At 50.7% G+C, this 60,948-nt stretch overlaps 1 protein-coding gene and 1 long non-coding RNA gene across 2 annotated transcripts; one reads left to right on the top strand and one right to left on the bottom strand.

Moving 5' to 3' along the window:
• The first annotated feature begins 3,327 nt into the window (after nt 1-3,327).
• LOC110584905 lies at nt 3,328-8,670 on the top strand. Its single transcript, XR_002480597.1, has 4 exons — nt 3,328-3,430; nt 4,233-4,357; nt 6,973-7,152; nt 8,606-8,670. It is a non-coding gene; the product is annotated as an uncharacterized LOC110584905 (long non-coding RNA).
• A 964-nt stretch (nt 8,671-9,634) lies between these two features.
• On the bottom strand, nt 9,635-34,760 carry FAM3D (FAM3 metabolism regulating signaling molecule D). Its single transcript, XM_021695090.1, has 8 exons — nt 34,700-34,760; nt 32,950-33,057; nt 27,176-27,341; nt 20,948-21,006; nt 17,924-17,974; nt 13,258-13,342; nt 12,441-12,567; nt 9,635-10,001 (listed from the first exon to the last, which is right to left on the bottom strand). Exons 1-8 carry the CDS (start codon nt 34,710-34,712, stop codon nt 9,912-9,914), a joined length of 699 nt encoding a protein of 232 aa, XP_021550765.1. The 5' UTR covers nt 34,713-34,760; the 3' UTR covers nt 9,635-9,911.
• Between the last annotated feature and the right edge of the window lie 26,188 nt (nt 34,761-60,948).

Raw genomic sequence — 60,948 nt, 5'->3', positions numbered from 1 at the left:
CCCTCCTGTGTGCCTCCAGAGTTGGGCCTGGAGTTGCCGGGCCTTGTGGAAATGGTCTGACCCTGGCTGCATGGCCCTGGCAAGTCCTTCTGCTCTCTGGGCCTCAGTCTTCCTGGCTGTACAATAGGGAGGGGATTGGACCATATCACCAGGGGGTTTCCAGACCTTTTTACTAGAACTATGATTAAGCCCTAAGTGTGGGAGGGGGTCTGAGAAGCCCCCAAGGACAGCACTGTGACCTTTTAGGACAGGCCAGTGGGTGTCACGGACATCCCACAGAGACCAGCTGGGCTCTTGCCTTCAGAAACAGAGCAGTAGGCATTGGGGAGTCGGGTGGGGGGTGACCCACAGATAGGGAGCCCCACAAAGGGCCTGGCCTGGACATGCTCACAGCCTATCTCCGGGCTGGCTCCACCCCTGAGCAGCTGGGGGAAATCGTGTTTGCTCCCGACTCAGGGTTTTCATCTGCCGTGGGGTGTGATAGTAGGTGCCCTGGGTGGCTCAAAGGGAGGGTGTGAAGCCCAGAAGAGGCCGCAGGGATGAGAGGATCCAACCCAGACGGAGTCAGTGTTCACTGAGCATTTATTTGGCCCCAGGCATGATATCATTTAGCTTTTACGACAGTGTGAGAAGGATTATTATCTTTAGTTTATTGAGGCAGAACCTGAGGCTCAGAAAGGTGCCTTGTCTTGTCCAAGGTCACAGGGTATGTGAGGAGGAACTGACTCTGACCCCAGAGCTCATGTTCCCATTCGCTCTGCTCTGGGACCTTCCCCCCGCTGAAGGGCGGGAGGAGGGGCTGGGCCAGGATAGGCCTGGCTGCCAGTCTGGGGGCTGTTCTGACTGGAGGGGGCCTCCTAAGCTGCTGTGCTGAGGAGGATTCTGAGGCCATCTGGGCCTAGTGGGAAAGGGTGCAGGGATTGATTTGTGATGCTTGTCGTGGGTGAGAGAAGAGGGAGAGGCAGTCCATGAGCTGTCTGCGTTTCCTAGGCCAGATCTTGTCAGGGTCTTTTCTAGGCCTGGGAAGCTGTTCTCCAAGGTGACTCTCTGCATATCTACGTTTCAGGCAGGATCTATAGGCTGAGCTCACTCTCCGTTGGGAGAGCAGAGGAGCTGGAAGAGAGTTCCTGTAAGGGGTTGGGTGGGGCCAGGGCACAAAGATCATCTACCTGCCCTAACTGCAGGTGACCCACGCTGGCCACTGCGGGAGGGAGAAGGACAGCCCCAGGACATCAACCTTTTAGGATAATGCTGCTGGGGCTGCTGAGGGCAAGCAGGAGATCCCAGGCCTGATTGTACCTGAAACAGAGGCGGTGGGAAGCAGAAGCCAGCGCAAGGAGACCCCAGGGGTTATCTCACCCAACACTCATTTTCCACATGGGGAAACTGAAGTCCAGAAAGCTTCCTCCATGGGGGTCCATGATGCGTCTTACTTAAAATCTGAAAACTGTGGGATGGGCAGGGTTGGCAGAAAATGTAGAGTCGAGCAGAACCACGAGCCGTCTGCGCATTAGAGCCCCTGTTTATTGGGTGTCAGGCAGCGTTTTACGCACGTCCTCAGCATCATGTCATGGCACCTCCCGGGAGGTGGGGACCAGCCCTACTCTACAGGGGAGGAGCTGAGATCCAGAGGGGTTCAGCTCCTTGGCACAGTAAGGAGCAGGGCCCCGGGCAGCCTGACCACACCGCTGGGATCACAGTCCCGGGCGATGTGGGCTGAGAGCTTGTTTAAGAATCCCTGGGGAGCCCTGCCTCCCCTTTCCCCTGATCCCAGAGGTCTGGGGGGGGGCCCCAAGAAGGAGACTGTTGAGCAAGCCCCTTCCCATGCCCCCTCTCTAAGGCAGACACAGGGGGTCTACAGACCACATTTTCAGAAACACCGCATAGGCTATGCATACAAATCCCCAACTGAGAGTCCAGATGAAGAAGGTGATGGAGAGGGAGAGGAAGAGAATTCTAATAACAGAGCATAGCTTATATATAGCCCACTGTGTGCCGGGCACCGTTCGAAACACTTTACATGCATTTTAATTCATTTAATTCTCACCAAAAGCCTCTGAGGTAGTGACTCTTGCCCCCATTTTACAGATGGGGAAATGAGTCACAGAAAGCCTCAGTAACTTGCCCACAGACACTCCTGTGGCACACGGGGAAGGGGCGGCCACGGAGCCTGTATGTGCAGAAGTAGAGAGGTGTGTGTGTTTGTCAGACCAGCCTGTGAGAGTGGACAGCCCCCAGGTCTGTTGAGATGGAGAGATCAGAAGGCTTTGTCCTTAGCCCAGGCAGGTTTCTCGATGCAAATCTTGGCTGTGAGCTCAAGGAGGGAGGCGGGTGGGCAGTGCCTGGCTGAGGCCCCATGCAGCCTGCAGGTGGGTGGGGGAGGGCTCCCACTTGCCAGATGCAGCCTCCCTCCCCACGTTCACGGACCCGGCAGGACCCTCGGGGGCTCTTACCTTCTTCCCATGGACCGCTCCCATGGCATGGAGTGGGCACCAGGCCTGCGTGGGCCTCGGGGGCCAGGCTGGGGGTCCTCCCTGCTGATGCTGTTCTCAGGAGCCGGGGCCCAGGGGGTTCCCCAGGCCAGGGCCCCCCGTGCTCTCGCGGCTCATTCTCCTCAGGCACAAAGGAGGCTTTCACAGCTGCTCCTAAGCCCAGAGCTCCTCAGACAGGCTTAGGGTGATTCATCCTGTCAGAGGGGCACGGTGTCTCCAGATGGCTCACACGTCCTGTGGTCCCTGTAGCTCCTCACTTCTTATACCCCTGCCTCTCTCAGGAGGGGAAACTGAGGCATCCAAGGTTGGAAGGGGGAGAGAAGCAAAGCGGTCCTCTCACCATGCGGCCGGCAGCTTGGGTACAGCGGGTGACCTCTGGCTGGCCCAGCAGGCAGGACTTGGCCTTCTTGCCAGGCTGGGCACTGATCCGCAGACAGGTCCCAGACAGGGGAGGCTGCGTGGGACAGCCGGGCCGTGGGGCTCGGGGCAGGCTTGTGTGGGGATGTGAACCTCTGGCTGGACAGCCCCCATTAATACTAGATCTTTTAAGACACTTGGGGGCAAGGGCTCTCCCAGAGCAGAGACTCTGAGAGCGGAGTACTTCATTCACCAGGACAGTAGTCCTGGCAGGGAGGGCTGGGCTGGGCTTGGGCCAGGAAAATATCTGGAGGCCGGATTCCAGGCTCAGAGCCAAGTTCTCAAAGTTCCCCCAGCAGTTACCCTCCTCCTCAGTTGCTACCCCTCCTTCCTTCTTTTTATCGCCAGCATGGGACGAGGTTAAGGCCGAAACCAGCCTGGGCTTGAATCCCAGCTCTTTCCTTACAGTTGTGTGACCCGGGGGTAGGGCATGATCCGACCCCTGGGAGCCTCAGTTTCTTCATCTGTGCGTGTGTGTTGCTATAATCACACGGCGCAGGGTTGCTCTGCGGCTGAAAGAGGTAGGTGTGTACTGCTGGGGCCACGGTTCTGTTAGAGCCTAAATCAGATGATGTCATTCTGTTTTATACTACCCCACTTGACCAAAGGGGGGAAACAGTGGCCCCCAACCCCATGGGGGCCTGAGGGTGAAATGAGGTGACTTGAGTAAAGCTCTGAGCAGAGGATTTGGACAACAGCAATTCTCCAGAGAAGTTAGGGGCTGTAGTTAAAATGCCGTCAAGGCTACTCAGGATGAAACCACTGCCCACTGGCAAGTCCCCAGTAACTGGTCTGACTAAGCAGAACACCCTTTCTTAAGAGATGGCTGGGCAGGGGGAACCTTGCAGCCCTCCCTCCCCTCTAGCACATTGCCTGACTAGGAGGTGGTGGTGATTTCTGACACAGATGATTTATGAAATGGCAGTTGGTAGTGAAGGGTCAGGATGAGGTATTCTAGATCCAGCTTTGCCCATAGCATGAAATTCCCCATGGTCCAAAGTTCTGTTCCATCAAGTCTTGCTTGCCTCTCAGACTTCACTTCCCATTCCCTTCTCTCCCTGACAATTCTTTCATACCCCCTTCCTCCTCACCCCAGGGCCTTTGCACTTGCTGTTCTCTCTGCCTGGAATGTTTCCCATCTCTCTCCCTCAACTCCATTTTTTAATCTTGCATGATTCTTTCCTTTTTATCCATCAGGCTCCATTATCACCTCCTCAGAGAAGCCTGCCCTGACTCTATGCAAACCAGCCTCCTGGGCTAATTATTTTTTTCATAGCATTTATCAGCAACTGGAATGATGTTATGTCTGTGTTTATTGTTCAGCTCCTGCACCTGAATGGCAGCTCCACAAAGGCTGGGACCTGGTCTGTCTTGTTCATCAGTGTAGCCCCTTGGTGTAAAATAGAGCTTGGCACATTGCAGTCACACAACATATATTGGTGGAGTGGGTGAGTACATGATGGGGGATGAAATGAAACAGTCTAAGTATGTAGAGTGTCTAACACAGCCCTAGCTCATTGCAAGAGCTCCCTGCATGGCAAATATTAGTCCTGTTTCCTCCGGGCAAGCAAAAATGTGGCTTCTTCCTTTGCTCCTTCTCCTGGGTCCAGCCCCTGCCTCAGCGCCACCCCCCCATTCCCTTTCTCCCTGTTTCAGTCATGGCTGGGGTACAGCTTCTGATTTCCTGCAGTAAGGAGAGCATCCACAAAATTGTAAAGGGCAGTGACTAAGTTGGCTGTCAGCCAGAGCAGTAAAAATGCCATACGTCAACCCTGAAGATCAAACTCCTTTGGCAGCCATCCCATAATTATCCACCAGCTTGGCTCTTGGTGGGATGGGAGGAGAGAAAAGGAATTTTACCTGTTTATTAATTTTTCCCCATCTGCTTGGAGTCCTGCTGAAATATGACTTATGAGCTTCACTAAAAGCCTAGTTGACTGGAGCCCTCGATTGGCTGAAGGTCCGAAGCCCAGCTCCCGACAGGATGTGGGTCTGCAATGCAAGAATTGGACCCCATGCCGTAGGCAGGAATGGGGGTGGTGGCTCCAGAGCCCAGCACAGGGCCTGCCACCAAGGAGGTGCTTGGGATGCAGACACAGAGGATTTATGAAAAGACAGTTGGTCGGGCGGAGTCAAGATCCAGCTTTGCCTTGTCTCACTGTGTGGCCTGGGCACAGCTTGTAGCCTCTCTTTCTCCATCTGTGAAATGGACATAAACACCTGCTCCTTCTTGACCCACAATCTTGTAGAGGGAAGCAAGGCTTACAAAATGGGGGAAGGTTTTGAGAATGTTGACTCAGAGGTTCTGAGCAATTTTCAAAGGTCTCCAGAGGCATTCAGGAGGAGGAGGAAGAGGAGGAGGAGGAGGAAGAGGAGGAGGAGGAGTGGATGTGGGAGAGGAAGGGGAAGAGGAGGAGGAGGGAGAAAACATTGTTCACCCCTGAGTGGTTTCAGGGCAAGTATTTCTGAAGGGTGTTTCCTGTAGTGATGTAGATCGGCTGGGATTCCAACCCTTAATCTGAGGCTTCTTAGCTGTGTGACTTTGGACAAGTCTCTTGGCCTCTCTGAGCCTCATTCTCCTCCCCTGTAAAAGGAGACAACAATGGGCCACCACATGGGGCCGAGGATGAAATGCATATAAACCCCTGCACAGAGCATATAACCACAATTCCCCCTAGAAGTCAGGTGCTGATGTTGTGATGCTGTTAATAATGTGATAGTAAATCCATCGCCCATTCATAAGTCCCAGGCATCCTGTCCATTAAGCACAGCACCCTTCCCCAAACTGGGTGGGCAGGGGTAACCTTGCTACCTTTCCCTTTCTATCTTGGGCTGCCACCTACTGGTGAGGACCAGAATTACAGTTGCTGGAAAGCCCCACAGGGGCTGCGCAAACAGAGGCACACCCGCCCCCCTTTGCCTCCCCATCCTCAGTCTCGGGAAAGAGGAGTGGTGGGCTGATGCGGAGAGGATAGGGAAATAGGAGTCCCAAATTCTGAGGCCCATGAGTAGACTGCAGAGACTCCTGAAGTCTTGTCCACCCCGATGGTGAGAAAAATCCGTCCTCAAGTCTTGTCCGGTTTACTTCCTGAATATCCCTGGGACTGGTCCTCTTTTTTCCATCCCCAGGGCACCGCTCTGGCTGAGGCAGCAGCCTACTCCCCTGGCCTCCCTTTCTCCACTCCCTTCTCCATACAGCAGCCGGGAGGAATTTTCAAAAACTACAAACCTGATTGGCTCATTCCCCAATTTCAATCTCTCCATGTGTCCCCACAGCCCCTGGACAAAGTCCAAGCCCCTGCACCCAGCCCACAGGACCCTTAAGCCTGTCACCCCTGCCCGCTCAGCCCTTGTTACCCACCTCTGCCCCTTCCAGGCCTCTCCAGCTTGCAGGCCTGGTCCATGCTGCTCCCTGGCCTGGCCTCCGGGATCCCCTCTTTGCCTGGTGAACTCCTGTGCCTCCTGCAGGCTCAGTGTAGATGCTGCTTCCTCCAGATGCCTCCCTTGATCCTGCAGTTCCTGCCCCCCGCCCCCAAACATAGCCTTTATCAAGTCCTACTGCCTCTTGATCTTCGTCCCCCTGGACTATGAGCAGGGACTGTGTCTGGTTTTCTTCACTATGGTATCCTCAGTGCCTACCCAGTTCTTGTGTAGCAGGTAATGACTGACTAGGAAACAATCTCATAAGGGGGCTGTAGACCCAACTCTCTACAGCCATTTTCTTGGACTGTCTTGCCTAACTCTGAGCTGGTGGGGGTCGGCGGTGGCGGGGGGGGGGGGGTCTCCGTAGTGGCCACAGTGCCCTGAAAATGGTGTTGAGCATCTGATGGGTATTTGCCACTTTGTGATGCCCACCCTGTGGGGCGGGAGGGAGGACCTAGAAGGGGCTGGCTCTAGAATGCCATCTCCTTGGTAGGTTTTGGTGGTACCGCTGGTGGTCTTTTGGGCTCCCTGCCATCATGTGGAGGATGTGCCAACTGAGGCCTGCCCCTGGTTGAGGAGGGGAGGGGGCATGACCCACTTCGTGTTCTCCAGCATGCACAGCAGGTGGCTTCTCCTACAGGTCCCGTGTGGCAGCGGCAAGTGCGGCTTCCTCACTCTGAGCCTTTCCTCACCAGGAACTCTCTTTATGACAATTCCTGCATATCAGGTGGTCTTGTCTCCTTGCCCAGGCTCAGTTCCATCTGGCTGGCCATGGTCACTGCCTCTCTTAGGATGGATTCCCCAAGAAGCCGACTTGCGGGTGAGTGTTCTCATGCAGGTGATTAAGGATGCAGGTAGGGGAGTGGTAGGGGAGTGGTAGGGGAGGATAGGGAAGGGGACACAACCAAGCAAAGGGACACTTTCAGGTCCACTCCCAGCTTGATCCCACGGGAACCGTGGAGTGTAGATTGTAGCTCCTGGTTGTCCAGCCCCAGGACAGGGAGCTGGGCTTGCACACTCCAGCCGGGCAGTCAGCAGCTCTACTCTACTCTACTCTGGCACCTCCTGGCCTCTCTTTTCTGCCTCTGGGAGCTAAGAATGAGTAGCCCGAGGGCAGTTCTCCAAAGAGGCTCATAGACGCACTCCTAGAGGCAAAAACTGGGTGAGGGGGCCTGGGTGGGCACCAGCCATTCCGCTGTGCTCCCCCACTCCAGGAGACCCTTTCCCCAATTCTCTGATTCATCCTGTTGACATTTTCTCAATCTTCTTTAAAGTGCTATGCAAGACAGCTTCTGGAAAAGTACCACGAGTCTTCTCTTACAACCAGCAGGCCACCCCATGTCCTTTTAAAATAGCGGCCACTGCCCAGAGCTCTGCCTAGCCCTACTTCTGGCCCTGAACTCACTTTAGAAGTCCTTATTGGTTTTTTAAATTTTATAAGGTATTCTTCCTTGTTGTAAAGAAAGATCCCAAACATACAAAGGTGTTTATGGTAGTAATGGAAATTTCCTGCCCCCTTCTTCATTCCCAGGGTGGGTATCTGGCCAGATGTTTTCCCAAACATACATACATATACATATAAATATATATATTTTTTCTCTTTGACAACTTTTGGCATTGTGGATATTTTATCCTATTTCCTGCCCCTACGCCCCCGAGATGGATTGAATCCCCCATTTCTCACAGGGGAGCTCTCTGGCTCAGAGAGGTGGCATCTGCTCACCCAGCTAGCCAGTGGAGAGCCAATACTCAGACCCAGGCTCGGCCTTCTGTCCACCACACTGCCTGCAACAGAGTAGAACAAGGAGTGAGTCAGCCGAGAGAAAAGGAGTGGCACCATCAGGGTCCAGGGCCTGCAGAAAACCACCATTCAGTCCCAGGGACTGGGAAGGGAGAGTGACCGGGTTCAGTGGCGGCCCTGTTTAGCACGGACGGTCAAGTGTGAACAGAAGACCCTGCCACTGGGAACAAAAGGGCAGGAATGAAGCACATTCATTTGCTTATGTAGCCGCCAGGCATCCTACACCACACAAATGGAGTGTCTGTATAGGAGTTAGTGGGGGCTGCCAGCAAACTCCCCCTTTAATCCCTGAGAGTGATCTGCAGTGGGAAAAATGGGGTAATGGAATTACTTCCTCAGCCCAGCCTGCTCCAAGTTGTCCTATCGGGCTTTGAACACTGATCTCAACCCCATTGCAACTGTAGCCCAAGTCCCAGCCCATCGCGTCCTCTGGCCGCAGGGTCCCACACTCTTGTCCTCCTCTCTACCCCAGACCCTCTTGGCACACTGGAAGCCCTGACTGTGTCCAGGGCCCCACCTCACTGGTGTGCACAGGACCTGTCTGCTGGCCCACGGCTCAGGGCATTTGCACTTCTGTGGGAGCTTTGCAGTCTTACTGGCCCACACTCCAGGAGCCCAGGTACCAGTCCTGTCTGCTTCCATGTCCCCCTCCCAGGATTTGGTCTAGGCACCCCACCCATGGCCCTTCTCAGAGACCCCAGGCAGGGTATTCATACCATATCCTTTGGGCCTTACTACCTCCGTGGGCTCCAGTGGCTGGTATCAACGTCTCTTGGCTAAGGACTCACTGTGCAGCCACGGACGGCCACGCTTTCCTCTGTAGGGCAGACAAGAGGTGCTCAGGAATTCCCATCAGCCCCAACACTAGCAGCCCCCCAGCAATGATGGGTGCACAAGCAGCTCAGCTCCCTCACCCTGGCTCAGAGATCTCTGATGTGTGTATTCTACACTGATTCCTGGGGGTCCTCCAGAAACTGAGCTCCACTCACCCACGGCCCTAGGAGAGTCGACAACACAGCCTTTACTGGCTGCCTTCCCTTCCCCACCCCCACTGTTTTCCAGAATCACCTCCCGAATAAATCTCAGGGGCAGCTCCTGGGGAACCACTTGAAGACGAAGACGGCCAGGATGTCCTCCCTGAAGCCTGCCCAGCAGCCTGCCTCTTCCTCCCAGCCTTCCTCACGTGGTGCCCGCCCCACGCCCTTCTGGCTCTGGAGCCTCCAGCTCTCATGCAAGCAGCAGAGGAAGACAACATGCTCCGTGTCCCGTCCTCTGGTTCTCTCCGCTCCTGGGGGTCTTACATCTCATGCTGGGAGCCAATGATTCATTCATTCACCCTTTGGCGAAATCCCTAGGACATCAACCTGTCTTCCAGCAGCCTAACCTGGTGCCCAAAGCTGTCACCGACTCGTCCCAGCTTGCGCCCGAGCCAACCGGGCCTGGGCCAGTTCGATCCCAGGGAGAAACGCGGCACATCAGAAGGTCAGAGAGCTCATTCAAAATCAGCAAAAATAAAATTTAATGGTGTGCCGCAGGTGCGGGCAGTCCGTCCTTCCTTGGGCGCGACCGTGGCTTCGAGGGAAAGCAGACAGGCTCCAGAAGGACCCCTGATGGCTGGCCACCTTGGCTGGGAGGGCACTGCTTCCGGAAAGAGGAGGTGCGCAGAGGGCGCGGACCCCCCTCCCCCCCAGGGAACTTTCCACAGGCCACCTGGCTTCCTTCTCCCCGCTGCAGCTGATGCTAGGACAGCTAGAGGCTTCTTGGGTCCTGCAGCCGCCCTAAAATACCTTCTGGGGAACACAGCCCTCCAGCTCCAGCAGCTCCGGCCAGCCATCGTATTTGTTCGTGTCTGGATTGTTCTTCAAGAACTAGAGAGAGAAAAGAGAGAGAGAAAGAGAGAGTAACGCGGACCATGGGGGAGGCTGTTCAGGAGTCAGACCTGAGTTTTCACTGCGCTTTAAGACCTCCTGCCTTCACTCACTTCGCCCTGGCTTCAGCCCCATGCAGAGCGGCAGTGTGGGATAGGACCAGCCCCTTTCACAGGTGGGGAAACTGAGGTGCAGAGGGACGGCCACGTGCCCAAGGTTTTACAGAGGAGATCAGAGCTCAGTCCTCGCCTCCTGCCCTGGGGGGTGGGGTACCAAGCATTGGGGGGCAGGCTTGCAGAACGTTAGCTCCTCTGCCAAATTCTCCATCAGCCTTTCTAGGACACCCCCAACCAACCAGCACAACAATGAAAAGAGGCAATTCGTGAACACTTGCTCTATGCCAGGTACAAAGTGCCTTATGTATTTATTCCTTACAATAGCCCTAAGAAGGGCATACCATTACCATCGCATTCTGCAGATGGGGAAACTGAGGCACAGAGGGCTAAAGTAACCCTGGGGCAGAACCGCTGTGTAATATTAATAATAAATATAGAGAGAATAAAATCAGTTAAGATGGTGTTTAAAGTGCCTAGGCTTAGTTTATGGAGGAAAAAAATGTAAATAGCAAAATCTACCCGTGGAATAATTGGGGCTAACCCTTAGGGATAAAAGTAATTCTAGATGCTATGTCTCTAAAACCCAGAACCACATGTGTGAGAACAAAGGACCTAATGGTTCTGCTCACATCGTGGTCTCCAGTTCATTCTGGGTGATGGGTCTCCCCATCCCCTCCTTGCACAGGGATGCTCTGGAGCCCCACTCTGCTGCCTGTGTTCTTCACCTGGAGGCTGTAAACAGAGGGCTCCCTCCTTGTCTACTCCAGCACAAGCTACTTTGTATCACCATTTAAAAAAAGTAATTTCTAACCACCTGAATTCATTCTCTTAGAAACTCACACATACAAATCAGGCCAGCATTTTCCAGACAAGGCAAAAACCCTTGCAGCCCATTGTGGTCCCCGCACCTGGAGTCTAGCGTCTTGAGGCGGTCGCTCCCCTGCCTCCCACAGCCCCTCCCTTGCAGGCTGCTGTGCCTCAGGTCTGATTACTGCCTGGGCCTCCTCCCTGCCTTCTCCCTGTGCTGGGCCAGGGAGGCTGTGCTAAAAGCATCAGGATGGGAATCTGTGTGCAGGCTGCCAGACCTGGATGAGAGCTACATCTGCATCAGATCCAAACAAGCTGGTTAAAACCTCTCCTCGGCTCCAGATCCTGGACTGTGGGGTGGTAGCAGAATTGTACCTACTTCATCGCGGGAATTAAAGAAAGCACCGCAGGTAACTTGCTCAGCCGAGCCTGCACGTAGCAAATGCTAGTGTTTCTTATATATCAATCTGCTCTTGTTGCTTTGCCGCTTAAGCCTTCCATGGCTCCCCACTGCCTTCAGGATAGAGTTCACTCTCCTCTGTAGTCCTGTATGTCAGAATCATCGACTCTTAGCTGCCTGCCTTGGAAATCTGGGCAGAGCTGAATATTCTCACCACTAGACAATGGACTACATCAGGCCAGGGAAGATCTGGCTAGTTCTCCCACATTTGGGAATTGCTCTGAGCTGGGGATGCACAGATGGGGGACAGGGAGAGAACGTGCAGCATTTCCCCGGAGGCTCCACCCCATCATCGACTCCCCTTTCCTCCCCTGAGCACTCCTGAGACTCCAGACTCTACTTGGGGTCTGGGTAGTGACTGTTGAACCACATGTCATGGACCACTCCTGACCCCTTCCATGTACTCAGGTGGGCTCTCCTGTGTTTTGTTTTTTTGTTTTTAAGATTTTTATCTATTTATTTGACAGAGAGAGAGACAGCGAGAGAGGGAACACAAGCAGGGGGAGTGGGAAAAGGAGCAGGTCTCCTGCTGAGCAGGGAACCCCATGTGGGACTCGATCCCAGACCCTGGGGTCATGACCTGAGCTGAAGGCAGATGCCAGGTGCCACCCAGGTGCCCCTTGTGTCGTCCTCCTGATGCAAATTTATCCTCTCCCCTCTGGTGGGGAGCCTGAGGCCCGGGGCAGGGGAGTGGAGAGAGAGAGAAGAGGCTTGGCTTAGGTTTCCGTTGGGACCAGAAGCCAGACATCCCGCCCCCTGCTCTACCCATCATGCAGGCTTCATCTCTACATTCCTTTCTCTTTTCCCATTCCTCACTTCCCTCATCCTTTTTTTCTCCTTTTCCTTCTCCTTTCTGGTACTTATCCATTTATATATGACCCAGATCCTTGCAAAATGGTCAAGGCTACTTCCTGCTGGGGGATTAGCCAGTTGGGCCACCCTGACCTCTGAGGTCCCCACACTGTCCCTCCCAAGCCACCCTAGTCCTTGACCATCCATCCCTGGCACCTTACCCCCACCTGACTCACTGGGACAGGGAGGCCGCCAGGAACTCACCTGCTCAAAAGGGCTTTTATCCTTGAGGTCTTTGGCCCCTAAGAAGACCCAGCTATCTCTGAAGCCCAGCTGGTTTGCATAGGAACTGCCCAAGCTGGAGAGGAGATTCCTGGTCTCATCATTCATTCTGCAGAGGACCAGAGAGGACAGTGAGGTGGAGGGGTGGGAGAGGGGCAAGGTTCTCAAGCACTTGGCCTACCCTCTGCCCCACCCGCTGCCAGATGCAGCAGCTGGGCTGTGCAGGGTTGTGCTCAGAAGGAACAGGGCCGAGTGGCCACTAGTCTGGGTTTGCTTCTGTTTACAAATATACATGTTTATTTGGAAAATATGGAACATCACAGAGGAACTAGAAATTATAGTCTCACCCCACTTGACATAATCACTGTAACATTTTAATGTATTTCCTTAGTATCTTTGTTTCCCACGTACTGGGGGATCATACCAATGCTTTTATAATGTTTTGTTTTCACTTAATACTGAAGGGTGAGCATTCTTCCATATCCTTAAATTATTTTCTACATCATTTTTGATGTAGATCCTCTTCTATGTACATATAATGTCACATATCAACATGTGTCATAATTTCTGTAACTAGTTGGTCTTTACTGGACAGGGACAGTGTGTCCAGCTTTCCAATGTTGTAACCGAGGCTGTGATGAGCCTTCATGAACATGTCGTCATGCACTGGTCTGGTTATTTCCCTAGGAGAAGCTGCCAGAAGACAGAGCCAATGGGAGAGCAGGGAAAAGGCACTTAGGACTTGGAAGCATTTGGTTCCCTTCAACCCTTGGCCGGGCAGGTGGACGTTCCCACTTACTTGGTTCCTGGGTCATCATAGGAGGCCATTAGCACCAGCGTGCCCTCTGGGATTTTTTTAAGGAATTTTACCAGGAGGTTAACATCTGGGGGAGGAAGAAAAATGGGGTGCTGGTCATTTATGGGAAATGACCACTGGTCATTCTCATTCTCTGCTACTGCCCTGAAGATCCAGGAGTGACAGGGGGCAGGCTGACAAGGAGGTCCACCTGAAGCTCAGGGGCCAGCAGGAGGCGACACCTTGGGTGAAGCTCCCTGCAGCCCTTGTCCAGGGGAGAGAAAAGTGCATGGAGCAAAGGTGCCCTCATGCAGGTGGTCAGGGGTGGACACTGGGAATTCAAAAGTTCCACAGGAGATTCTGATGTGCAGCCAGGAGTGAGAGACATTGTTCTAAGGGCGCTTGGGGACCTGTACCTGAGGAATGGAGTGCAGTCATGTCTCAGGAACTCTAGGCTCTTTGCACACCCCCTGCTACCTCCTTCTACACTGGTTAAGAACCTGTCTGTGCTGACTTTAGAGGAGATCCACCGCACCACAGGCAACTCAGGTCACTGAGCGAGAACATCAGTGTCCTACAGTTCTCCAGCTTATGCCAAGGAGCAAACCTCCCTTTGCATTTTTAACACCTCCTTGCACTTGTGAAATCTCTGCACTTACCAGAGAGCAGGCCTAGGTGCAGCGCCTGGCAGAGGCATCAGCACCCAGCTCGCTTCAAGGACATGGGTTTGTTTCCATTGTGCTTATTTTTATGGTCACCTTTCCTGCATAAAAACTGGTAACTTAGGGCAGTGATATAATTTCCTTTTAAGATATTTACTTAGGTTAAAAAAATAAGTTTATTCAAAGGAAAATACTAATAATTCAGATGGTACTCTGAATATGGTGTAACTTGTGCAGGGGGCTCTTGAATGGTTGAGGAAGTATGGGCAAGATTGGCCTAGTGGGAAAAGTAGGGGCCACATCTGTCACACGAGGATGATTCGTAGCCCTGCCCATAGCATTTTTGTAGACAGCAAATGTGACCACGACTCTGGGCATACAGAAAGTGCACTATAATGGAATTGTAATTATCAGCAGGATCAGCGACATAATTTTCAGAGCCCAGTGAAAAATGAAAATGTGGAGCCTTTTGTTAAAAAAATTATTAAGAATTTCAAGACAGGTGAAGGCAGAGCATCAGACCAAACCTGCGTTTGCTCTAGGCACAGCACTGTATGGCTGCCCTGCCCACAGGCCCACACCCATGAAGATGAGCCAGTTCTTAGTATTCCCCAGTGATCCCTTGGATCTAGGGGAAGAATCAAATCCTGAAAGCAAGGCCAGCTGCCAACCAGCTCAGTAACACAGAGGCCTGTAGTCAGTGACCACAGAGGCTCTGTTAGGGAAATGGCCCTTGAACTCTTGAGATAAAAGAGGGAACTCTGAAAATCAGTTGGAGCCATTAGCTCCAGATATCAAGATCTGTTCTTGTCTGGGATGGACAGTAATGTTTGGGAAAAAAATGAAGTGTGCCTTCTATTAATTATCCTCTCACTTTAAGAGGTCATTGCCTTCTTTTATCTCTTGCGGGAAGGGGCAACTTGTCCTCAAATGCTTCTGTTTCTGGGTCCCCATCAGCCATAGTTACATCCATGTTCATAATAGAGCAATACAAAATTTAAATTATTTTTTACCCTTTTTGACAACCCACAAAATGGGAGAAGATATTTGCAAATGACATCAGATAAAGGGCTAGTATCCAAAATCTTTAAAGAACTTAATCAAACTCGACACCCAAAGAACAAATAATCCAATCAAGAAATGGGCAGAAGACATGAACAGCCATTTCTCCAAAGACGACATACAAATGGCCAACAAATACATGAAAAAATGCTCCACATCACTCGGCATCAGGGAAATACAAATCAATACCACAATGAGATACCACCTCACACCAGTCAGAATGGCTAAAAGTAACAACTCCAGAAACAACAGGTGTTGGCGAGGATGCGGAGAAAGGGGAACCCACCTACACTGTTGGTGGGAATGCAAGCTGGTGCAGCCACTCTGGAAAACAGTATGGAGGTTCCTCAAAAAGTTGAAAATAGAGCTACCCTAGGACCCAACAATTGCACTACTAGGTATTTTACCACAAAGATACAAATGTAGTGACCTGAAGGGGCACATGCACCCCAATATTTATAGCAGCAATGTCCACAATAGCCAAACTATGGAAAGAGTCTAGATGTCCAACAGATGAATAAAGAAGATGTGGTATATATACATACAAGGGAATACTACTCAGCCATCAAAAAAAAAAAAAGAAATCATGCATTTGCAACGATGTGGATGGAACTAGAGGGTATTATGCTAACCAAAATAAGTGAATCAGAGAAAGACAATTATCATATGATCTCACTCATATGTGGAATTTAAGAAACAAAACAGAGAATCATAGGGGAAGGGAAGAAAAAATAAAACAAGACAAAATCAGAGAGGGAGATATACCATAAGAGAAGCTTAACTCCAGGAAACAAACTGAGGGTTGCTGGGGGCGGGGGGGTTGGTGGATGGGTTAACTGGGTGATGTAATGAGCACTGGGTGTCATAGAAGACTGATGAATCACTGAACTCTACCTTTGAAACTAACAATACACTATATGTTAGTTGAATTTAAATTAAAACAATAAAAATAAATTTTTTAACCGTTTTCATTCTGCCAGTGTCCTCCCTGCTTCTGAGTCATGTGGATGGGAGGGGGAGGGGGAGGGGGAGGGGGAGGGGGGGAGGGGGAAGGCTGAATGCACCCTGGGCTCCTCCCACTGATTGGTGCCAGTTCCTACCCAATCCCCTAGATCCGTCTCCTGAAGCGGACAGTGGTTTACCTCTATTTTACAGATGACAAAACTGAAGTTCGCAAGATGACACCTGCCTCAGCCTGAAGTCTTTGATTCCAGAGACTGGACCTTTTCCATAAACCTGGCCCCGGGCCACCCCGAACACATGCAGGGTCCTGGACAGAGGACACATGACGGTCTCTAGCCCTCAGCCTGCCCCAGTCTCCTCACCTGTCTCCAGCTCTGTCCTGCACCAGGAGGGCCCTCGCGTGCCTGCATGTGGACACCCCCAGCCTGCCCGTCCAAGCTCCGTCCTCCCCCCACCACCCCAGCCACTGCCAAGCCCTGGCCAGCCCTTGGTCTGCATGGGCCCTGATGCAGGCTGCCAGTTGGCACATCCTCGGGCCCTGCAGACCCTACCTGTGAGGTGGGACTCACTGGAGGATGGCCATCAGGGGATCCAGGGGACCCTCTGAAGCCCTGGGCCCAGGACAGGGCACCAGCTGCTCTCTCCAAGCCCAGTGCTGCAGATCACCTTCCCAACGTTCCCAGCTGTGACTGCTGGGCACCCGATTCCCACTGCCCACCTTTCAGCTCCCCCTCCTTTGCTTGCAAAGCCAAGAGCGCTTCTCCCTTTCTTGCTGCCTGGCTTTGTCCCCTCTGGGGCTGTGTTTAGGTGGGCACAGGAATGTAGTGATGCCCGAGCCCAGAGCTGGCCTTGAGATCACGGCACAGGGGAGGGAAACAGAGCTGAGCTGAACTCTGAGAAGGGGGCTGAGCTCAGTTCATCCGTCCCCATGGAAACCCGTCCTTGCAGGACCAAGACGTCTGCTGCCTGCAAGGGCCGCCCTGCTGCTTCTTCACTCCTGGGTGAGGCTCCCGGGCCAGAGGGAGGGAGGCAGGTTGCCAGCTAGGCAGTGGGTGGCATACTGAGTTTGGGACAGATTCCACTGTGTTTTAGATGTCAGGATTGTTGGGTGAGACTCCCACCCCCCAGCATGGCTTGGCCAGGCAGCCTGGGGCTGAAGCTGCTGCTGGTGGGAATGTCCAGCCCAGGTAGGGCAGGGTCCGGTCCCCAGGCTGTGCTAAGGGCGGGGAGGACAGTGGGGTGGTCACGTGCCCAGAGCGCAGCAAGCATGCCCGTGCATGCAGACAGAGAAGAAAAGAGGTCTGCAGAAAGACGCAGAGAGCTTGGAGCCTCAGAGCGATCCCTTCCAGGCCTTCGGAGGCCTTGTCCTGTCCTTGGGCCCAAGAGACACCCCTGTGGCCTTAAAATACCTTTTACCTAGCAAACTGGGCCGTGTGTCCTTGTCCTTAGCACTTGAGTACGCACCTGCTTGGCCTCCAACTGCCAGCACCAGTGTTTCTTTGCCTTAAGGTCCTCTCTGACCTCCAGATCCTCCTCTGTGCCCTGGGGCAAGCCAGGCATGTGGGAAGTGCCAAGGAATTAGGGGTGGGAGTGCCCCAGCTCCCTTGCCCCTCTGAGATCTGAGGCATGTACTTGACACCGGCTCCCGAGTTCCAATTGCCTGCAGCATTCAGCCTGGTAACACACTGTTCTGGCTGTCTCCCTCTCCATCTCGCTTCCTGCTGGCATTTCCTGAGATCACCTCTTCCCAAATAAACCGTTGCACCTGACTCCTGGTCTCAGGACTGGCAGCCAGGAGAGCCCAACTAAATAAGACAGCAGAAAGGAGCTTCAAAGACAGCAGGATGGTCCTCCACCCCTACCATGCTTCTTTCTGGTCATCTCCTCTGGAGACGAGAGCTGAGCTTCCCAGCACTCCGATGGCTCTTTTGCCATAGGAGCTCAGCCCACCCTGTGCCCTCAGTGCTAACAGAGGTGCCTACCTCCAGAGTACATGTCGAAACAGTTCTGCGTCAGCACTAGTCCTGTGGTTCCTGCGGATGAGAGCGCAAAACTGTGATTTTCTGAAACAGGTCATCCTGTCTATTGTTTTGCAGAAAATGGCTACTCTTTAGTCTAAGATCTAAAAATGGAATAACAACGGAGTCAAGTCAGCTCCTATAGAAAGCATGCAGGACCCAGTAACTTCTGGGCTGATCTGAGAGGTACAAGGACAAAATGGTGAAGGATCTCTGGAATCTAACGGTATCCAACCAACCTGGGTCTGTGTTCTGCCTTGCCACTTCCTAACGCACCGCTTAGTATTCTGACCTCAATTGTTGCATCTGAACAGTGGGCTATGGGAACTAAGGGAGATGTATTTAAACTAGGTAGTAAATATACAAGACAAATTTTAGCTGGAAAACAGTAATAACTGCAATCATTATCATTATTCCTTCCTAAATAGGACATCTGAATCCTCCAACTCTTGAAGGCAAAGGGATTTGCAGTGGGCTGAATGTACTCAAAGTTCTGAGTCCAGTCATGTGGATTGTGTTTGTGTATTTTGCAAAGGGTCCAAGTCCTACAGGGAACCAGGTGTTTGGGGGAAGTTGCAGTTCTCACTCTCTGCCACTAGATGGGGGTGTTGCAGAGGGGATGGCAGCTCTATATTTTCTCCCGGGTCCCTTCCCCCCAAGCCAGTTTGTGGATCCCTGAAAAGGGTAGCGACAGGGGTCTAGATAGTGGAGGCTCTCCGGCTGGGTGGGTGGGTGGGGTTTACACTGCAGCCCTTCCTGGATTCTCAGAGCCACCAGTGTAGGGTCCTTGGAAAGGGGTGGGGGGGGTCTATGCACACATGAAACTGTGATCATGTTCATTTGTATATTTTTCTGGAATTAGGGGGAGGCGGTATAGTTTGAACAGTTTCTTAAAGGAATCTCTGCCCCCTAAAAGACCGAAAACCACCAATCTTTAGCAATCCTTGCTGGCTTAATATACAGATGAGACCCTGAGGCCCTGAGAAGGATTCCTTGGACTTCTCAGCTACCATGCAGTAGATGCTTCGAGAGGTTTTTAGTCTAGGGAAGTTAGTTCAGCTGAGTGATTACAACCTGGAGTCAATCAGATCCAGGTTCAAATCTGGACGATTCTATCGGCTGGGTAACCTTGGGCACGTGGCCTAACCTCTCTGAGCCTCCACTTTCTTACCTGGAACATGGGGATACTGTGCACAACTCCACTCTGGCATGGGGAGGAGGTTGAATGAAATAGCACAGAGCGAAGGCTCAATAAATGTTAGCTCTTGGTGTTACTGATGCTTGTTTTTGTCTGTGCTTTATGAGGGGAAGAGGAGGAGGCCCTAGTCTGAGCCTGTCTCCTGGGAGACTATTCAAAGAGGTCTTCTTCTGCAGTGGCCCATTTCAGGGAGGAGAGAACCAGCAGGTTTCAGCCAGATGGGCTGTGGCCAGGGCCACCTCCTGCCCAATGGGGAGGGTTCGGGGATGGGGGGGGGTGAGCGGGGATTAGGTAGAACAGCTGCTGTGCCCTCCCAGGAGGAAGGACCTGCCAATGGAGTGAATCAGGCCTCACTCTCCTTCTCAAGACTTTGGAGGGGGCATGCCCTGCTCAACCTCCTGCTCCTCCCAGGCCCCACCTTTCTCGGGCTCCCCGGAAATTGGCCAGGGCTGCCTTCTGACCTCCTGCTCTGGGTAAGGCTCCATTTTTGCTCCAGGCTTTGACCTTTCCCCCGACTCAGCAGGATTTCTTGGCAGAAGGGAGATGGCTCCCCTAGGAGCAACCAATCCAATCCCTGTCACTTCCTAAGTGTGTTCACATGGTCATGCCACACACACACACACACACACTTGGCCTTTCCCATCCTGAGTGTCTGCTGTGCCCTTTGTCCACCTGCCCTGACTTCTGTCCCAGGAAGTGGCTCTTAGATTCAGGGAATTGGCCTTTGCTCTCCATCTCATCCATGCCTCTCCAAAGGCAGAGAGGAGGGTCTTGGCCAGGGCAGAGCACCTGGTCCTGACTCTGTCCCTGTAAACCCACCCCCTCCTGAAATGTGTCCCTGTTTCAGGCGTGGCCTGTAGTTGCTCCCTGCCAGAGATGCAGGGTAGTGAGGCTGTGGGCCTCCCTCCACATCTCCCTGCCTCCAGCCTCCCTACTCCAAGCTGGAAGTTTCTGGAATGCAGGGCTAGGCCCTCACACCCTGCTCACAGCCTTTCTGAGGCTCCCTATTGTCCTTAGCTTCAGGCCCATACTTCTTAGCAGGATGCTTAGCCCCTCACCCTGCCATCCTGCCTGCCCCCCTTCCCTGCTGCACCTGTCATCCCTCCTTCTCTGGTGCATCCAGAAAGACCCTGTGTGGCCCCCAATCCCTCTCCCCACTCCTTCCTTCTCTGCTCCCTGCACAGTGTTGCCCCAGCCTCAAAGGAGCCTCCCCTACTTTTTTTCTGGCCAACCCCTACTATCCTTCAGGGCTCAGCTGACCAACACCTCTCTCTGGAAGCCTCCCCTGATGACCCCCATCCCCAGCTCTGTGTCCCAGTTCTCGGGGCTGCGCTTCCTTCTCCTTCATAGATGCTCACCCCATTGGATTGGCAGTCAACTTCATGGAGACCACAGGGTAGCTGCTGTCAATATTTGTGGAGTGAATGAATGAACGTGTGCAATCACCTCATCACCTCACATTGTTGGTGGTTGTCCCCCCATGGTTTCATGTGTGTTGGTTTAGGCTGCATGGCCTTGAGGATGGGGTCATGCTTCACAGGAGAAGCATATCCTCCTGGGATAGCTGCACACAGCAGAGGCCTGGTCAGGACTCTGGAGAGTAGGACCAGGTCTTTTAGACTCTTTGTCCCCACAAGCTTCCCCTCCCATGCACTAGAGGATGGCCCCAGGCACGTGGTAGGAGCTGAGCCAGTATTGGTTGAATGACTGTTAACTACCTCCCCATAGCCCCCGCCTGCAGTACTAAGAGCAAGGTGGGGGCTACCTGGGGGGTGGATCAAACAGCTCACCGTTCACCAGGGCAATGTTCAGGCCCCTGCCCACGTTGTTTCTCACAGGACTCATGATCCTGAACAAGAAGAAGAAAAACAAAATACAACAGTTGGTCCCAAGTGTGGAGCGAACACTCTGCTTTTGTGACTCTGGAACTCTGAGGGGGCCCACATGGCGCTATGCAGAAGCATTAGGAAACACACAGAATAATTTGGGCCATCTGTTTTCTCCTGGAAACGAGCGGTGGGCTGGATTCTCTGAGGAATGCTCATGGCATGTTTGGACGAGAACAGTCTGCTTGGAAAAGAGGGAAGGTCCTGCTGGGGGCTCTGAGGTGTTGGAGGTGGGACCGGCCCACCTCCCCCAAGCAGTGAGGCCCAGCTGCTGGGAAGAAGGCAGAAACCAGAGCGTTGCTGCCATCCCGCAGAGGCTGGGACTGCTGGGTGGGGTCCGGCTGTGTTGCTGCCTGCCTAGCATCCACAGCCCGGTCTTCTGGTGTTTCTTGGGAAAACTGTCCTTCTCTACTCTCAGACTAGGTAGTTCTTGGGACTGACCTCGGGTCTTCCAGGCCCGGACAAGTAGAGCATCCTGTGTCCCTGCTCACGGTGACTGAGCCAGGTATGGTCATGTGACCCAGGCCAGCCAATGAAACGCAGTCTTGGGACTTTTATAGGGATAATTTGGATGGGAAAGTTCTCTTCCCAGTGGGGTGCCAGCTTCAGCTGATATGTCAGCCAGCTAGTGGCCTCCCTCCTTCACAGAAAGCAACCCATTTTCATGTTGAGAAAACTGAATCTAACAAAAGAGAACAGAGCTAAAGATGGTGTGAGAGGGACCCCTGATGACATGGTTTAAACCTCTGGATCCAGCTGATCCTGAAGCCTGCTATCTGTGCATTTTGTATATGGGAATCACTAAGTTCCTTCTTTTGCTCAAGTGAGTTGGAGTTAAAAAAAAAAATAGGGATTTTGAACCTAAGATTTCATTTATTTATTTGAGAGAGAGAGAGAAAGAGAGAGAACGAGTGGGAGGAGGCATGGAGGGAGAAGCAGACTCCATGCAGAGCAGGGAGCCCGATGTGGGATCTGATCCCAGGACTCTGGGATCATGACCTGAGCTGAAGGCAGACATCTAACTGACTGAGCCACCCAGGCACCCCAGAATCCCTATTAAAACACCTGTTTCAAGAGAAAATCCTGAAAGCAGCTCAGGACAAGAGGTCCTTATCCTACAAGGGTAGACAATAAGGCTGGCAGCAGACCTGTCCACAGAGACCTGGCAGGCCAGAAAGGACTGGCATGATTTATTCAGGGTGCTAAATGAGAAAAATATGCAGCCAAGAATACCTTATCCAGCAAGGCTGTCATTCAGAATAGAAGAAGAGATAAAGAGCTTTCAGGACAAACAGAAACTAAAACAATCTGTGATCACTAAACCAGCCCTACAGGAAATATTAAAAGGGATCCTTTAAGCAAAGAGAGAGCCCAAAAGTAACACAGACCAGAAAGGAACACAGACAATATACAGTAACAGTCACCTTACAGGCAATACAATGGCACTAAATTCATATCTTTCAATAGTTACCCTGAATGTAAATGGGCTAAATGCCCCAATCAAAAGACATAGGGTATCATATTGGATAAAAAAACAAGACCCATCAATATGCTGTCTGCAAGAGACTCATTTTAGACCCAAAGACACCTCCAGGTTGGAAAGTGAGGGGGTGGAGAACAATTTATCATGCTAATGGACACCAAAAGAAAGCTGGGGTGGCAATCCTTATATCAGACAAATTAGATTTTAAACCAAAGACTGTAATAAGAGATGAGGAAGGACACTATATCATAATTAAAGGGTCTATCCAACAAGAAGATCTAACAATTGTAAATATTTATGCCCCTAACATGGGAGCAGCCAATTATATAAACCAATTAATAACAAAATTAAAGAAACACACTGATAATATACTAATAGTAGAGGACTTTAACACTCCACTCACAGCAATGGACAGATTGTCTAAGCAGAAGATCAACAAGGACACAAGAGCTTTGAATGACACACTGGACCAGATTGACTTCACAGATACATTCAGAGCATTCCATCCTAAAGCAACAGAATATACATTCTTCTCAAGTGCACATGGAACATTCTCCAGAATAGATCACATACTGAGTCACAAATTAGGTCTCAACCAGTACCAAAAGACTTGGATTATTCCCTGCGTATTTTCAGACCACAATGCTTTAAAACTTGAACTCAATCACAAGAGGAAATTTGGAAGGAACACAAATACATGGAGGTTAAAAGAGCATCTTACTAAAAATGAATGGGTCAACCAGGAAATTAAAGAATTTAAAAAATTCATGGAAAGAAATGAAAATGAAAACACAACTGTTGTAAACTTTTGGGATGCAGCAAAGGCGGTCCTAAGAGGGAAGTATATAGTAATACAGGCTTTTCTCAAGAAACAAGAGAAGTCTCAAGTACACAACCTAACCTTACACCTAAAAGAGCTGGAGAAAGAACAGCAAATAAACGCTAAACCCAGCAGAAGAGAATTAATAAAGATTACAGCAGATTAAGGAGGGCATGTATTGAATGGAGCACTGGGTGTTATAGGCAAACAATGAATCATGGAACACTACATCAAAAACTAATGATGTAATGTATGGTGACTAACATAATAAAATAAAATTTAAAAAAAGATTAGAGCAGAAATCAATGAAATAGAAACCAAAAGAATAGTGGAACAGATCAACAAAATTAGGAGCTGGTTCTTTGAAAGAATTAATAAGATCCATAAACCCCTAGCCAGACTTATCAAAAAGAAAAGAGAAAGGACCCAAGCAAATAAAATCACGAATGAAGGAGGAGAGATCACAACCAACACCAAATACAAAAAATGGTAACATACTATGAGCAACTATATGCCAACAAATTAGGCAATCTGGGAGAAATGGATGCATTCCTGGACACTTATAAACTACTAGAAGAACTAGAAAACCTGAACAGACCCATAACCAGCAAGGAAATTGAAGCAGTAATCAAAAATCTCCCAACAAACAAGAGTCCAGGGCCGGATGGCTTCCCACGGGAATTCTACCAAACATTTAAAGAAGAATTAATACCTATTCTTCTGAAGCTGTTTCAAAAAATAGAAATGTAAGGAAAACTTCCAAACTCATTCTATGAGGCCAGCATTACCTTGATCCCAAAACCAAAGACCCCACCAAAAAGAATTACAGACCAATATCCCTGATAGACATGGATGTAAAAATTCTCACCATGACACTTGCCAACAGGACCCAACAATAATACATTAAAAGGATTATTTACTCCGACCAAGTGGGATTTATCCCTGGGCTGCAACGGTGATTCAACACCCATAAATCAATCAATGTGATACACCACATGAATAAAAGAACAAGATCCATAGGATCCTCAATAGATGCAGAAAAAGCATTTGACAAAGTACAGCATCCTTTCTTGATTAAAACTCTTCACAGTGTAGGGACAGAGGGAACATACCTCAGTATCATAAAAGCCATGTATGAAAAGCCCACAGCGAATAACACTCAATGGGGAAAAACTGAGAGGTTTTACCCTAAAGTCAGGAACAGGACACGGATGTCCACTAACACCACTGTTGTTCAACAGAGTACTAGAAGTCCTAGCTTCGGCAATCAGACAACAAAAAGAAAGAAAAGGCATCCGAATTGGCAAAGAAGTAGTCAAACTCTCATTCTTTGCAGATGACACGATACTCTATGTGGAAAACCCAAAAGGCTCCACCCCAAAATTGCTAGAACTCATACAGGAATTCAGCAAAGTGGCAGGATATAAAATCAATGCACAGAAATCAGTTGCATTTCTATACACTAAAAATGAGACAGAAGAAAGAAATTAAGGAATTGATCCCATTTACAACTGCACCAAAACCATAAGCTACCTAGGAATAAACCTAATCAAAGAGGCAAAGGATCTGTACTCTGGAAACAATAGAACACTCATGAAAGAAATTAAGACAGAAAGAAATGGAAAAACTTTCCATGCTCATGGACTAGAAGAATATTGTTAAAATGTCTGTGCTACCTAAAGCAATCTATACATTCAGTGCAATCTCTATCAAAATACCATCAACTTTTTTCACAAAGTGGAACAAATAATCCTAAAATTTGTATGGAACCAGAAAAGACCCCGAATAGCCAGAGGAATGTTGAAAAAGAAAAGCAAAGCTGGCGGCATCACAATTCCGGACTTCCAGCTCTATTACAAAGCTGTCATCATCAAGACAGTATGATACTGGCACAAAAACAGGCACATAGATCAATGGAACACAATTGAGAACCCAGAAATGGACCCTCAACTCTATGGTCAACTCGTCTTCAACAGAGCAGGAAAGCATATCCAATGGAAAAAAGACAGTCTCTTTAACAAATGGTGTCGGGAAAACTGGACAGCCACATGCAAGAGAATGAAACTGGACCATTTCCTTACACCACACACAAAAATAAACTAAAAATGGATTAAAGACCTAAAAGACAGGAATCCATCAAAATCCTAGAGGAGAACACAGGCAGCAACCTCTGTGACCTCAGCCACAGCAACTTCTTCCTAGAAACATCTCCAAAGGCAAGGGAAGCAAGGGCAAAAATGAACTATTGGGACTTCATCGAGATAAAAAGCTTTTGCACAGCAAAGGAGACAGATGACAAACCAAAAGACAACCTACAGGATGGAAGAAGGTATTTGCAAATGACATATCAGATAAAGGGCTAGTATCCAAAATCTATAAAGAACTTATCAAACTCAACACCCAAAGAACAAAGAATCCAATCAAGAAATGGACAGTAGACATGAACAGCCATTTCTCCAAAGACAACATACAGATGGCCAACAGATACATGAAAAAATGCTCAACATCACCCAGCATCAGGGAAATGCAAATCAATACCACAATGAGATATCACCTCACACCAGTCAAAATGGCTAAAATTAACAACTCCAGAAACAACAGGTGTTGGCGGGGATGCGGAGAAAGGGGAACCCTCCCACACTGATGGTGGGAATGCAAGCTGGTGCAGTCACTCTGGAAAACAGTATGGAAGTTCCTCAAGAAGTTAAAAATAGAGCTATCCTACGACCCAGCAATTGCATTACTAGGTATTTATCCAAAGGATACAAACATAGTGGTCTGAAGGGGCACCTGCACCCCAATGTTTATAGCAGCAATGTCCACAAAAGCCAAACTATGGGAAGAGCCCAGATACCCGCTGACAATGAATGAAGAAGATGTGGTATATATCTACAAAGGAGTATTACTCAGCCATAAAAAAGAATGAAATCTTGCCATTTGCAAGGAGGTGGATGGAACTAGAGTGTATTATGCTAAGCGAAATAAGTCAAATACAAATACCATATGATTTTACTCACATGTGGAATTTAAGAAACAAAACAGATAACACAGGGGAAGGGAAGGAAAAATAAGATGAAAATAGGGAGGCAAACCATAAGAGTCTTAATCATAGGAAACAAACTGAGGGTTGCTGGAGGGGAGGTGGGTGGGGGGGATGGGGTAACTGGGTGATGGGCATTGAGGGCACGTGAGGTGATGAGCACTGGGTGTTGTGTGCTATTGATGAATCACTAAATTCTATCTCTGAAACTAATAATACAGTGTATGTTAATTAAACTGAATTTAAATAAAGAAATAAAAAAAAAATCGGTCTCTGGCTCCTTTTGTAGGATAAACTTACTGCCCCAGGGCCTTTACCATCTGGTTTGGATAATGGGTACATAATCTTTGTCTTGTACCTGGATGGAAGCCCTGGCATCTGCTGCATCTGAATTTGATGCCTGGATCTTGATTTTGAACTCTCCCCAGAGGCATTCCCCTTTATAGGAAGCCCAGGAGCTTGGCTGTCAGGCAGACCTGAGTTCAAAATCCTGACTCTGCCACCATTCAGCTGGGTAATGCTGTCTGAGCCTCCATTTTCTCATCTTTGCAAAGGGGATAATTGTAGCCCCACCTCTGGGAGGGTTGGGGGATTGAATGAGAGGAAGCCGGGAAGCATTTAGCGAGGTGCTGGCGGATGGGGAAGCTGTCGGGATAATTGTTATTTGTGCCTCCTCCACCCAGAGGAAAAGGATGCGAGTGGAAGGTGTGGGCCGCTCACAGGGCCTGCCCTTGCAGCCTCCGAATTTCCGAATGAACCATGAAAAGAAAGGAAACGCAAGAAACTTACACAAGGTTTTCGAAGCACATCTTGGGGCCCACGACGTTAGCGGCTCCGCTGCTGATTTTAAAGGCAAAGAAGTTGTCCGGGCAGGGCTTGCTGAGACCACACTTGGTCCTCACGACCGCTGTGGAGGGAACAGACCAACCCTTGGTGGAGGCAGCTGGGGAAGGGGCTCGGGAGGAGTCAGGGGAGCGGCCAGCGGGGGGGCAGGCTCAGCAGGCGAGGGGCCGGGGCAGGCTCCGGACCTAGCGCAGAGGCCTACCTCCCCAAGGCGTCTTTGCAGACCGCCTGAGTGGGCGGGGGGGGGGGGGGGCGGGGGGTGGCGGTGGCGGGGGATTTGCCCCTTTCTGCGCGCGCATGGGGCCTCCAGCCATCCCCGTCGAAGACGCAGGACACCGGCTGTGTGTCTGACCGCCCTCGAGTTTTTCAGGGTTTCCACTACAGCTCTAGCTCCCGCGCAGAGCCTGGTTCTAATTAAGTCCCGCGTCCTCTCCACGTGGCCCTCACAGGGCGGACCCGGAGGCCCGAGAAAGGCGGGGGATGTATGAAAGACCCCCAAACACAGCTGCCGATGCTCGGCCCTCCGTGGACTCCTTGTGAGCTGGGATATCCGTCACCAGCGCTTACAGCCTGGCAGGTTCTAATTTATATTAATGCGTGTTGTGTGTGTGTGTTTTACCACCACCTGACAGTTTGGAAAGTACCATTAGGGAGGACTGGGTAAACATGGAATTAGAGAAAGTTCACCTGCAAAGGGAAAGCCATGATCGGGCAGCGTCTCTGCTCCAGCCCCGGGCCACGCATCTGGCTGGGCTATGGCAGCCCGGGTTTGGAGCAAACCCACAGCCTTCCTGACAGAAGCTGGCGGACGCCGAGGGCTTGCTGTGTGCTGAGCATTGTGGCAAGCACTTTACGTTTATTATCTTGTTAAATCGTGCAGGGAACTCCTGTGCCTGGCACATAGTAGGCACTCAATAAATATTCATGGAATGAACGCATAGAGCATTGGGCAGGGCCGGGCTCCAGGCTGGGAGAAACGATGTGGTCAGGGTGATGAGGATCTTGCCAGCCTCTAGGGAGCCTTTATGTGCACCAGGGAAAAGTGCCCCTCCCGGGGGACACAATCCACTGGTGCAAGACTTGGTAAAGGTGCTCCTTCCTGGGAGTGAATGCCGCTCCGGCCAGGGTACCCTCACCAAGTGGGTAGCCTGGGAGGCCTGAGTGGAATGCCTATCCTAGGCTCTCTGCCCTGTGCCCCCTCTGCCCCCCCCCCCGAGTTTCAGGTATAACCAGAGCTCAAACCAGGACACTGTCACCAGAGTGACGGCCAAGAGCTGAGACACCCACAAGGGGCTGTTAAGGGGAGAGTGGGTGTCTAGGCCTGTGGCTCAGGACAGAGAGGGCTGGAGACGTGGGGACCTGACTCCCCTTCACCACCGTCTGGAGAGGACCCTTCTCAGGAGGCCCAGCACCTGCCCGAAGGTGAGGATGAAGGCTGAGGGTGAGGGTGCGGAGAGGTCCTCTTCTCCTATGAGCCTTGGGCCCTACCTCTGGTCCCCTGTCCCCTCATGGAGAGGCCAGTTTACTCTTGAGACCAGACATTCTCACCTATGATAGAGGGATTGTTCCAGGCCCTGGACACCATCCTAGAGTTTGCTCAGAGCCTAATCAACTGCAGCTAAGTCTGATAAACCTGATGTCAACAGGCTGGCTTAAGCAGGCTTTTCCAGAATGGATTTTCTGACCATCTAGCCTTCATGGTCCAGCTACTGGATGAAGGGGTTGATGTCCAGGGGGCTCAGCCACTGGGAGGCAGGGGATTTGCTCTCTGGGTTCGAGCTGGGGGGCTGCCCCCACCAGCTGCCTCAAACCCTGAGACCCAAGCCCTCTGGGAACCCCTAGTGCTGTTGCTGAGGATGTGAAGCTGAGCACTGGATGGGGAGCAGTCAGGAAATGTGGGCTGCTCTTCAGTTATCTGAGGCGTGACTCGCCAGGAATCTCTCCCTTTACCTTTGCCAGCTGTAAAACGAGGGAGTTGGTATAGATAAGGGCTGTCAAATAGCTTTTCTCTGAACTGTCAGTGGATCTGCTATTAGAGGCTTAATGATAGAGCTGTAGAGGCTACCTGTGGGCCTGGAGGGCAAGGGCTGGGACTGGCAGTGTCGACCAGGAGAGCGGGCAGGGCGGGAGGCAGCACGTGTGCCTGGGTTTGCCATGCCCCTAGCAGATGATGCCTGAGTGTTTGCACCGAGATGCTGTGACACTCTGTGTCTACTTCAGAATATGACTCAGGAGGCTTCAGGTCAATGGAGTCGCAGGTGTGGGGAGGATGGTTTGCATTCATTCCATTATGGTCTTTGCTCTCTGTAATCCCACAGTGCACGGGGGCTCCCATGCCCTTCTCAGGCAAAATTCTGTTCCTGGAACTATGACCTTCTTCAGTCACTACTATGTTGGGGTGGGAGAAGGGGGACTCGGAGATGTTGCCTCTTGAAAGGAGGTGTGGAGAGGGTGGGCTCTGGGCTAGCCTGGAGGTGAACTCCTGCTCCACTATGTACCACTGTGTTGCCTTGGCCAAGAGATTTCTACTTCTCTGAGCTTCAGTTTGCCCACCTATAAAATGGGGATAGTCTGAGCACCTACCCAAGGCGGTGGTGAGGATTGCATGAGATGCCTGTAAAGCTCTGAATATGGTGTCTGGCACATAGTAGGCCCTCCATCATTGTACTGTTATCATCATCATAACTGTCCCTCCTTTCCACCTTCTCCACGCTTTGGGAGCTGGGGTCTTTGCTGAAGCCCTGCTCGGACGGCTGCAGTATCCAGCACTGGAGGCATCAGCATTCCCACTTCCCAGTGCCTGACTCTCCAGCCACCATCTCCCCTGCAGCCCCACACATTCCTGCCTCTGGGTCTTTGCCAGTCCCTCCCCGATGCCTTCTCTGACCTCATTCCACTGGAAGGGGGTAGCCCTCCCGGAGCCCAGAACACTTTGCCCATCTCTCCCGGCACATTGGGTACTTCTACCCCAACAGACAATCAGCACCCCCTTCTGTATGCCTCTGGGAGTGCCTGGATGCCTCACATGGCCCTTGGTACTCTGGAACAGGAACTGTGAACCAAGCCTGGGGTCTGCATGATGATAATAAGCAAAGAGCCCATCTTCAGGGCTTGGGCTCAGTGGGGGTCAGAGTGGGGAGGTGGCTGTGCAGGGCCAGGTGCTGTGACTAGGGAGGCAATCTAGCCTGCAGGGCAGGGTGGGGGATGCTGGGGAAGGGAGAGTTGAACCATCTCCATCAGTCTGAATGGCTGAGAGGAGGCCTCTACTGCTACAGGGCTTGGGGGCTTCAGAAGGTACCATGGGGCCATGGGAGGAGAGAGCTGGGCAGATACTGGACACCAGGATTTCTCTGGGGCCTGCAGGGCCAGGAGGAGCAGCCCTGAGAAGTCTCACCCTAAGGCAAAGGCAGGGTTGGGGTGATACTCACGGATTGCCTGGGATTCCAAACCTGCTGGACAGAGGACACAATCTGGTTAGCGAGAAGGTGCTTTGGGCGCCCCCTGCTGAAGGCTGGGGAAGGGGCATTGGCTGGGCCAAGCGTTCTCCTCCCGTGGAGGATGTTAAATTGAGCTCTAAAAGTCCCATCCTGTCAGGGAGTCCTCCCTCACTTACTGCTGCCACCTCCCTTCGCGCCCATGTGCGCGCACACAGCACTACCTACTCTAACAGAGCATGTTATTAAATGCATAAAATAAAATAGCTTAGAATGGAAACCAACTATATATCAATATAATAATAAAATATTAAAACATAAATTTGTGCTACAGTAATATATGTGCTTCTATATTAATGCATTAAATAACAAGGTGGGGGGTCTGTGCAGCCAGGCTAGGAACCTCTGAAGAAAATGAGTATTACTCCTTTCCGTGGCTGAACATTCATGGTTTTCCATGGCCACTTTTCCCATTGGTTATCTGTCCTGTCACTGTAAGCATTTCTCAAGACTCTGGATCATCACTTTTGTTTTTGTATATCCTGTAATCAAGTCTGTTTGTGTGCCCGACTCAGACCATGAACGTGAGCCACATGTTTCTCATTTTGGGGTCCGTGGGACCTAATACAGAATTGTTGCTCCATGACTGTTGGTTGGAGGTACTGATTCATCAGACTTCAGGTAGCTGAGTTCTGGGGTGTACTTTCAAACACTGTCCTCTCTCTCACTTCAGGCTGGGGCTCTCTCTTCTAGAGGATGCCCCTGAGCTCCACTTCTGCTCTGAGCCTCCTACACTGACCTGGGCCCATCTCTTCCCAGGCTGTCAGCACAGACAAGTCCATCTCTGTAAGAACAGTGCCCTGGGGCTGGGGACAGGGTGGCCACCATGGGTCTATATAATTCATCCTGATGTGAGCCGTGCTTGACAAGAAGTGGATGAGGTGCGGGATCTCGGAGACTCCTCTTATGGGGTGACTGGCTTCTCACTGCTGTGAAGCTGTGAGCTAGCCTGGGCCACTAGAAGTTATTAAGTTTGACTATGTCAGTGGAGGTCGTTCTCTAAATCCAAGGAGGACAAATGCAGAGACATAAATCAAGGCCTTCCCTTTCTTTCCTTCCTTTGAAAGGATTTGGACCTGAGAGACTTGGGTTTCCATTCCTGCTGACATCTATAAGGGAAATTTGGGCAACTTTCTTCATCTCCCTGAAGCTCCCTGAGCTTCTCTTTTCTTAGACTACACATAAAACCACACCATGAGGTCATGTAGGAACCCACTCCACAACCACACCATGGATCACTTCATGGGGCCATTTGTGCAGATTATGTGAGATTATGCATTAAGTAACTGGTATCCATTACTCATCCATCATCCATCCATACATCATTCATTCACCCATCAATCATCTACTCATCCATCCATCACCCAACCATCCATCTACCCATTCATCTATCCATGCATCCATCATTCGTCCATTATCTACCCACCCACCCATCCATTCACCATCCATCCACCCATCCATTCACCCACCCTTCCATCCACCATCCATCAATCCACCCATCCATCATTCATCCGTCCATCCATTCATTTTTCTTTCATTCATCAAATGTTTACTGAGCATCTGCCCTGCACTGAGGCTAGAGAAATGGAGGTACACAAGATAAAATCCTTGCCTTCAAGAAGCTTACATTCTAGGGAATGGTGATCGACAACAACCAAATAGACAAATAAACACCCTAATGATGGCTGATGGTGAAGCTCTGAAGAAAATAGGCTGACATCGGGGCTAAAGTAGAGGGAGGGGGCATGGCTGCAGCTGGGGTTGTTGGGTAAGGCTTCTCTGAGGAGGTCACATTTGAGCAGAGACCTGAAGTTGGAGAAGAGCTGCCTACAGGAACATTTGTGTGAAGAGTGTTTCAGGAAGACGTGATAGCAGCTGCAGTTGGATGCCACTCAGTGCTCAGTTTTGTCTCTCTTGACTCCCTTCTTTTCCTCCCCCCTCCTTCCTTCTTTTCTTCCTCCCTCTGTCCTTCTTTCTTGGAATCACATTTCCAAAATGGCCCTTGATGCAGGCACATGTTATAGCCAGGGCCTTGGAACACTTCTCTGCTCCCCATGGGCTCCAGCCTTCCTGGCAGCCTCCACCCCCACAAAGGCTGGAGTCCCGAAGGCTGTGCACACCCTGCCATGTCTGGCTGTCTCCTGGGTCACCCATAGATGGAGGGAGGAATATCCTTGGCCCCGTCCTGGTCCACAGTCCCTGCACCCAGCAGTGATCCCCACTCACCTAGCCAGCGGGGCAGACGGAGAGTTTTCATGTTGAAGCTGATGTAGCTGCTAATAAAGATCCATGTGGCGACCAGGGCAAAGATAAGGGCCAGGAGGCGAAGCACACCTGTAGCGCAAGGAGATCCTGCCATGAAGCCACATCACAAGGCCACACAGCAAGTTCACTTGTGAGTCCTTACCAAATCCCCACAGTGAGACCATGTCATGAGACCCCAGCAGGAGACCCCGTGTTGTAGCCCACACCTTGGACCAGGTCAGGAGACCACGGGGTGAGACCATGTGTGAATCCATGCAATGACCAAATGGTGAGATCATGCTGCAAGATTACGTGGCCACATTTCCCAAAGTGGGTCCACTGGGAGAAAAGGTTAGAAATGCTCCTTTCTGGGCTCCACTTAGCCATCCAGAGACAGACTCCTTAAGGGTGAGGCCTGGGAATCTGCACTTTTATCCAGTACCCTGTGGTGAGGCCTGAGTGTGTGGCAGCAAAACAGGAGGCCGGGTTCTGCTGCAGACAGCCCGAGGGGTGAGCCCCGCCACAGAAGTTGGGAAGGCTGCGTCCAGCGCTCCAGGCAGCCGGTGCCACTGTGTGACCTCGGGCAGAAGCTCAGCCTCTCTGGGCAGGAGTGCCTCAGTCACAGAGTGGACATGGTTCAACAGCCTCACTTCTGAACCCACAGCTTGTTGGGAGGGAGGTGATAGGTGTCACTAGTAGGCAGCCTCCAGAGCGGCTTGGGGCAGGGGCTGGTCCCTCACATTTTCCATTGCTCCCCCTGAAAGCAGCCACAAATAACCACACAATGCTATCTATAGGAACACACACTGGCCTTGCTGAGGTGGCTTCCCTGGCCTCACAGCCTGACTGCTTCTGCATCAGTGGGGAGCGACCCCACACAGGACAGACTCCTGGTCTCCAGAGCTCCCAGAGCTCCCGGTCTCACTCCCTTCCCTCACTCTCCCATGAGGGCCAGAAGCGGGCTCCACTATGCCTGCCAGCTCAGGGACTTCGGTGGCCCCACTGCCATCAAGCCATGTTCTCTAGCTCCGCCCCTGACCTCTGCGTGGCCCTGAATTCAGCTCTGGGGTCTTATGCTGGCCTCTGGCTACTTGGGGTGGGGGAGAAGGCCCCCTGAATCCTGTGGGGCAGGGCTCAGGTGAACAGATGGCAGATGGTGAGGAACCAAACTGAATGGGGGACATCTTCTGGGGGACAGTGTGGTGGGAGGCACCCAGAATTCTCCCTGGGTATCAGTTCACATTATACAGCCATTTTGTTTGAGGCAGCGGGCGAACAGCTTTCACATACATTATCTCAGTTCATCCTCATGGTAAATCTCTGTCAGGTACTACTGATCATTCCCATTTTGCAGATAAGGAAATAGGCTCAGGGAGGCGGTCACTTGGCTGGTAAGTGACAGAGGCGGCGTTTGAACCCAGGAACGTGTGCTGACTCTAAAACTTGTGCTCTGAACTGGGTCAGTCCCTGTGATACAGGCCAGGTGGGGCCATGATGCCAAAGCTTCTCCAGCCCTTCAGCCTAGGGGCAGCAAGTTGCCTTTTCCCCTCTTCCAGGCTCCCCCTGGATGGGTTTCCTCCTGGAGTTAGTCTGGTCCGAACATTTGAGAGCATAGACAGTCAAACAACCTCTGAGTCTAGGGACTGACTGCATTCCTGATAGAAAAAATGATTCCTAAACCCATATCAGACCTCAACGTTGAGACTTTGAATCCTCGGAACATGGCCCCTACCTGACACTCTCATCTTGTCCAGGTGAGGAGCGGCTTGGGGTCAGCGTTAGCCCGTGGAGAGAAGGAAATCAAATTGGAAACTGGCACCTGGGGTCTGAAAATGAATAAGATGCACGATTAGGGACAGGTACCTTGACTGAGGAGATCACAGACCTTTCAGTTTGGTTCCTCACCATCTGCCATCTGTTCACTCTCTGCCTCCACCTCTCCTTCACTTTTGCCCCTAGAATCTTATATTCAATTCAACATGTCTTTCTTGGGTGCAGAGATTGGCAGGTAGAGGAAGGTGTAGTCTGCCAGCCACTGTCTCTTGGAGGATTGATTTATTCATTCATCCACCCATCCTTCTACCCTTCCACTCTTCCATCCGTCCATCCCTCCGTCCCTCCAGCCAGCTGAGAGACATTGAGCTGGCTAGCTCCAGTAAAACATCAGGAAACAAAAGCTCAAGTGATTTCTGCTGAAGTGCCAACATGAAGAGTAATGAGAACGCTCACATCACAGGTGAGTTTGCGTGGGGTGCTATATATGCATACCTCCTTTAATCCTCACGCTCCCCCATTTTAGGGGTAGGTAAGCCAGGACTCACCATGGTTAAGCCCAGGGTTATTCAGCTTGTAAGGGTCACAGCCAGGATTTGGATGCAGGTCTCTACTGCCCAATCCCCACAGGGTCCCACTGCCAGGGCCTTTGTCCCAGAGGAGAGTTGAAACTGGAGTTTCATCCCTTCTCGAGCCCTAGGTCCCACCTTTCACCTGTGCCACCCCCGAGGTGCTGGGCAGTTACCAGTGATTCAGCAGCTGTGAAGACCCCCAGTAGGTCTCTAGAAACCTAGGGGAGGGGAGGGTAAGGCTGGTGGTAACTGTTGCAAGTCTCTAGCCAGCTGGAGCAGCTCTGACTGCAAGGACTTGCTCCCACTACTCTTCCACGCCCCACTCGAGAATCTTCTTTATCCTGAGAATCCATTTCAACAGACATGGCCTCCAAAGCCCAACCACCAAGGACCCAGATAAGAGACCAGAGGCTTAATGCCTGCCATTGAAACAGTTGGGCTGAGTCAGTCCTTGATATTTAAACAAAAGCAAGAGCAAATCTACATTTCCTTTTGATAAGTATGAAAATGTTCCCACCCACTCTGGCCTGCTGTCTAGGTCCTTCCAGGAAAGAAAGGTGAGCTGGTGCCTGACCCCACCCACAGAGATTTTATAGAACTTTAACTTCCTGAAATTCAAATTATCACCCCCCCACTTTTGTTCAGATACAAGAGTATGCTTTTGAATGTTCATGGGATCTGACCTAGAGTCTGGGAGCCCAGGCCCATGGATGACGTTGGAAGGATGTCCCGTGGAGCTGGGGGCCAGACAGGATGGAAGGATGGGAACAGGGTCAGGTGGATGAGGGTGCACAGATGACTAGACAGACGTTGATATTGACAGAGAGCATGCCAGAGACAGAACTTGGAGAGACAAAGGACAAGGGGAAGCGGGGATGGCAGAGATACAGAGGAACACACAGAGAAAGAACAAGGCAGGGACAGAGGAGGAAAACAGATAAAGGGGCAGAGGTAAAGAGCAAATACTCAGGACATGCATTCACCCAGATTCAGAGGGAGAATAAGACAGTGCCATTCAGAGAGAGACGAGAGAGAGAGGACAGAGATAGAGGCTGGGATACATACCTGGGTAAGGGGCTAGCTTCGCGCTGTCCTGCCCATGTCAAGCAGGGACTCTGGCTTCAGGGCGGGGGTGGGGGGGGGGGGGGGGGGGGGCAGGGGTGGTGAGGGCTCTTCCAGCTCAGTGTCCCTCCTGGCTGAGTCCCCAACTGTCCCCTCAGCACCTGCAGGGCTCTCCAGTCTCCTGAGTCCCCACCCGGCTCACCCTGCCAGCCCGTAGGTGCTCTGGAGGCTTCAGCTCCAGCGTCCTGGCTTCCAGGACCCTGTCTGCTGGGGGTGGGGAGGGAGGGAGAAAGGCGCTTGGGACTGGTACGCAGGGTGGGGCAAGAATTGCCTCCGTAGCCACTCAAACCGAAAAGTTTCTTCTTGTTCCTGCAAGAATGTCTGTTGCAACCTGTTATTCAGGTTACAGAGCTGTGGGGCAAAGGCAGGGGGAGAAAGGTCTGACTGCCCTTGCACACATATGGTGGCCCCAGGGTGGTATGTGGTCACAGGGCTGGTGGGGTGGGAGGGTGGAGGGTGGGAAGGAGGGGATGGAGGTGGAGGGGTGGGGAGGGGGAAGGCAGAACCCATGGTCCACCCTCATTGCCCTGAGCCTCTCCCTTTGTCCTGCCCCTCCCCTTGGACCCCACTGGTTTTCTGGCGGCAGGTCTGGCCGCGTGCATAAGCCACGAGCAGGCTTTCCTTTTCTAGGGCAGGCCTGGTCTTCTGCAGGCCCCGTACAACGCTGAACACAGAGGAAGTGCTCCATGAATATTTGGGGCCTGAATGAACTGGATTCTTGCATAGTCCTGAAACATTAGGACAATGAAACCACTGTGTAGAGAAGGAAGCCGAAGTTCAGAGAGGGCAAGTGACTTGTCTAAGGCCACACAGCCACTTGTGGATTTCATTTCTGAAGCAGTCTCTGAGCAGTCACGGGAAGGCAGGCTGTGCATTAGGCAGGGGGTATGGCTATGAGCAAGACATGCTCTGAAGCATCCCTGAGCCTTTGTACTGCTAGTCCCTGTCTGTCTCTTTGCCTGGAACACTCCTACTTAGACTTCAGGTCTCAGTGGAGAAGTCACTTCCTCTGGGAAGCCTTTCCTGACACCCCCCCCCCCCACAAATCAAGGTTAAACACCTACCTGTGGTCCTGGATGAGGGGAAACCCATCACAGGCCCCCATCCTGTCAAGAGCAGCTGGTCAGTCAGTGCACTGTGATTTCTCTGGGGTTGGGTCATAAGGGGGCATGTGACCCAAGGAAGGCCAATCAGAGTTTTTCCTGGGACGGATCTTGGAAACTGGGGAGAGAGAAGCTATTTTTTCCCTGATGACTCTAAGCTGGACGTCTGTGAATCTGAGGCTGCTGGAGCCCCTTTCTCAGCTACTCCAACGTCCTGCCAGAAGATGCAAATACCAGGCTGAGCATGGGGCAGTGCTTGTGGCCTTGGTCTTGAGAGGACCAGGGAGGAAAAGCGTGTGACATCAGGAAAGAGGATGCACTTTGGGTCTATCAGACAGACCTGCGTTTGTCACTTGGTACTTGTGTGTTTTGGGGCACACCTCTCTGGGCCCTGGTTTCCTCCCGTGTAAAATGAGGGTGCTGCCATCTACCTGTCTTGAAAGGGGTGTCAGGCAGGGAGGCCGCCTGTCTATGAGGGCTTTGCTGGCCTGATGACATCCCTCCCATCCCTCCTCCCTGTTGGCAGGCCCCATTCACCCTGCCGCTTCCTGCTAGAACACCTCCTTGGCAGGATTCCTATCCAGATGTTTGCTCTTCCTACGGAACCAAAATGCCATCATAGCCTGCTTGTTTGTGACATTTCTTAATGGTCCTATAAGAGCTGGGACATCAGTTTCTTCCTGTTTCCTGGAGTCCTCTATACTCAGGTGCCTTTGAGCTCAGCCATGACCTGTCCCAGAGCCAAGATGAATGGAGAAAGGATTACTCTCTGTCCAGGCTAGGAGGGTTGAGGAAAGCACCCTGATGGAGAAATAAATGGGTATTTCTCCTGCTTAAGTCTGGTCTCTGGTCCCTAAGGCCCTTAGGATAAAGGCCAATGTATTTCACGTGGCTTATAAGGCCTTGCATGATTTACACCCTGGCACAAGATTCCTTCCCACCTCATCATCTGCTGTCCCCACTTCACTTTCTGCTCTAGATGCCCAGAGCTGCCCTGAATGAGGCTCTCTCCCTCACCAGCTTTGCACATGCTGTTCTCTATGTGGACTGCCCTTCCCTGACTCACCCACTCGGGCAACTCCTCCTCGGCCTCAGGTCCTCACCCAAGCAGCCCTTTGTCATTGGAAAGACAGAATTCAGAAGCTATTTCCTAGCTCATCATAAGGATCCAGGCTCAGCCAACAGTCACTTCTGAATCAGCCCTAAGCCACGGGCAAAATGGAAAGAGCTCCATGAACATCCTCTGCATTTTCCCTGACATGGGCATTAGCCACAGGTTCAACTGTGTTCTCCACGTAGCAGGTCATTTCTAAGGAGGCATGAGCTGGAGGCCTGATCCGGAGCTTGGAGAAATCAGGTTGCAATTAGCAACAACTGTAGCTCGCGGGCTGCCCTCCTATTAGCTTTGGCCCTTCAGCCTTCCCAGCCCCTGCTGGCAATCAGGTTTCCCACTCTGCCTGGACCCATACCTCAAATGACTGCCTGAGTTCCAGAGCAGAAAGATACCCAAACTCACTTTTTAGCTAATAATCAAAATAATAAATTATCAAGAAAATAATAAAACTAGCTACCACGTATTGAGTGCTTACTGTGCGGCTGGAGTTAGGCTAAGAATTTTACATATATGTCTTGCCGATTCCCCGCGGCAACCCCGTGAGTTGGATCCTACTGTCCCCTCTTCTCCGAGGAGGAAGCCGAGGCCTGGAGGGGGTGAGTGAACAGTCTCAGCTATGGGGGCAGAGCTGAGAGTCACATCCTCAGCTGTGGTCAGCAGATGGGGGACCACACTAGCATCTGGCAGGCCTGAGGCTGACCCACGCTCACCAGATTCCAACAAGGAAGGGCACTGGGTCCAAGGGAGCTCTGTGTGCCTAGGAGTAAGGTTTGACTCTTGAAAAAGTCAGTACTTTAACTGGAACTCAAAGGATAATTCTGTATCAAGGAAAGGTCCTATCCCCAGGCCATGAAGGCTCACATTTCCCTTCATTTGAGCAATGGAACTTTTGGGGCAGGGACGGCCCAGATGAGCATTTGGGCAGCTAGTCCGTGACCCCCATCCACGGCAGACCTAATGAAGCCAGCACAGTGCCTTTTCTGGCAAGGAGCAGAGGAGGGCTTGGACTCTTTCCCACCAGAGTCCAGGGACTGGTACGTGAGCTGCGTCATCCTAAGAGTGGGGACTTCTCAGTGTGGGGCAAGGGCCAGGTGGACTGGGAGCGGGGTCCTCTGCACAGCATTGGCCTTCTGGAACCAGAAGAAACCTGCTGGATGTGAGGAAGCCTCTCTCTCCTCATAGACAAGTCTGAGACAGCACAAGGTCATGAGCTGAACAGGTCTGAGGCCTCCGATTCTGCTTGGTCAGGAGTTATTGGGGGATCTCTGTGACATCTTTTTTTTTTTCTATAAGATTATTTATTTATTTATTTGACAGAGAGACACAGCGAGAGAGGGAACACAAAGACGGGGAGGGGGAGGGGGAGAGAGAGAAGCAGGCTTCCCGCTGAGCAGGGAGCCCGATGCGGGGCTTGATCCCAGGACCCTGAGATCATGACCCGAGACGAAGGCAGACGCTTAACGACTGAGCCACCCAGGTGCCCCTCTGTGACATCTTTTTAAAAAAAAATCCAACTCAATAATTCACCCTACATTTCCTGAGACGCTCCTCTGTGCCATCATAATGCTGAGGGCCTGGGACAGAGCAGAGAACCGATAAGGTTCTCACCTTCTGGAAACACACAGCGTCAGGTGGGAGGGACAGGTATGTGGATGGTGCAGGGGAATGGGTGCTCAGGTAGGGTTCCTTCAGGGAACCTCCTGGCCAGGGGGCTGTCAGAGAAGACTTCCAGGAGGAAGTGGCATCTTGGCAGATGGAGTTCTCCTGGAAAGTGTTCCAGGCAGAGGGAACAGCATGTGCAGAGGCTCAGAGGAGAGGCAGAACCCGAAACTCTGACCGTAGAGACCAAAGTGAAGGGAGAAGGGGACTGTTCATTAGACTAATTATACATTAGGCTAATTATACACTAGCCCTTAAGGGCTGGGCTAATATGATGACCTTGGGCTTTGTTCTGAGGGTGATGAGGGAGTCACAGGAAGAATTAAACCGGGCCAGTGATAAAACCTCAGCTCAGTGTGGAGAAGGTAGCACCTCCTCCAGGAAGTCTTCCCTGACCCCTGGCTCCTCCATTAAGGAATCCCTCCTTCATGCTTCATGGTCATGCTTCATGTCAGCCTAATTTGGGGGCCAGCTTCCTCTCGAGGCAGTGGCTCCTGAGGGCCCTCTTCATGCATGTCCCTGATGCTAGCTCCAAGGCACATAGTAGGTGTGCAGTACGTGTCCTTAGAGGGAAGCGAGTGGCTTTCTGTTTGGGAAAGAAACTAAGGGAGAAAAGACCCCAAACACACCACGGATGCTCCCTCCATCTAAGTGGTTTCTTCCTTTACCCCACGCCCCACAGTGTTCTCCAAAGTGAACTCTGTCCAGAGGACAAGCTCAGACTTTAGAATCTAAGTAGCCTCTTCTGGCTAAATGCAACCTCAGGCCATTTTCCTCATCATCCCTGGAAATTCTGCGGACTAAATGTTGTCTCCAAAGGCCATGGGGCACTATCTGCTCGTCCATGGGCTTCTTTCTGTCCCCACCCCCGCCCCCAGGCAGGATTCCCCACAAGGGACGAATTCTGCATGCACCGGGGTGGGAGGTGGAGGCTGCAGAGGGGGCCACAGGGCCTGAGGGAGACACTCAGCACATAAAGGAGACCGAGGGAGAGGGACAGGACAGAACGAAAAAGAAGCAGAGACCCTGAAAGACTGAGAGTGGCAGACACATTGACAGACACACACATGCACTAGCACGAGGCCACGCATGTGTGCATGCACGTGCACATACACACGGGAGTCAGGTGCTGCTAAGAGTCCTACCTGGGACCAGGGGACATGTGTGGTCCTGCCCAGACCCGGTTGCCACTTGCCCTGAGTTTCCAGTCGTCCCCGAAGGCCACCCTGAATCCTGACCGTGTGCCGCAAACAGCGGAACCAGAGGCTGCCTTTCATTCTCTAAATGGTCCTTCTTGTAAACCCCTGGTATTCATAGGTCATTACTGATCATGTCACCAACACAGACAGACAGAAACTGCAAATAAGGACAGTGGCTTGACCAGTTTGTGCCAGTGACATTTATTTCAGAAGGAAATAAGCCCATTATTTCCATTATGCCCTGTTTTAATTTTATTTATGGTTTTAATGGTTTGTCCAGCTCTGGCCAGTGGTAGAATTACTGGGCCATGTGAGGCCGCACAGCAGGACAGGCAAGGAGGGGTGGGAGGCCCAGGATTCTGAGGTTTCTTATTCCCCACGTTCCTGGGATGCTTCCCAGAATAAGACAAAAAAACACATGTACCAGCTGCTGCTCCAAGACTTCCTTATTTTAAGTACCTTAATCCTCAGCAGCTTAATGAGGAATTTGGGGAAACTGAGGCACGGAGTGTCAGGTCACAGCTGGTGAGAGGCAGAGGAAGAAAAGGATCCCAGGGAGGAGCCCAGGAGCCCACATTCTTAACCACGGTGTCTGACTCCTCTAGCCTGGGGCAGGGCAGTTTTCTGCAAAGGACCAGAACACATATTTTGGGCTTTCTGGGCCGTATGTTCTCAGTTGCAGCTCTTCAACTCGGCCATTGCGGAGGAAAGGCAGGAGTAGCACTATGTAAATGAATGAATGTGGCTACGTTCTAATAAAACTTTATTTATATAAACAGGTGGCTCTGAATTTGGCCCTAGGCCTTAGTTTGTCCAACCCTGATTTGGGTATTGCTCCTCTCAGCCCAAGGTGGACATGATTTCCGGTGCTCCCTTTCCTGAGCTTCAGCCTGCCTGGGTTTGGTTCGACTGTTGGTGGTGGAGAAGGAAGGCTTCTGTAGGATAGGAGAGAGTTCCTATCATTCTGTCCCTCTTGCCACCCAGCAGCCAATGCGCTCCTCAGGGGCGGATCTACCAGCCCCTTGCTTGCTTAGCTCGGCTCAGCCGCCTGTCCTTGGGCTTTGCTCCAAAGTCAGCTGACTGGATTATCATCTGAAGGTGCCTTGCTCAGTGCCCGGCACTCGGGAGGCTCCCAGTCAATGGCAGCTCTAGCCATATTTGCACCTTCAGGTTTGCAGAGGCCTCATCTGGCCTGGGGATTTCGAGTCTATCTAATATGGTGGTTGATTGGTGGGGGGCGGGCTTTGGAGCCCCATCTGGGTCCTGTCATGGAGCTGTGGATATAGTCCTCTCAGCTTGGTTTCCTTATCTGTATGTGGCCATCACAATCCCTACTTTAGTAAACATTAAATTGGAGAATACACCGCACACACAATACCTGCTATGGAGGAAATGTTCTGTAAGCGACAGTTGTTAAGCAAGTAGGCCCCCTTGTTCTCTGCTTGGGGATGCCCCTGTGCCCTCCACCCTACCCCCCAAGGAGGCAGAAATCCCTCCAGAATGAGAGAAAAGTATGCTCTGGATTGGGAATGGTTTCCTCCAGGCCCTGACAGAGCAGCGAGAGTAAGGAGGAGGTGTCTGGCCAAACATGCAGCCCTTTCCCTCCCCAACCGGATGGGGTAATCTCAGGCTGCTAGGCAGCTTTGGGTACATTAGCCTGAGAGGACAGTTTGTGCCATGAGAATTTCTCTTTGCCGAGAGTCTGGCTGTGTGTCACCAGAGAGGGCTTCTGTATCGTGACAGGGCTGCCTGGAGCGTCTGGGTTCAGAGCCATGGCCTGCCGTTGGCCTATCTGAATCACTTCAGCAGGTCAAGCATGACGAAATTCCCCTCAGACCCAGTGGGCGATTCTATTCCTTTCCATCAGAGAGAGCTGGGTCTTGGCCTCTTAACAAGATGGCAGTCTCCACAATGACGTCAATGGGGTTTTGAATAGGCTTTAGGAGATAAATCTTCCCCAGGGACGTGTGGGATCCAGACATCTCTGAAGGAGAAACAATCTTAATCATAATCATAGCGATGATTCTAGTAAGTCTTAATACTGTTAGTTGGCCAGGTTTGAGCCCCGTGTCCTTCCACTTAATCTTCCCAACAGTACTGTGAGGCAGATTCTTTTATTGACTTCATGTTACCGGCGAGGGGCTTAAAGAGATTAAGTGATTTGCCCAAGGTCACACAAGTGAATTGGCTGATGCAATATTGCCATCCATTACTTTAGTAGCTGTGATTAAATGGAGTAGGGATGCTTGGAGCCAGACTGTGGTGGACACCCGCTGCTTGGGTCATCTTTCCAGCACCCATTCCGCCTTTTTCTGGGGCTCACCCCGATTTTCGGTCAGGCGCCAAACTCCCTTCCTCTGCTCCCTGCCGTGCAACTGGCTAGGGATGGTCCCATTCCTGGTTCCAAGTGTGGCCACGTGGCCCAGGCCTAACTCCATTTCTTGGTCACAGAGATGGGCAGGCAACCCATGCTGAGAAGATCACAGCCCTCCCAGGGCTCTTGATGGACTTGCCAGGGAAGAGGATCTGCCTCTCTGCTGGGGTTGCTGGCTTGAGATGACTTAGAACTACAGATGTCGAATGGTATCTACCACTGTGTGGGGAGAGCTTGCCTGAGAATAAAGCAACATGGAGGAAAGGATCCCAGAGATGGAGTCAGAGTCCTGGGGATGTCATCGAGCCCCTAGATCCAGCCTTGCCTGCCAGCGGATCACTGGACTTTTCCATTATGTGAGCCAATATAGGTCCTTTATTTGTTGGGCTGGTTTGAATTTTTTTTTTTTTTTTTTTTTGGTCACTTGCACCCAGCAGAGTACCACCTGATACACAAGGATTTTCTCATTTTCAACCACAGTTACATCCACAGACAGGTGAGGTAACTTGCCCAAGGTAACACAGCAAGAAAAAGGCAGAGCTAGGATTCAAACTCCAAAGGTGGTGCTCTTTCCATGACTTCTACATCTTTGTCTCCCCAGGCTATGCCCTTGGGGAGCAGACCTAGGCCTTCCCACCTCTGTTTCCCGGGCCCTCCCAAAGCAAGAGATTGGTACCAGTTGTAAGAAGAGTCTGCCCTCTCCACAGGGCCTATGCTGCGGGACTCCAGGCTGGCCCGGAGCTGTGCCAGGCCTGCCCAGCAGTAGCCAGGCTGGTCTCACCCGAGGAGGACTACCCAGCCCAAGCACGCGTTGGCAAACCGTGGCTTGTGGCATCCCGCACCCCAGGAAATAACCCTCGGCTCCGCAGCCTTCCAAATTCCTATTGGAATGCAGTGGCGGGGGCCGTGTGTGAACGTGGAGGAGAGCTCAGAGAGACGGTTGTAAACGATGACCATAGGACAGAGCCCCAGTGGCAGCCGCCCCTCCTCACAGGAGACCCGCCCATCTAATATTGGTGGGCCTGGCGTGGCATCAGGTAGGCCGTGGCCAGCCTGAACTGGGAGCTGGCAGATGCCCTGGAGCGGACCGACAGACAGAGAAAGTAGAGCAAACACTGGGTAGAGCCGAACTCCACAACTTGCTCAGCCTGGGTGGGCGTGAGCACCTTGCTGCCCTCATCTCCCATTGCCACCTCCCGCCCTCTCCCTGCGGGACTGCCCGCTCTTCCTCCCTCTCCCCCTTCTCTTGGAGTCTGCAGTGTGCCGAATGCTCACCTCCCCGGCCCTCCTCCTCCCACTGGCGTTCCTCCACAAATTTAGTCTCCGAGAAGTCTGTCCTTACTCCTACCTCCTTTATGGTACATGTCCAAAGTGTTCTGAAATGACGGTGCAAATTGTTTTTCACTTGATGGCTAGAGCCATACTTGTTTTGTTTTGTTTTTAAGATTTTATTTATGAGAGAGACAGAGACAGACACAGAGCGGAGGCTGGGGAGAGGAGCAGAGGGAGAGAGACAAGCAGACTCCTCGCCGAGGTTCTCGGGACCCTGAGATCATGACCTGAACCGAAACCAACTGAGCCACCCAGGAGCCCCCATACCTGTTTTTTTAAAAATCCTGCTGGTTAATCATTGTATCCTTGTTTAACTGACATACAGGAATTGCTCAGTTAACGCTCACTGAATGAATCATCCGGAAGCGTAGTCTTCCACCAGCTCTCTTCCAGCCATGGACTTTGAAGCGACTGCTCTAGGGAGGTGGTGCTGCCTACTGTCGGGGGCATCAAGTTTGCAGCCACATTGCTCAGGCAAGTTATGTAATCTCTCTGTGCCTTAGTGCCCCATCTGCAAACTGGGAGTGACAACAGTGCCCACCTCAGAGAGGTGATGTGAAGATTCAATGTGTTATTACATGAGAGCACTTAGCCCAGAGCCTGGCACATAAGAGGGGCTATTTTATGTGTTTTTGTGATTGCTATCCTAGATGGAGAACTATAGGGATCAATGGGGGATAGCCAGACTTTCACTCCCATCTTACAGATCAGAAAACTGAGGTTTAGTGAAGGGTAGGGACTTGCCTGAAATCACACAGCTAGAAAATCTCTTGAGACCACGCACCTTTGTTGTGACTTTTCAGATCATTATGCTCAGAGACGAATGAGGTTTGGAGCCTTTTTCATTCATTCTTTAAATATCAGTGTGACTCCTGGGACGCCTGGGTGGCTCGGTTGGTTAAACGGCTGCCTTCGGCCCAGGTCATGATCCCAAAGTCCTGGGATCGAGTCCCACATCAGGCTCCTTGCTCAGCAGGGAACCTGCTTCTCCTTCTCTCTCCTTCTGCTTGTGCTCTCTCTGTCAAATAAATAAAATCTTAAAAAAAAAAAATATTGGTGTGGCTCCTGACTGATGCTCAACCGTGTTTTTTGAATGAAGAGATGAATGAACGAATGAATGCCAAGGGGCCCCTGTGGCGGAGGAAAAAAGCCTGCAATGCAGGGGATTGATCCCTGACTTGCCTGTCCCATTCCTTTGCTCCTTCATCTTCCACCCACCCCGCTTCTATCTTCCTTTCTCTCAATAATGTGGACCCAGAAGTATAGCTCTTTCCGTGCTGGTGGAAACGTACCTGAGGGCTCAGGGCTCCCACTTCCCTGCTTTGATGGAGAAGGCCAGATGTTCCTGCTGGTGCTTTGGATCCCTGACCTAGCCAGCCACCCCCCTGGGCCAGCTGCTGAGCGAGGCCAGCCTGCTGGATCTCGGAGGGGCTGGGGCCTCGCAGGCCGGTTCTCTAGCTGCAGCAGGCCCAGAGACAGGCACCAAGTGGCTCGTGGGCACCTTGTGTGGGCCGGCTCCTCTTGGTTCTGCCCTGGCTCTGCCCCACCTGCAGAGAAGCCTGCTATAAACTCTCCCTGCCCTGTTAAACAATCTTCCCAGGAAGGAGGAAATTCATCCAAAGGAGGAAATGAGTTCACAGTCTTGTCTGGCTGAAGAGCCGCTGGAGCCCTGGCTTAGGCCTGGGCTGTGAGAGTCTCTTCCCCACGGAGCTCCCAGCCTTCGCAGAGGAAGGTCTGGGTGGGGGGTTGAACATTTTAACCAGGAATGAAATGCCACAATCGCTTGCCTGAGAAAGGAAAACAGAACGCAAGATGACACCACCTCCAAAACAAACCAACCCCTGCTGACACCCTTTCCTGGCCCTGGGGGTGAAGAGGGGACAATCAGCGTGAGTTAATGAAGTGCCCGTCACCTGCTCGGAGGTTCTAGGCCGGGGTGGCTCCTGCTGGAGGAAGGGGCGGGAGGTGAGCCTGGGGAGGAGACGCACACTGTGGGTGGGGGAGGTCAAGGCAGCTAAAGACAGGGAGCCTGGACGATGGACAATGGACCCCCTTGACGCGGCACAGGAAGTGGTCTGAGTCAAAGAATCTGGATTTCGTTTGGGGCACGAGTTAGAGGTTGAAGCTGGAGAAAGAAGGAGGAGGGAGGAAGAGGAAGAGAGAAGGGCCAGTAGGTGGGAGAATATTAGCACAACAGTGAATGTAGTGTTGATTGCCTCTCTCTCCCTAGGACTCGATGTCCCCCGCTCCACACCCAGCACCCCCAGGCTTTGCTACTACTCATGGTTCTCATTCCAGAGAACTCTGCTCCTTAGGGTGAGTTCTTTCCCAGCAGGCACCACGTTCCACGTAGGGTCCTGGGCGGGGGGGTGGTCTTCCTCTTCGTTGGCAGAGGGTGCTGCTGGAGTTGGTGATTTCCACCCTGACTGCTTCCAGAAAGGACGTGCCGCCCCCTTGCAATGACTATCCAAGCACCTGAGGTCAGACAGCCGGTCAGGAGACCAGGACAAGTGGCCAGGAGCTGGCGTGAGGGGAGAGCAGTGGCTGCTGCCCAGTGGGGAGCACCCGGGCCTGCAGCTCTGGTGCCCGGTGGGCTCCCAGGAAGCGAAGTGGGGGTGCCCTTCCCTGCATCCTGACTGGGTTTAGGCCTGGCTGCTTAAACCCAGTCCGCTGCTGCCTTCTTTCTACCCCTGTCCCCGGCCTACACAGCTCTGCCCGCGGCTGGTGTGTGTTCATCCTTCAGGCCTGACCTCCATGTCAAGGTCCTCGGCCTTGCTTCCCCAAGTAAACAAGCGAGTCACTGATGCAAGCTGCGCTGAGTTCTGTGAGGGAACAGCAGCGGGTAGCAGAGAGCAGGAGGATGCCCTGCAGCAGGTGATCGGGCAAGGCCTCTCTGAGGAGGCAGCTGTGAGGCGCCGTCCTAACAAACAACCAGAAACCGAGGGGCTTCATACAACACATGTTTACCATCTTACAGTTCTGGAGGTCACAAGTCTGACCGGTATCCCTGGGTTAAGACCCAGGTGTAGATAGGACTGTGTTCTTTTTGGAGGCTCCAGGGAGAATTCTTTTCCAGGTTCTGGAGGCTGTCTGCTTTCTCTGGCTCATGACCCCTTCCTCCATATATATATATATATATTAAGATTGTATTTATTTACTTCACAGAGAGAGAGAGCTCGCGTGCACAAGCAGGGGAAGAGGCAGGCTGAGGGAGAAGCAGACTCCCCGCTCAGGCGAGGGGCTCCATGTGGGGCTCGATCCCAGGGCCCTGAGACCATGACCTGAGCCAAAGGCAGACACGTCACCCACTGAGCCTCCCGGACACCCCCCAGCCCCCCCCACCCCTGCCCTTCCTCCATCTTCAAAGCCAGCAGTGTCTGATCAATGATCCTTATTGGGTCCCACCTCCTCCCTCTCTTATGTCTCTCTTCTACTCTTAAGGATCCAGGAAGACACTGGGCCCACCCAGATCCTCCAGGATACTCTCCTTGTCTCAGGGTCTCCTGGTTAGCAACCCTAATTCCATCTGCAACTTTTAATTCCCTTCGCTGTGTAACTAATGGCGCGTGTTGGCGGGGCTCTGGGTTTGAGGACGGGGGCATCTTCCAAGGCCGCTATTCTGCTAACATCAGGGGCAATCCTCTTCCAGTTTCTTTCTTTTTTTTTTTTTTTTAAGATTTTATTTATTTATTTATGAGAGACAGAGAAAAAGAGAGAGAGGCAGAGACAGAGAGAGAAACAGGCTCCCTGCTGAGCAGGGAAGCCGATGCGGGGCTTGATCCCGGGACCCCAGATCATGACCTGAGCCGAAGGCAGACGCTTAACCATCTGAGCCACCCAGGCATCCTCTTTTAGTTTCTTTGTAGCCCTTACAAAGTGCAGAGTGCAAAGCCCTTACAAAGTACAAATACAAAGTATTTGTTCACTTGTCACCGGTCTTGCTTTACTGGAAAGTGAGTCCCATGAGGGCAGGGGCCTCGTTGGTTCTGCTCACTAGAACAATGCATGGTGCCCCCAGCACATGCTCAGTAAAGGTTTGCTGAATGAATGAGGGCCGGCTCATTTCTGCATTGGTGTCAATAGGGACAGCCCTGGTCCAGGGCCCAGAAGCTGTGACCCCTACTCTACGAGGAGCAGTTGTGAGACCCCAGGCCTTCCCTCCCCCACTCTGGGTCCTCAGGCAACCTTGCAATAGCCCTGGGAGGAAGAGAAGGCCCGGGACAGTCTCCCCAAGGACTTCAGGTCTTGGAGAAGTCAATAACCATCATGAAATCATTGCTTCATTTTCCTTCCAATGGCAAAGCCTTCACTGAAGCCTCAGCCTGGGCAGGCCTCCCAGGGGACACTCTCCAGCGTTCACTCAGAGAGGGACCAGCGGGGCCTCAGCACTGGGGCTGGTTCCTGTGTGCACCACAGGATTATTAGCGTAATATCATCTGTGAGTTTGACTATTCTTGCTGAAAGGGCCGGGAAGCCTTCTCTGTCTCTCAGATGATGACGCTGCAGGAGTGGGGGTCAGTGTCAAGTCTGGATTCAGGGTTCGGTAATAGGTCTTAGAAGTGCAATTATTGGTGTGTGATGGTTGATTCATTTCCTTGGGGAGTGTTGGTGCCGAAGGCTGACCCAGTGACCAGGAGGGAATGGTCACCATCCCTCCCATTGCTGACAGGTTCAGGGCACTGGCTCAGGGGAGCAACTGGAACTCCATAGCTTATTTTTTAAATTTAATTAGAAAAATAATACAGTCCTGTCATGGAAATTTTGGAAAACACCGAACAGTATCAAGGAAAAAACATCAGGCAAGTATAACCTCTCGTGGGAGTGATGTTAATATTTTGGCCTATTTCCTCCTCCTGATTGTTGAATGGAACTCTTCCTATGCATCCGGGTTTGGACCCTTCTCTTTCACTTGGCATTAGAGCCGAGGCGTTGCCCACGTCATTGGAAACTTGGAGGTTGATTTCTTCATGATTGCACACTATTGCATTTTACAAAGCACCACCTTTATTTACCCTCCGCAACTGCTGGGTGTTTGATGATTTCTGTGTGTGTGTGTGTGCGTGTGTGGGTGTGTGTATGGGTGTGTGGGTGCAGTTATAAATACACTGCAATGAAATTTTACAGGTATATCTTGTGACCTTTGTACACCTTTATTTCTTCCATTTTTTAAATAATAGAACCAGTAATTCCAGCCTTTCTACCCCACAAAGTTTCATGAGGCAAAAAGGAGAACACGAATATCAAGGGGCTTTCAAAACCATGGGGAAAAGAGCTGTTCAAATAGAAGGCCAAGTTCTGAGCACCGCCTCTTCAGGCACTCTCTCTTTAAGGGGTATGTGTGTGTGTGTGTGTGTATGTGTGTGTTCCTAAAAACTAGGGGCATTAGGGGATCCTGGGCAGCTCAGTCAGTTAAGCATCTGCCTTCGGCTCAGGTCATGGTCTCAGGGTCCTGGGATCAAGCCCCGTGTCAGACTCTCTGCTCGGTGGGGAGTCTGCTTCTCTCTCTCCCCCTGCTCATCCTCTCTCTCTCTCTCTCTCAAATAAGTAAATGTAATCTTTTTTTTTTTTTTTTAAGATTTTATTTATTTGACAGAGACACAGCGAGAGAGGGAACACAAGCAGGGGGAGTGGGAGAGGGAGAAGCAGGCTTCCCGCCAAGCAGGGAGCCGATGTGGGGCTCGATCCCAGGACACCGGGATCACGACCCGAGCCGAAGGCAGGCGCTTAACGACTGAGCCACCCAGGCCCCCCAAATGTAATCTTTAAAAAAAAAAAACATAGGGGGATTAGATGAGTGTGGCTCTAGGGAAAATAGCCACAGAATCAGCATTTATGGACCATTTACTATCTGCACGGCACTCCGTTAAACAAGGTACATGCATAACCAGAATTCATCCTAACACAACCCTCCAAGGGAAGTACTGTTTTTACTTACAACTTAAAATTGAGGAAACTGAGGCATAGAGAGTTTAAGTAATTTGCCCCTGTTGACACAGCTCACAGCTCAGTGGGAAATTGGGAAGGGACACATACCACCCACCCACCTGCACCTCTGAGAGCTGCAGGGTCACCAGCTGGGACCTTCTTAGGGGCTCCGGAACACCCAGGGCCCCTCCAGCACTTCCTGAAATAAGGCACTTTTTATAAAAATCGAGCCTGGCCCTCTGTTCCTGGCAGGCAGAGAAACTAATCTGAAGATTATTTCCCCAGAGCTGGGGTAGTTTCTGATTTAGAATGCTTCGCTCAGAGAGAAAAGCCCAAAGGAACAGAACCTGCCCCCCAACACTCCCCACATGTCTGAGATAAAGCGGCAGAGCTGCCTCACTGTGTGTGTATCCAAATGTGGGTGCCCAAAAGGTGTGAACGTGTCTGTTTCTTGGATACCCGTCAGCATGTGTGCCTGTGTGCCCAGGGGTACACAGGGGTGTGTGTGTGTTTGCGTGGGCTGTATTTAACCTGCTGGGTGCCCAAAGACAAAAGAGGTGCTTTACGATCTTTCTAGTTCTAATCTTTGAGAAGAAACTGGGTCAGGACCTAGGCTGGGATTTCTGTATACTCCCTTCAGCATCAGATCGCGCCAGCATTTCTCACAATCACCACGGGCCTCGGTAACAAAAGGAAGCCAGGTGTGGGTCGAAACCAAGGGGGAAAGGCACAAACATCACTATGCCAGGTGGTGCCACCGGAAACGACGAATAATTTATGGTTTTCCTCGCCCTCGTTAATTGACCAAATCCAGTGTGGCCACGTGCGCCTTGTGCCTTGATCTGCTATGTAATAAAATCAGCGCCTTGGCATGAGAGGCCCAGCGAAGGACAGAATACTAATAGCGTTAGAGAGTCTGTTGGCAAGCATTAATAATTCATGCCTCCGTTCGTTTCTTTTAGTGCGGCCGCTGTTCCTTTGAACAGCTGTAGCAATGAGCTGTGGCGATGGAAGTCTTTCTGTCCATGCCAGGACCCGTGTGGGCGGCTGGCGCAGAAGCTCCTGGGCTCGGAGGCCTGGTCCACGGGCAGCCCGGCCACACTGTGCACTGCGTGGGTCACTCTGCGTGGGGGAGGGGGAGGGCAGCAGGATCAGGTTAGGAGTCTGGCACGGCTCCCACGGAGCTAAAATCAGGGTGTCACAGAGCTGCATCCCTATCTGGAGGCTCCTGGGGGGGAATTTGCTTTTCTCTCTTCTCCAGTTTCTAGAGGCTACTTTCTTGGCTTGGGACCCCTTCCTCCATCTTCACATATCTTTCTCTCTCTCCTCTGCTCACCCCTCTCCCACTTTTAAGGACCCTTGTGATTACACTGGGCCCACCTGGATAATCCAGGATAACTTCCCTATTTTAAGGTCAGCTGGTGAGCAACCTTAATACCATCTGCAGCCTCAATCCTCTTTGCCATGTAACCTAACGTATTCATAATATCTGAGGTGGGAAAATCACTTCAAATGTTTTAGGAATTAGAAAAGTCATGCTTACATGGTAAAATATTCAAAGCAGTGCAGAGATAATAAAAGAACCATTTAAAGGCCCACTTTTACCTACTCTCCAAGATGGATCTACTGTTCACAATTTCTAAGTATCCTTCTAGAATATTCTATGCACATACAAGCATATATATGTGTGTCTCCTTTGTTCTCTCTTTTTCTTTCCATTTCTCTATTACTTCTCTTTTTTGCCTGCTATCCAGGCAGCCATCTGTCAATCCACTCATCCATTCAGCTGATATGAATTTTATTCCACACCACAGGTGTAAGAAATGTCATATTTCTTTATTTTTCTAAATCAAGTTAAATCTCACTCCAAACCACTTGTCAGGGTGGAGGAGAACTTCAGTATTAACCATAATTCAACTTCAGTACCAGCCATAATTCTGGAGCTCCCTTCATCTTTCCTGGTTGCCAAAAAATGGAGGTGGGGAGGGGCTTAGTGATGTTGCGGAAATAGGATCTGGCATGTCCTTTTCTTCCCACGTGCTCACAGATTTCTAAACAGTATTCTGTGAAGGATTTCAATTAAACACTGTGAAGACATGGACACATATAGATGAAAGGTTGCAAGAAATGCAGCAAAGTATCAACAATGTTGTCTCTCACAAGTGGGATTACGGCAATTTTAATTTTCTTCTTGACACAATTCTCTTTCCCCCTACATTTTCTACACGTAGTAGATATCACTTTATAATCATCACAATAAAGTTCATTATCAATACTCTGTGTCCCTCTCCGCTGGCCTTTCCTTCCAGCTGAGTGCCCCATTCCCCAAGATGGTGGAATCCTCGTTGGGTGGTTCCTCCTTGGGTGGAGTTCTCCTTGGATGGTGTCTTCTTTGGGTGGAATCGTCCTTGGGTGGGGGCATAGGTTTAAAAAGTAGGAGGCTGCCCTGCTTTTTTATGCAGCGGGAGAGGCCTCAGGTGGAGCAAGGAGCCTGCTGGTCTGGAGAGGAAGCCACTGGCCTTCATGGCCAGGTCATCACTTTTTTATTGGGGCTCACAGCTACTGTCCTTTCACTCCAGAGGGGAGGGCTCACCCTTCCCAGCTTCCAGGCAGCCATGCTGGCTCCAACCTGCCCTTCTGCCATGGGGTCTGTTTTCACCAGTGACTGTGGAGGAAGTGGAGGTTGCAGAAGTCCAGGGAGCCATGGCATGGGTGGGGTGTGACCTGGAGCTTCCCTCCCAGGGAGTGGGCTCTGAGTGGGTGGGCCAGTCAGGATGTGGACTGGTGGGTCTTCTCTCAGGGCCAGCCTGCAGGAAAGCAGACGCTGAGCACATTTGGGAGTTTCTTCATTCTGATTGTCTCCAGGCACCTTTGGAATGGGGAAGGGAAGGTGGTATGATTCCCCCTTGTGGCATTCATCCACTCAGCTGTTCACCCATAAATACTCAATAAGTACCTTCTCTGGGCTAGACACCAGGCTGGAACCCCTGAGTACAATGAAAAGCAAAAATAGATCTGCTTCCTGACACAGTCTGGGGTGGGTGCCAAAAGACGGGCTCTGCCATTTGTTTCTCACTGTCTTTCTTGCCCTTTGCTGTAATTCTTACCCCTAGAATATAGTAGAAACTCAATAAAAATTCGTGAAAACAATGAAAAATTTGTTTCTTGTTAGTCAGCGGAAACAATCTAATAGCAAAAAAATCTGAAAGTAAAATGAAATGGAAGAATCCCCCCCCACCCCGCCCCCAGTTCTTACAGATGTTTCATCATCATCATCATCATGGATACGGATGAGGCCTTATGTTCTCCATGCTTCCCAACCTGCTCACATATTGTCTTCACTGGGATGGCTGGGAAAGATCCAGCCTCCCCCTTCACTGTAAGCTGTGATGTCTTTCTTTGTAACCCTTGACTCCATTGTCCTTCTTCTTTGCAGGAGGTCCTGATGGATGCTGAGGACTTGCTTCATGACCCCATCTCCCAGGTCACAAAGAGGTCTGGAATTGGGACTCAGACAGGGAGCAGCAAAGGGAACTGCTTGGTTGACAACTTTCTAAATGCCGTTTTCCTTATTGAGCCAGAAGGAGACGCAATGTTGGGCCAGCCTGTGCCCAGGCTGGGGAGAGGGTAATGTGGAGAGTTGGTGTCTCACCTTAGTCTTTGAACCACACCCTCCCCAACGTAGTTGAGAATAGTGACTTGGGTCAAAAAATCACCCCTCATACCCTTTCAGTTAGAAAGAGAAATCACTCCCTGCTACTGCATCACATTTTCATTCATACTTTTACGATTGCTTTCAACTCACTGATAGTCATCTGTGTTTGTCTCTACCAGCCGATGTGCTGAATGACATTTCACAGCTAGCTCTTCAGAAAAAAACATAGGCACACCTATACATAACTAGGTTTATTATATTGCACTGGTATAAATGATGTGTATCAAACACACACTTATTATTACATAAAAATAACACACAATACTCTTTTTTTTTTTTAAAGATTTTATTTGACAGAGAGAGACACAGCGAGAGAGGGAACACAAGCAGGGGGAGTGGGAGAGGGAGAAGCAGGCTTCCCGCTGAGCAGGGAGCCCGATGCAGGGCTCGATCCTAGGACCCTGGGATCATGACCTGAGCCGAAGGCAGACGTGTAACGACTGAGCCACCCAGGCGCCCCTACAATACTTTCTTATAAATTTCATGTGGTTATTGACTCTCACAGAAAGCTTTCCTCCATTTTTGCCGACTCTTGTTTTAGCCAATTTTTGGTTGCAATTCAACCATGATCTGATACCATTAGATTATGAATATATATTTGATCACTTTCTGATTCAGCAAAGAGGTCTTTCATGTCCTTGGATAAGTAAGTGTAGTTCTGTCATGAACTTTGGTTGATATTTTCATTTACATTAATAAGTAAGATAAAAGTGACTTTGAAGATGTATGTCAAAACTTTGCTTGATTGTCAATGACACGAGTGACCCCTTTGCTGAATTACATAACAGTTTTTGAATACTGGAAGAATATTTCCTGATTTTTTGGTTCAATTTAAATGCAATAGCTACAGCACATGGCACACTTAATGTTTGCTGCATTGTGAACATTTCTCCATCACTTCCTTAAGGTCTAGGGTCTAGACTATCAACAAAGCAGTAAATCAAGCTCAAATTTGTAATGCGTGCCAGTTTCTGTGGTATAAACAAACACTATGGCCAATTTGAAGTTGCCATTGCAAAATCACTAAGTGTGGAGTTGGGAGGACATGCACGGTAGCACCCGACTATAGAGCATTTCAACCCTACATAGACAATACTGGCCTACAACTTCAAGATCACAGATAGAAGTGAAATGTAGAAAAATAGGAACTGATGAGTTTTGAGTATGTATCACCTTTTTAAAATATAATTTATTTAGTTTGTAAGTTTAAATAATTTAACTTCTCATAATGGCTGTGTTTAACAATTGGGTCACAAGATTACTGAAAATTTAATAATTGGCTCTTGTGAGCCAATATAAGCTGCCTCCAGCTCTCCATAATCTGACTGACACTTCAAGCTGAGCAGATCCTTATCCTTCTCTGGCCACAGCATTTAGCACAGTCCCTGACACACTGTCAGCCCTCTGTAAGCATGTGTTGATGGAGGAGTGACTTGCATTATCTGTCTACCTAGTTTGTGAGCTCCTTGAAAGAAAGACAATATTATAGTCACTTTGAATCCTCAGTCCCCAACACAGTTCCTGGTACATCGTGGGTACTCAGATGAATGTCCAAGTTTACACCCTAGGGAGCACCTGAAATGTTTCATCTGGGAGCAGAAATGACCCACAGCAGGGTTAACAAGCAGGGCATTACAGAGGGTGGGTATTAATGAATCTCATTTCACTGTCTGTGTTAGTTATCTATTGCTGCATAACAAATTGCCACCTATTTAATGGCTTAAAACAACAAATAGTTACTATCTCAAAGTTTCTGTGTGTTAGGAGTGTGGGCACATTTTAACTGGGTCTTCTGCTCAGTGTCTTACAAGACTGTAATCAAGGTGTTATGTGGGTTGCAGTCTCATCTGGATGCTCCGCTGGGGAAGAATCCACTTCCAAGCTCATTCATGTTGTGATGTGACTAAGGTTGTCACATATTTCCTTGAGGTTGTGTGACAAAAGGCCCCAGGGCTTTGCTGGCTGTGGATTGGAGGCTGTCCTCAGGTCCTAGGGAATGCCCACAGTTCCTTGCTACATGGGCTTCCTCACCATAGTACTTCATCAAGCCAGCAAGGAGAATCTCTTGCCTCAAGGCGGGTGAAATCTCTGTTTTAAGGCCATTTGCCCAGTTAAATTAGACCCACTGAGGATAATCTATCTTTTGATGAACTCAAACTGATTTAGGACCTTAAGTCAGCAAAATTCCTTCATATCTGCCATATTCTTTTGGCTAGAAGCAAGTCACGGTTTCCATCCACACTCAGGGGATGGGATTATATAAGACATGAATACCAGGAGGTGGAGGTCATTGGAGGTCACCAGAGGCTCTGTCTGCCACACTGCTTCGTATCCCTGTCCCCAACCCCACCGTGAGGTATGGCTTTAGCTCTTGAGAAGAGTCAGCCAGTAATCCCTGTATTCTCCTGCCTTAAAACATTTCCCTTGTTGAGGTGGTTGATGTATGTAATTTTCGTATTTATCTGTGCTCATGTGGGACACACGGGAGGAGCCAAGTGGTTTCCCTGGTGCCAAGTCTAGTAAACCCAAATCCTTCTGTACCTCTGAGGCAGGTCCCGAGTGTTCTATGATGTCAGGAGGCCTCAGGGAAAGAAGAGATTGTCAAAACAAACACCTCAGGTTTAGGAGTGAAGGTCACAGTGGCAGGAAAACTCTTCCCCTTGATTTTACCTTGGGCTGTCATGGAGAAGAGAGAAAATTGTGAAATAATGCCATGCAAGAGGTGGGCTCAGTAACTCCATTGAAATGCCCTCCAATACAGGAGGGGTGGGGAGGAAACATCACCACCTTACTTCCATCTGGCCACTAGAGAGGGCTTATGGCATCAGTGAAATCATCCATCTTGTAAGTTCCATTGGTTTGAATTTTTAACAGCAATACCCTCCAACCTTAAGGAGGACCAGACCTTGAAAAAGGGGGTGTTGGTATCACTCACAACTATAAAATTTGGGGTGTGTGCATCTTTATCTAGTGTTTCTGCAGTAAATACTTTTTGGTCCCCAATTCTGTGCCAGGCTCCATGGGAGGCATGAGTAATAGGGTAGAAAACAAGCTTGCCCTCCTGGAGTTTGTGGTCTGGTAGAAAGTCAATGAAAGAGTTATACAACAAGATAAAGTGTGACAAGTGCTTTGAAAGAGACAAAGTGAAAAAAAGAAAAATAACATAGGGAGTGCTGTTCTAGAAGGTGTGGTCTGGGGAGGTCTTGAGGAGAAGTGACTTTACAGTTGAGATCTGAAGATGAGAAGAGCTCAGTCACTCCTAATGGGGGGAAGAACTTTCTAGGAGGGCAGACCAGAGTATGCAAAGTTCCAGACTGGAAATGTTCTGAGCATAGTGAGTGAGAAGGAGAGGAGTGCTAGGTGAGGGAGCAGGTGCCAGATAATGAAGATATATTTGGGAGACAGGACTGAGAGCATTTGATGGATTGGAACTGGAATATGGCTCGTGGATATTCCTATAAGAAGTGAGGGCAGTCAGATACTGACATAGCTTTCCAATCCCCACATTCCTGCAACCTTCCTTCAGGATAAACCAGTGGCATGCTGGTTAACAGGCTCCCCGCTCCTTCCATGAAGAGCCCTGACTTGTAGCATTTGCTGATTTCTGTGCTGTAAGTACTTTCACCATGGCCAACTTTGAGCTACCAGCCAGTTTGCGGGAATCCTGAATATTTAATTTTAGAGCTGGTAGGAGTCTGCTCCAGCACACCAAACCACCTCCAGGTCCCAGCACATTCTTCTCTAGGGAACAATTCACCAGGTGGTAGCTTTGAGGCCTCCAAGCACTCCTGCCCTTCTCCGACACCTCTGTACCTGTTTCTTTATATTTTCCCAAAGCCATCTGAGGTGGCAACCACAAAGGAAAACACACCGTCTCCTTGCTGACTGCTCTCAGGGAGCTGTTCCATAGGTTTAACGACAATTGTCTAATTATGTCTTAGATGCTCATTCCAGAAAACCTGATAGATAAATTAGTGCAATTAATTGGTCTTTGCGGAGCATTTAGGAGAACCCAGGCCGTCATAAGAAGCCTTCATGTAGAGAGTAAGTCTAGCTGAACCTGTTGTGAATGGAGAGAAGCAGGAAGGAATCGCAGCCCAGGAGTGAGCAAGCAGAGGGTAGCTCCTGAATCTGATTCTGCCCTGAAAAGCCCTGCTCCTTGAATTCCCTTGGACGATGATCCTTTAACGCCGTAACACATTCCAGGTCTGACCTGTCAGCATCCTCCACAGCTCAGTTTGTCTTTGGATTTCCCCGTTCTTTTGAGCACACCACCATCGTCCTGGTGTCTCAAGCTCAAGAGCTTGGAGGTAACTTTGACCCAGCTCTCTCTCTTGCCCCTGCATGGATTCCATGTTGTATTTCTCATGTCTGTTTCTTTAGAGTCGTGCTCTGCAGCTTCTGCTGCCTGGTCTCTATCCACTTTTAATCCATTCTCTGAACCACAGCTGCCCAGACTTCCTATGTGGCCTGCAGGGCCCTGGGAGGCAGTCAGTCCTTCCTCTCTAGCTTCATCTCCTGCCACCGGCCCCTGCGCGCGTGCTGCAGCTGGAGGAAGTGTTCAATTCCTCCAAGTCCCCACGTTCTGGCCTTTGCACATTCTGTTTTCCCTGCATGGAAACCTCTCTCCTATTGGATTAATCAGGATCAGTTAGGTTATGCGGTGATAATGAATTAACCCCTATATTTCAGTCACTTAACACTTTAACGTTTACGTCTCACTCCTGTGAAGATCGGGTGGTCCTTTTCCCTTTGGAGAGGTGGTCCCCAAGTCACTGGCACAAAGGAAAAGAAGTTGGAGGAGGCACCTGTCTTTTAACTAACCCAGCCTGGAAGTGCCACAGGTCATCTTCCCTTCCCCTCTTTGGTCCACAATAGGTCAGATGGCTCCAACCTAACAGCAAGGGAGGCTGGGAAATGTAGGTGAGCACATAGGATGCTTGGTGCCACACCCTTCTCCTTTTCTGACCCATTATTCAGATCATCGTGTCAGTTTCTCTGGGAAGCCCTCCCTGATCCCCCAGCACTGGGTCAAAGTTTCCTCCTATGTGTGCCCCATGTACACCTTGCTCCTGGCACCTGTCACCCTGAATGGGCCAGTCAGATGCCGATCCCTTGCTCGGCTGTGAGCTCTGCAAGGCAGAGATCTGGTCTGTTCCTTACCTGGGGCTCCCTCCCCCGCAGTGCTCAACATAGTGCCTGCCATACAGCAAGGCTCAGTGCATGATCCTGGAGGGGATGGTCAGTCCTAACCCCAGCATTCAGGGCTCTCTCAGTTCTGACCTGGTCCATGTACTTCTCTCTGTCCCTCTCACCCAGCTGCTCTGGGTTTTAGGTCTTTCGTGCATAGTATAGTGCGTAAACCCTTGGCCTTTCTGTCAGGCAGCTCTGAATCTGATTGCCAGCTCTAGTATTTCCTGGTTACGGGACCCTAGACAAATCACTTCACTGCTCTGTGCCTCAGGGTCCTCATCTGTCAAATGGACTTCATGATACCTATTTTTCGGGGATTCCGTGAAAAAATAGTATAGTATAGACTATGGCAAATATGATACTTCACTGATTCTCAGGAATGTGTCTCAGGAGCTTTTTTTTTTTTAACCTTTTAAAACATATCTGAAATCAGATACATCTTAACAATTGCTGTTATGAAAACACTGTGTTATTGTTCAGTTCCCAGCTTTTGCTCTTTCTTGGTGGTGTGTCTTAGATTCCGTGAAATATGGTGTATCTTAGATCCCATGATAGATGAGAGTTAATAATTGATCTTTTTTAACGTTTTTTTTTGCCTTTTAAAATGATCTCCACCTCTGGCAATTTTTTTTTTTTTTTTTTGGTAAATCTGTGGCCATTTCTCTCATCCTTCCAACACATTTGATTAAAATGAGTGTGAAGGGGCGCATGGGTGGCTCAGTTGGTTAAGCGTCTGCCTTCGGCTCAGGTCATGATCTCAGGGTCCTGGGATCGAGCCCGCATCGGGCTCCCTGCTCCGCGGGAAGCCTGCTTCTCCCTCTCCCACTCCCCCTGCTTGTGTTCCCTCACTCGCTGTCTCTCTCTCTGTCAAATAAATAAAATCTTTAAAAAAAAAAATGA

Source organism: Neomonachus schauinslandi, chromosome 1 (assembly GCF_002201575.2).
Source record: "Neomonachus schauinslandi chromosome 1, ASM220157v2, whole genome shotgun sequence".
In the NCBI taxonomy this organism is placed as follows: domain Eukaryota; kingdom Metazoa; phylum Chordata; class Mammalia; order Carnivora; family Phocidae; genus Neomonachus; species Neomonachus schauinslandi.
The sequence above is the reverse complement of the archived record's forward strand: the minus strand, read 5'-3'. Positions and strand labels throughout refer to the sequence as shown.

Excerpts from the sequence above, each read along its gene's own strand:
- FAM3D (XM_021695090.1), bottom strand. Across the intron at positions 17,975-20,947 it reads GAACATTGCCCTGGTGAACG|GAACCACAGGACTAGTGCTG; the intron begins GTGAGCTGTTTG and ends TCTCATCCGCAG. Across the intron at positions 10,002-12,440 it reads ATAAAAGCCCTTTTGAGCAG|TTCTTGAAGAACAATCCAGA; the intron begins GTGAGTTCCTGG and ends TTCTCTCTCTAG.